General features: G+C 45.8%; 1 protein-coding gene across 1 annotated transcript; it reads right to left on the minus strand.

Annotated features, from left to right (window-relative positions):
* Window positions 1-13,268: 13,268 nt before the first annotated feature.
* Window positions 13,269-51,721, minus strand: MRPS14 (mitochondrial ribosomal protein S14). The gene is made up of 3 exons (XM_069641131.1): window positions 51,598-51,721; window positions 28,670-28,837; window positions 13,269-13,899 (listed from the first exon to the last, which is right to left on the minus strand). Exons 1-3 carry the CDS (start codon window positions 51,640-51,642, stop codon window positions 13,717-13,719), a joined length of 396 nt encoding a protein of 131 aa, XP_069497232.1. The 5' UTR covers window positions 51,643-51,721; the 3' UTR covers window positions 13,269-13,716.
* Window positions 51,722-72,089: the final 20,368 nt, after the last annotated feature.

Below are 72,089 nucleotides of genomic sequence, written 5' to 3' on the forward strand. Positions count from 1 at the left end.
GTGCTTTCCAATTGATATACACCTTAGTTGTCGTCCCCTGGTGTTTGTTTTCAGTTATAATTAGTGTTATCCATACTAATGCAAGTACTGTCATTCAGGGAGGTGCTGAAGCGTCCACCACATTGACAACAGCCCTAGATGTTCTTCAGCAGCCCGAGGTATGGATACTAACAGCTCAACTGACCGTGATCATCAGGACTGGAACACTTGTCGTTTGACTGTTCTTCACCATGTTTCATTTGTGGTTAGCCGTTGATATGTACCTGTGCGGTCGACCCCAAGTGTGTGTTGTGTTTTCAATATTGTAATCCTTACTAATGCAAATACTATGTTTCAGGCTGTTGTTGAATCGTCAACCCCTGCACTTGATGCAGAGCCTGACATTCAAGTAATTCCGGTGGATGCGGGACCATGCGGATACCAATCGGCGCAACAGCTTTCGGAAGTGCGCACCACATTGACAACAGCCCTAGATATTCTTCAGCAGCATGAGGTATGGATACTGACAGCTCCATCAAGCGTGATCATATAATGTGATTCCATTTGCTATACTTTCTTCCCTATTAACGCAAGTACTGTGTTTCAGGGAGATGATGGAGCTTCCACTACAATCACAAGATCACATTTAGATGATGCAGATGTAAAGACATTGGAGAAATAAGTCGATTAAATCTGATCATTTTTAAATATTCCTTGATTCTTTTAGATAATGCAACATTTGTGCTTATCTCTTTATATGTACCTGTGCCGTCGACCCCAAGTGTGTGTTACGTTTACGATATTGAAAACCATACTAACGCAAGTACTGTGTTTCAGGGAGTTGCTGATGCCTCCTCTTCAATACAATCATTTGTGGCAGTCCATGTAGAGCCAGAGGTATGTATACTGACATCTCCATCGAACTAGGTCATCAGAGCTCGAATACTTGTCGTTTGATTGTTCCACACAATGTTTAAATCGTGTTTGGCTATTGAGATGTACATGTGTGTTCGTCCTCACGTGCGTTTTACGCTAACAATATTTTGATACACAGTAATGAAAATACTATGTTTCAGGAAGTCGATGTAGCCTCATTCCGTGCTGTCTATGCGGATACAGAAAATAGTCGTTGCAGGCAAGAGGAAGGGGAGACATGTGGATAGGTATCAGAGCAACAGCGTGCAGATGTTGAAGGTCGAGTCAAAAAAGTTGTAAAGAAAAGAAACCAAAATAAGGTTAGTTACAAACAGTTCATAACTTTAGACATTTTTTTGTGCTGGGGACTATTTTATGTTTTCTTTCCAGTCAATTGTACTATACTTTATCTTGTGTTTAAACTGAACATCCCCTTTCCAATCTGTCCTCTAGTTACCCGTGGGTCTACGAACTATACATACACAGATGGTGAAGCGAATGAGAGATGTTGCTTGCCAGACCATTTACACTATGGAGGAATTATTAATTCAGACGCGGCGTGTTGAGACTCGGGATGCTCATGTCCAATGGCCAGAACATGAAATGAATGTGTCCGGAGAATCCAGCAAAGTTTTATTGGACCATTGCTACAGTATGACCGCACCGCCGCAACAACATGATACTGAAGTATTGAAGATAGCTCTGAAGTAGTCGCAGATCAATTCAAACAATCTACACCTGCCAAAAAATTGCCACCAAAAAAGCTGTCAACATTGTTGTGTTCTCCCATCAATGTTGAAGTAACAGATGTTGAAATGACAGAGAATGAACCAGCAGCAGCATTCACCGACGCATCAGAACTTGATAGCAGCGATATTTCTTTCAAATGTGGTGATATGTCCTCAACGTCACAGGCCGAATCAACTTTGAGGCAGGATGACAGTCTAATGAAAGAGGGCAAATACATAGTATTCGACAGTTGTTTGATGGATATTATAAGTATGCTGAAATGTGGGCATTCCGTCAGAGGGAAAGTATGTGGGAAGCCATTGATTCATGCGACTCGTCAAAAACAAGGCAGTAACGTCACAATACATGCCGCCTGTAGATTACATCATACGTTCTCATGGTCTGCACAACCGATGCTGGGGAAACTGCCAGCAGGCAATCTACTGTGTGCAGCTGCATCACTTTTTAGTGGCTCCAGTTTTAGAAAGTTAGAGTCTTTCTTTCAGTTTGTGGGACTCCATTTCATTTAAAAAACGCAGTACTACAAATACCAACATGATTATCTCTGTCCGGCCATTAGTGATGCTTGGAAAATTGAACAATTGTCTCTAGCAAGTACATTCGAAGGCAAACGATTCAGGCTAGCTGGCGATGGACAGTGCGACAGCCCTGGATTTTCTGCCAAGTACTGCACCTACCACTTTCAGGACATGGATAGTAAGAACATTGTGAGTTCGGTGGTCGTGCAGGTAACACAATGTACATCCTCAGTGGCCATGGAGAAACTAGGATTTATAAAATCAATGGAATATCTACAATCGAGGGGAATGCATATTGACCTCATAGCCACGGACAGACACGTTTCAATTGCCAAGACAATGAGAGAGCAGTTCCCACATATTAAACATTAATTTGACGTATGGCATCTTGCTAAATCAATCAATAATAAAATCTTGGCTGCAGGGAAAGAAAAAGGTTTGGAAAGTATTTCAGAGTGGTCCCAGTCTATCAGCAACCATCTTTGGTGGAGCTCCAAAACTTGTGAAGGGTCAGTGGAAATACTACTTGAAAATGGCGGTCACTGATGCACCACTGTACCAATGTGCACCGCTGGTCAGAAAACCTACATTTCCACCAATGTGAACATGGCCCTTTATCCCCAGCGGAGGCACGGAAGAAGAAGTGGTTGAATCCATCTTCACCGACACACAAAGCCATTGAGAAGATTGTTTTCGATAAAACTCTATCAAGAGATTTGAGGGGACTGACAGAATTCTGTCACACAGGAGGTTTGGAGGTGTTCCACAATATGTGCCTAAAGTACAGGCCAAAGCGCTTGCATTTCAGCATACAGGGCATGAGACATAGGACTCTACTTGCCGTCTTGGCTCATAACGAGAATCTCGGCCGTGAACAATCTAGGACTAAGGGTAATGTAAGGATGCCTCGCTACACTAAGGCCTTTTCAAAAAGAAGTAAGCAATGGGTGATCAAACCAGTCTATGAGGAAATGGAGTTCGACTTTGTCAAAAGCCTTATTGTTGCTGTATTAGAGAAGCACAGATATGGAATTTTGAACGTTTCTGTGCAGAGCACTGATCCATTGCCACCCAACATTGCCACTGTGCCATGTCCACTCAAAGGAGAGCTGGTTGTGAAGTACAAATCCCGGTTTAAATAATTGTAATACGATTGTCTTTTTGTAAATAAATTTTATTGTACAGTGTGCATACAAAGTACGCTAACCCTAACCCCTACCTTCACCATCCTGGGCGCCGAACTACCTGGGTGTCATCTTTGAATTCTCTCTCTATTCACCTCATATTGCTGACCTTGTCTATTTGTGTATGTATATATTTTTGTTGATGTAACTAATTTTCGCAATCTCTTATAAATGCTGGGCACTGTTAACCAAGGGGAGGCTTGCGTATTGCAAATAATAAAATAAACAACGATAAATCTAACTTTCAAATCAACTGCTCGGGTACTTTATACTTTCACCTGACCTTCCCCAAAAAATTAAAAGTCTCAATAGTTATGGTTCTTTGGAGCTTCAAAGCTCGCAGACAACGAGGACAAAATTGGGGCCTTAGAACACGCCAAGCGAGCCGTTGCAGATGAGAGAGAAGCCAGTTTGCATTTGCACATTGAGGCCCACTACATAGATGGATTCGAAACTTCAAGTTCTCACAGATGGCTTTACTACGGGATGTTGCAAAGAAAGAATGTATGCTAATTTCTAGTGAAGGTCAGCGGCTTTGATTTTCAGCTCGCGTCCTGAAGAGGCCCACAACTCGCACTGGCAGTATAAGGTTCTATTGTTTTTTGACCTTGAGAGACAGGGACCATGCTGAAAGAACTTCATTTGAAGGGCGGTTTGGGGGGTGCAATAACGTTTGAGACGATAAGGCAGAAAATTCTTAAACTAGACCGAGTTTCATGTTAGTTCAGTATATGACAAATCGTTGTCAAGAGCACAGTGGGATTTACGGACTGCATTACGCAGAGACACAATGGAAATTGCAAATATAATGTAAGTAACTCTTTAGACGCTTTTATACCGGGATGAAGAATTAATGAATGGATGCATGAATAAATGAATGAATGAAGAGCTTTGAAAAGGTTTGTGGGATCGTCCTTGTAGCGGGCACATGGGCATGCAGGTCCACATTTCACACGCATGTAGACAAAAAGTCGTTTCTCATTGTGTACCAACCTCGATTTATTTAGTTAGTTTTCGCATTGATTTTAGAGCCAAACATACTCCATTGCACTATACTTGAAAGCAAATAGTTTCAGCTCGGCCGTAATACATAAAATGAATAATATTAATAAAGATCGGCTGGTGAGACTAATTATAAATTGTTTGTTTTCAAAATAGGTAAATACTCCCGTTTTGCCCCTGCCACCAGTTTCAGACACCGGCAGACGGTTTCTTCAGCCGCCAGCTGCAGCTTAATGTAAACAACTGCACCATTCTGATGATCTTATGGGACGATCGCCATGGGCCCATATGCCCTTATGCGGTACTAGCGGCTAGAAGCAACATATCAACCTTTACGCTGGCCTAGTGCCTACTTGATGGAACAGCCTTGCGGTTCAACGTGCGACAAAAGTGCCTCTTTGAACGAAAACCAACACCCTGTGTACCATAAAGGAACAGCGCGTGACTCACGATAACATTTTAAGGATTTGCGGAGAGATAAAAGAAAATAAATGACTTTCGGAGTTCATATGTCAATTGCTGAATATTCTATAAACATTTAATGTCAAATAAATGTACTTTACCAAATTTACTGTGTTGCTGTTTGATTTTAAAGTAGTTTCATATTCCGATTTGTGGCGCGCTGTGTTGTGAGCTGATCTGTGTTGGTTTCTGGGTTCCGTGTGAAGTCGCGTAGAAGACGACTGTGCGCGTTTGCCTACGCAGCACAGTAACGTCACGGAGAGAGGCGGGGAATATGAATGTTTTGATAATGTCAGGCTCAGGGGCGGGGGATATGATTTAGTGCTGCAAAAGCAGGTCTGCCAGGGCGATGGGGGAAATGATAGGATTATCACAAAATGGCAGCTCCCTGGTGCCTGTTTTCGCGTGCGCTTAATGGATGAAAACTCGGGTAAGGTCCATAGGAAATGTTTCTAAAATCGAGCGACTTAGGCTTAAAAACACATGGCCGACCCGTAGGGGCAATAAAACATTTTGACCGAACCATTCCTTTAAGTTCCAACTCACAGCACCCAGAATTGCACCCGGTCAAACTTGCATGTTGCAACTCCTCAAACAGGATAGGTCCATGGCCCTTCCTTAAAGTTCCCACTCTGTGCTTTAAACAAATAACCCATAACAATGTTCCATCTAACATTTCTCCACTATTACACCTTTAGCATTATTGATGTGTTTTAATCTTGCGCCTAATCTTGGATACCACACCGTATTTCCTTTAATAATGCATGAGTGAAAAGGAAAAAACATGGATGAATAAAAGCTAACGTTGGAAGTCAAAGTACACGTACACACACGTAAAACCCCCTCCAGCCCCCACCAAGCTGTGCCTGGGAGGAGCTTCTAGAGACGAAGTAAGCAGCGCAGAAGCCAGCGTGATGCAGCCACGCAAGTAACTTCCCCATAAGAAGTAAGCAGCAGAGGTGCAACACACATGGTACATACGGGTTGAGGATGCTCCTGCCCAAGAGAAGCGTTTGTGCCGGGCAGCTCATCCTGACAAAGTATATTTAAAAAACATTACGTACTAGAGTACACATTCTAAGTGGTGCTATTTTAAAGAAGGTTTCTTCAACAACAGCACAAATGTAAGTGATGGAATAAAGAGTACGTTCAACCTAAGACATTAACTCAATCCCAACTCTTAAGTATTGCTGTGCTCCCCCTCCAGCCCAGGCTTCTAAAGTCCACTATGTTAGTAACTGTTTGCATGGCTGTGGGACGTAACGATAGAAAATAAATACAAGCATTACACAGCAACTTTAAAGAATAAATAAAGGTGAAAAAGGAGTGTAAAATAGAAGCAAAGCAAATCAATGACACATATTCTATTTCATATTATATAATTTGACCAGTCGACTAATGACGTGTCCTCACGCACAGGTTTTTCCATGCCGTCATGTGTGTTGTGGTTACTGTAATGCTCCAGAGGCTCACATAGATTCTAATCGTCCACCCCTCCGTGAATGTTCAAGCTAGTTCATGAGAACAATGTTAAAACTTCAAATAGTATATTCAGATAACTTAATTTCCCTTTCTATAAAGCCATATAATGTTGATTACCGTTGAAATGTTCGGTATTCAACAAGGTCGATGACGATTTTATAGGAGTTTGGCATTTAATGTGAGCTCATGCAAACAAAACCCTGCTTAAGAACCTAACGGAAGAGAGCTATATAATCGTTCCCATGGAGCAGGAGAAAGCAGGGGACGGGCAAACCAGCTCGGTGGAAACTTGTGCAAAGATTACCTAAACGATATCCACAGAAAGTCAACAGGGTTGTGTTGGCTGGTAGATGGCTAGGTAGAATGTTCCAAAATGTTTGGGGCAAGGACACTGAACATGCAATCTCTGGATATCGAATGGTATTTAGTGATGTGGTTTTGTAAATAGAGCAGATCAATTGCGTGAAGGGCTTTGTGGGCGATGCAGAATAATTTCAACTTGGTGCCATGGTGAGCCAGTGGAGTGACAAGGTCATGGGGTTTGATGTTAAGAACGAGCAGAGGGTAAGAGGGAATGATGAACGTCAATGTACCAGGAATTGCCATAATCAAGCCTGACAGAACAGCTCTGAGAGGGATGCAGGATGGCGAGTGGGTAAATAGAAGTTTATCAAGCAGAGTATTGTGTAGTCAAGGCTTTGCTTTGTTATTCTCGCGAGCATAGCTCACGGGCAACGTGCTCGCCTTGGAAGCTAGACCGCACACATTATAAATATCATATCATATTCATTACTTAGTAGTTATATGATATTTTATTTGTATTGCGCTCATACACAAGTGTTTTCAGAGCGGTTCTCGCTCAGATGGAGTGCCACAGTTATAGATTTGGTAGTTTGTATACATTTATAGATAGTAACAGAATGCTTATTTTGGCATTTTGAATTTGATTATTTAAATTCCCTTTGTTTTTTTTTATTGATGTGGTATCACATCTTAGTGACAATTCTCAATTTTTGTAATTTCCTTTCGGTTTCCTTGTTTAATGCGATTTACTTTTATACTAAGCGTGCTACATTTGCACAGTGAAAATACACTACATAAGTGGAAAAGAGTTTTGGTTAGTCATGCTGTCTGACTATGTTGAGTAGTAGGCAGTAAAATCATTATATGTACCCAATTTTGGCATAACTCATAATACTATTATTTTATTTATGTTTTACATTTACTAAGCGCGTACGTCGGCCCTGGGGCATCGTGGCACTGTTCCAGCGAGGCTTACTTAGTTACATGAAGCAAGAAAATCAATGGAAGGACAGTCTGTGGTTCTTGGTTATAGTGAACCTGTAGCAGGGTAGTTAATGGATTCGTTGACATTGGCATGGTTACATTCTCCAGGTTCCTGGGTTACAGTGAGCCTGTTACAAGACAGTTGTTGGTTATATTCACAAAGACATATTGGGCAAGGTTACAGTCTCGATGGTTCATGGTTACAGAGGAGCCAGAGCAAATTAATGGGCTTTCCTAGGGTGACAATAGGTGTGGGCCTCTTGTGGTGATGTGGGCTAGTTGAACAGCTTGGTTTTGAGTGACTTGCGGAAGGAAAGGTGGGAGGTCTCATTCCACTATCACCTAGTACGTGAAATTTCAAGTGATCATGCCAATAAATCGAAAATTTCTTGTTTTCATACTTGTACGGCCTTTGGCCCAGAGGCTTGCCAATGAGTATTTTGCATCTGCACTTTTTATTGCTCTTATTATAGCGTGGCGGTCGCTGCACTATAGTTGAGCATCAAGTACCATAACAAACCCGAAAAATGAATTGCTAATAACTTTTGACTCGTACGACTGATTTGGCTGAAAATTTGCAAACAAAATTATACTTAAGGACCGCCGCCCCTCTCCCCCAGATTGGACATTTTGGGAAGCATCCACTAAAATACAAAAGTCCCCATTCATTTTCCCATAGAGGAAAAAGTCAAATGTAGGCTTGAGCGCCCAGCGTAAACCGCTCGACGGAATTGGACCAGGTACAAAACAACTTGGGCACGAAGCCTTAACTCAATTTTCAGGTTGTGGGGGGTGGGGCTGTGGCTATTGCGTCCAGTAGTTTTTAAATTATTTGACGGGGTGCCCCATTCTCCCAACATTATAGTGATATCTCCCATGGTGCTTTGCAGCAGAGAGGCAGACGGGATTTTCATAAATGAAAAAGCAGCCCTTTCCCCCAGAATTCTATTGCTAATAACTTAACTTTTAACCTGCTGGATGGATTTGGATGAAAATTACCAGTTTATCACGAGCCCAACTAAACTGGAAAATTGTTAAAAAATGAAAAAGATTAAGAAAACATAAAAATGCTTACTCACATTCATTTTCCCATCCAGAAAAAGTGCAGTTTTTAAACAGCCGTAGAGTTAAAACCGCTTTGCAGATTTTGACCAAATAAGAGACAATTTGGGCACAACACATTGACTTCAATTTCCTTGACTAGTTTTGGGTAAATCCATCTAGTAGTTTTTAAAATGTATGACAGAGAACGGGGTGCCCCCTGCGCGGTAAAACTTTTATATCGGTATTGATGCTTTGCAGCATAGGTGGGGTGAGAGGCTATAACTTCAAACTTGCTGGATGGATTTGGATGGCATTTTCTAAACCAAGGGTTTGCGAAGGCCCAGTACTCCCACCCTCCCCACCACCCGCCAAACTGGACATTTTTAGGAACAATTGTCAGAAAATGAAAATGTTATTAAGAATGGTGTGAACAGTGGCCACAGTATGTATAGTGGTCACAGCTGAAGTCCATGGGCCTAAATGAAACATATTGAGGGAACATGTACAGTGGCCAAAGGCTGTGCTCACTGGCCTGGGCCAAAGACCCTGGGCTAGTGTGCCTAAAAGACATGTATAGTGGACACCACCTTCAACTTGTGGGTGTAAAAGAAACATATTGGGGGGAACATTTACAGTGAACGCACCTGAAGGCCATGTCAAGTGGCCCGTAAAAAACAATGGTATAACGAAACCCTTGAAATTCACTGAAAGAACTTTAAGTGCAGTTAAGTTGGCCAGATTTAATGCAACAAAGCGCTTGAAATTCAGTTGATGCAGGAAGTCATGACCAGCTTAACTCAATACGCTCCCGTTGCAAAGCACATACATATTATAAGAGAAGGGATTCACAATGACATACAAAATGGCATTATGGGGGACATCAACAGGAGCTTGCTGAGTTAAGCTGGTCATGACCTCCCACATTTGCTGATTTCCAAGGGGTTTGTTGCGTTAAATATGGTCAATTTACAAGTAAGATCCAATCCTTGCGGGGTCTTATTGTACCTCCTACTTCTTCAAGCATGCAAGGAAGTGCTTGCTTGACTACACTGGTAATAATTTTACAAGGAATGCCCAGAATTTAAACAGATGTCTTTCATACAACAACCCATGCAACTTCACATTTTGCAATTAAAAAAAAAAAAAAACACTTTGCAAACTCCTCCGGAAAACGCACTGAGACACCCGTTTCCAGTATTTTTGATAAAGCTAAGGACACCTTACACTGGTTTATGTCTCTGAGGAAGCAACATTTGATGATTTTTAGTAAAGACTTTGATGTGCAAACACACACAAGCCAGGTTAGTGGTTTTAAACCAAAATCTGGGTCCAATCTCATTCTGAACAAGGACCATTTAATCACCCTCCTTTAAAAAGCAGATAGTATGGATTTTGACAAGATGAATAGAAAACGCTTGTGATAAAAAAAAAACAAATGAAACGCCAGCTAAGCAACAAAGCAATGTTCGCTGCAACAGCAGTATGAAAGAAGGGAAGCAACCGGGAAGTGGTGTGCGCACACTGAGACAGCATTCTGACAAATAAGAGAATACCCAGGAACACTCAGCATGGCCACTGCAAATGACTTTACAGAGGCACTCGATACTAAACAGTAACTATATAAAGGAAGCATTCAGACAAATAATACAGAATGCCATGCAGAAATACCATTCTAGATTTGCTCAATACTAAAATTGCCAATTGGGAGAAAAGAAGCTCAAGAAAGAAGGATGGGAGCAAGTTCAAGACAACTATAAACCTGGCACTGGCAACTAGTTCCTTCTTCACCAAAATCCACAAACAAATGCAGGCCAGTAGCAAGTGAAACCACCCAGAGTATCTGGACACATGTTTGGCACCAATTGAGCAATAATCCCCGAGATGGAGTGTGGGGGCATTACCGGATGCGGTAATGTCCCCCCCCGTCGAGGGGCTTATTGCTATTAGTACCCTGGCCCGTTGGATTTTTCCGCTTGTGAGACGCTCTGGCGTTTCGCAAACTATATATTTTTTTTAAATGTCCGCCACGGAACAGGAGAAGGGACTATGGATAGGGACTTCTCCCTTTCCATGGCGGCCATTTGAAATATTGCACAAAAAGTAAACAAAAAAATGGCTGCCATTGAACGGGAGAAGGGACTACATGTAGTCCCTTCTCCCTTTCCATGGCGGCTGAAAAATATATGTCGGTTTCCGGAAAAGGAAATCGCGGCGCGGATACCAGCTGAGGTGAGGGATTCACGGGCTCGCCCACATTCCAGCCAATCACGGGTGTTGTAACATTCTTGCCGAGTACCAATAGTAAAATCAGCCATCCTAGATCTTACAAAGCGGGGATGCAATTGTCCAATTGAATGGCAGATTAAATCCAGAGCTATCCATGCATCAAGAAAAAGGAGATCAAGCACGCTTCTTTTTAAAAAAAGAAAACATTATCAAAAATCTATTTAATAAAATGGAATGCTATTGGATCTCAAAATTCACATCTATTGAGCTATACAATTTACTGTTAAGAGTGCAGAATAGCGATGGGTGGGAAATGTCCACCAACATATACAAGTTAATCTACGGCACACTTTGAACCAGGACATGCATTGAAATATGGCCAATTACCTCTGCACCTGCACCCATTGTCCTGCTGTGTGCTAACAGTGCACACCCAAAGTAAAAGTCAACTCCTGTTGTGGGGACATTTTTACAAAGAACAGGAAACTGCAGCAAAGACATTTGGAAAGAAGCACTCAAGCCACGATGGATGTCATCTTCCAGACTGGAGGTCCCAATTTATCCTGTTTTGTTCATGTCAAGGAGGTGTTACTTATACTGGGCCTGGGAGAGTACTGGACCAAGCCAGGAATTATAAATAGCTCAGCCAAGGCAGCGATTAAGGATGCGTCCCTGCTAAAGGCTGACGTGACAACTGCTCCAAGGCAGGAGGATCGTCGGTCCCGTTACGCTATTGGAGCGTAAAGTTGAACCAGGGTTACGACCATCTAGATTATGTATAGTAAACACCCAAATATGAAAGAGCATTGTTTATTATATTGCGCATAGGGATTGTCCCGATTGCCAGTCTTCGGAACAACATTGTATCTCCAATATGCCTATTATGTGGCTGTTCAAATGAAACCACAGTTAATTTCCTAATGATAGGTCCTGTGTACCGGCTACTAAGGAAACGTCATCTAAGGTCACCGTTTAGGGTTCGAGGATGTTTCACGGCCTCCGAGGCTATGGCTGTATGTACCAACTCTAGAGTTGTCCTAGCAGTTTATGCAACTTGTAAATACCTTGTGTGTGCCTGAAGGGTAGGACAGAAGAAGGTACAGACGTATTGGTAATGTTATTATGGTATTTTATTTGCTTGCAGCTATCCTGTCTTTTATCCGTTTCTAAATTAGTCAATGTTGTTCTTTTGTTTTTATTACATGCATCGATTTAATGAACTGTACTGTGATGATAACCGTTTGCTTTTATGGCATTTTCTTTGTCAAAATAAAGCATTATGAACAATTAACTTAAGGAGCAAAAGAGGGTACGATATGTCGACATGAGAACGCTTTAAATCCTTTCAGTCATTCCTACGCCAAGCAACTAAAAGAAGCATAGCATCCAACAGTGACATTTCCAGACCTAAACCTTTGGATCTCCTTAAGGAGCATATATACCAAAGCTAAAAAAGATCTCCTCACCACACCTTAAGCTCAGACCAACAGGTACATCCTGGGCAACCTGGTAGAAAAAAGCACACTGCCACATTCCAGTTCACCTTGGGGGTGAAAGATCTGGTCTCTATGTGCACTCTCCCCTCCTTTGACATCTGTAAGAGCCAGCCAAATGGAGGAAGATCATATGCATGAAAGTATTCTCTAACATTAACTGAGCTACAAAGAAATCAATTTTCAAAATCTAAGATTAAACCAAGAACAATGCCTACATATTGTCCAGGGAAAATTTTTCTCAATTAGGAAAAACTGCGCAGAGTGAATTAAACGTACACAGTAAGCCCATGAGATGCAGAACATTTACTCGATCACCATATCCAAAACATAAGTTCTCCAGCAATGGATCTTTCATAGATTCACATGCTTGATTATTCCCCGTCAGATTGGGAAACCGTAAGTAACTAAGACTTACACACTATACTGGAATCATGTCTAAACACAACATCAACTTAAGAATTGGTAGGTTCAGACTTCTAGGTTGGAATGGTACTTTGCCAAGCCAGTGTTTCAAGACCTTGCTAGAATTCAAACATTTTAAGATACTGATTTGCTTCATTTGGGATAGGGTCCAAACGAAAACAGAGCTTAGCACTAGTTTCCTTTTCGTACACTAGCAAACATGATATGCTTGAATGGTGGCAGAGGACACCAGACTACTACTATGGTTAAAATCGGGGGTCTGCAACCTGTGGATCTCCAGGTTTTTGGACTACAACTCCCATTATCCCTCTTCATAGACTATGCTGTCTAGCACTGATGGGAGCTGTAGTTCAAGACAACTGGAGAGCCAACGGTTGCAGACGCATAGCTTAAATTAATCCTGCCCTATAGGTTCAGTTCATCACAAATGGGGCAAAAAGAAAAAAGTGAAACCAAATTCTAAGTAAACATCCTTATGATAAACAACATTAGCAAACAAGGAAATGCAACAGTTCTTTATTAGGGGTACACTGATCACGTTTCTGCTAGACAGGAGGAATGTATCCATTGTGACAAGACGGCCATGGCAGTAGATTGCACACAGTATTCTGAAGAAAGACAAACAAGCCAGCGCCCGTAAGACTTAAGTCTGGGGCCTCTTGCTACCTGGTTATCACTTGTCACACGACAGTGAAGAGGCCCTGTGCACTAAACCCTATTTTGAGAGAGGCATCAGTTAACGTGTTGCAGGCCAGCACCATTTACCCTCATCAATTTCTGCAGGAGTTCATAGTAGGCATTGTTTGTCCAAAAACGTTTACCCAGTAGACTAGAATCAACAATCTGTACACTGTTACTCCACTTTCATGCCCAAGCTTATTCTCTGGATGCTGAGGCCAACCATCGTATTTTCTTGGTTACAGAAAGAGAGACGGTCTTAGGGAGATGCTACCATATGGCTCTCTGGATACCAGACATCTGACTATGATCCGCGAGGTGACGGAAGACGATACGGCTAAGCCTCCATCGCCGCTTCACACCCCGTGGACGTGAGGTGAGAACACACCTGTTCCGGATCCTGACAGGGCAGCTGTCACGGGGAAGGGCTGCTATCTCTTTATCAGCGACTTCCTGGCAGGAGATAAAAATTGCATTGTACATTACAATCATATACTTCAAAGTAATAAGGACACATAAAAAGATGAAAGTTCTGCCTACAAATGGTGAACAAGATTATGTGCAAGTTAACAATGCGGATGAACAACAATGTGCATTTCAGAGTCAGCTATTACAAACACTCGTTAAGGGCAAGAAAATACATCCCCACCAATCCGTTTAATTTTATATTATATATATATTATTATATTTAGCTTGAAGTATACATTTCCCTAAATGTGTTCAAACTAATTTAAACTGGAACAATTTTGTCTAGCTTTGTACGACCTAAGGAAACGCTTAAGTGGCACTTCAGTTACTCCAAGACACCAAAGTCAACAGCCAAAAAGTCGATAAACATTGCTTCTAGGCATAAGATATCATGTTGTGCTATTTATGGAGAGCAAGGAGCTAGTCCTACATACTTTATTGCGTGCATCATATCAATTAAATATTCAAACAATGTCACTTTCCATCATTTATGGGCTCATTATGTAACTCTTAATCCCGTCCTCTTTACATACAGGATTATCTCCTGCACAGGTCCAGAGCATAATCCACCACAGCATGGATTTTTATCTCAAAACTGAGCCTTTTATTTCTAAAAGCCTACCGGTTTTATGCCATGGAGTTTTGTATTCATCTGCTGTGTGTCTTGTGACGAGCATTTTTCTTGTCAGGACTTGAATTCATTCTTTTTCAGAGTACGTTGTCCAAGATTTGTGCTGCAACCTCTGCATGGCGTGCAATGCCCTCTAAGAGAAACCTCAAGGTGTCTCAGCCGCTAGTCCTCGGGGATCTGTCATCCAGGTGGGCAGGACACAGCCCTCACTTTTGGAACCAGTTTCTGGTGATGGACCAGTGCTTGAGTATAAGGCGGGGTCTTCTGGGAGTGGAAGTGAGACACCGGACGGCGAAACGCGGTATCCCCTTCCTTAACACCTTTACCCCATCCTACCAGGATACTTAGAGAATCAACCCCCTTGCCCCTTTTCCGACACAAACACTTTCTCATGGACAACTCACCTTGAGGGAAAACGGACTAACACTTGAGCCGTATACCTGACATGTCCCAACACGATGGTCAGGCAATTACTGATCATTACACACACCTGACTTCCACCACACTTCCCAACACGGATAAAAGATGAGCACGAGAGCACACTCTCTGAGCGAGGCAAAGCACACGAGGAAGCAGCAGTTGCAAGATGGCGGTTTAACAAGGCGAAAGACGGCTAGACCGAAAAGGAATACAAAGGATGGGCCCTTGACCTTTTCACTGAAAGACCTTAACTTTTATGAGCCTACGAGAATAGAAAAAGTAAGACCTGGAATCAAAGCTGAAGACTCCTGCATTGTGTGTCGGAGGTACCCGGGGCTCTTCCGCGTCGAAAGTCAAGGCGGGGAGAAGCGGTTGCCGCCATGGCAATGCCCTTGGTAGTACCCAATTTGATAGTTTGGAATTGATTGTATGGTACATCTGGCCGAATTAGGCCAGTAACATTCGATCTATTCAAAACGATCAAATTGGGTAATCACTACCAAACATGGGAATCGGGGAAACCCCTACTCCCAATGTTTGATAGAGATGAACTTTGGGCGCAGCGGAGGTATCCCCCATTTCCAGAGTTGGAGACAGAGACAAAAAAGAAGAAAAGTGGACCGTGCAGCGTCGGATCCGACCTGCGTACTAGGGACAGAATCAAAGCTGCAGGGTCCGAAGAAAAGTGGACGCTGAAAAGGTAAGTAGAGGGTGGGTGGGGGGGTTGTATTAGGTGCCCTGGGGGGTTAAAGTTTTGCTGAATTTGGCCGCAGCAAAATTTTCTTTGCAGCTAAATTGACCAATGTCAGTTGGGGAGCAAGGAATTCTGCCACAGCCAAATCGTATACATCCCTGTCCTTGGCTCCTACCACAAAGAAAAGCCAGTGTAGGCAGCACAGCCGGACAGTTGGGGAGACTGATACAAACCCGGGCTGTCTGAAACCCAAGGTTGCAAGCAGCAACATTGTATTTCGGAATTTGAAGAGGACAGTGCATGATGCGTATGTGGCAAGTAATGCGAACATAATTAATGCACTAAATGAGTGACTGAACTTTGAAGCGAAGATAGATATCGTAAACAGAGTGGTTTGGCACCAAGTGCATGCTCATTTGAAAAGTCTCTGTTAGGTATCCAAACACAAAAGGTGACAAATGTAAAGAGATCTGAGCCCAAATGAGGGGGATCAAAAGAAAGGGCATCCGAGCCCGGCTGAGGGGCATCCGGGGTGAATGTTCGCAATATTCTGCGAACATTGTGCTAAAGAGATCTGATCCCGCCCGATGGGGTTGGGGGGGTCAAAAGGGAATGGACTTTGTACTAAAGAGATCTGAGCCCGACTGAGGGTGATCTGGGTGAATAGTGAATCACCTTAAGTGAATACTAGTAGAAATCCAAAGAGGAAAATAATTTATCGTTTTTGTTTGGTTGCATCAGGCCCTCTGAATGAACACACTTTGAGGAGTAAAGAGACTTGCATACAGAAGGTCCCGATGTTATGATTGAACTGTATCCTCGTGCTAAAGAACCCAGAGACTGTGCTACGCTCCAGTTAACCTCCTTGTCCAGTGCTAAAAATGTGGGGAAGGGAGGCCAACGGCCTGAACATCCTGACATATCATATTGAACACTTCTTTCTTTTTGTAAGATGATCCCCCTTGCTGTTTGTATTTAGAGGTAAGGATTGCCAATAGGTTTTTTAGTATAGACCTTGTTATTTTGACAAGACACCACTAGGACTGCGTTATTATTTGATGGTCGTAGCTTGCTCCCATCTGTAGATTTAGGTTTAGATAGGCGTTTATCATAACCTTGTTGAAGTTCAATAAACACCCTTGAACTGTGGTCGCTTGTGTCTGTCTTACTGTTGATACCATGCCTTTCTTACAATTCTCATTGAGGGATCTGGTCACAGTACTGAGGCCAGAGGGGATTTTCTATCATTAGAATACATGGACTTCATGAAATGACTCAATGGTGAGTACCAACCTTCTTTTTTGACAAGCACCTCGGCCCAGTGATTTTTTCCCAATGATCATTCTGGATAGAAGGTTCTCAGAGAGCACTTTGTCTGCTGGAATTCACTTTAAGGTGCCAGTAAAGGCCTACTAAGGGTGCTTGCAACTGGTAACGTAACACCACAGCACCCCAAGATTTCACAAGAGCAGGCTTACACAGGTCGACAGGCTGAGTTGTCGGAGGACACTGAATGGCTGAGTTCAGTGGGCCAACATACACACCTCCCAAATCTCCTAGCGATCACACAGCAATCAAAGTCTCATAGACTGGGTACATAGTCATATCCTCTGCACCTTCTGAACTGGAGCAGGATACCGAGGTAATCACGGCATTCACCTATGCATGTGCAAGTGCCAACATTGTGGACTACAGTAGGTAGAGGCAATAGACAGCAAGGTGCTGGCCCAGCAGCCAGTAGAAGACCATTCTCTCAATGAGAGTCTCCAAGGAGGCAGAAGGCGAGAACCTGTGAGAGAAATAGCAGGCAGTAACACGCTCTCACTAGAGCTTTTGTTCTCCTTCAGATCATAGATGTGCGATATGCTGGATAGTGATAAACCATATTGCTGAGGCCAAAGGTTCACCTCTATGCCTTTCTCCATGTAGTACCCCTGGCTAGAGGCATAGGTGTCAGCAGCACAATCAGCCCAATCATACCACAGACAGACTCTCCCTGTGGTACCATTCACAGCACCTAGTAGCAGACCATCACAGGGCCAAGAGGACCACTTTTGCAAATGTAAGAAAATGAATGATTGTTCTGGCCAAAAAGCCATGCTGTAAAGGATTTCATTTTGGAGGTGATGCTTTGGTTCCACAGACTAATCATCTGGGCCAAAGGCTTGAGCCACAGCCTCTACCAGCACAGCAGAATCAGCAACAATCACCAGAGAAGTCATGAGTCCTGGTGCATCTAGTCCCACCTATTGCACTCTCAACACACCCTAGGTAGCTTAAATGGCTACCTAACGTGCCCCCTCTGCCATCACCAGAGTATACGACTCCATAAAGTTGACATCTTTTAGAGAGTCCCCTTCTACAGAATGGGAATCGGTACTAGAATAAGAAAAATACCCCAATTCGAGAAGGGCAATCCAAAAAAGGTTTCTGTGAATGATGAACTTGTTAGTTCCTGAACCCTCTAAGGTATAATTGGGATCACAGGGTCAATCCTTATGAGCAGAATGGATAAACCCTACTATCTGAAGTTCTCCAGGAAGCAAATAGTTGCAGTGGCTGCGGTTATAGCCCAATTCCACTGTTTTGCAAAAGCGAAATCCATGCGACAAGTTGCAAACATTCCATCACTTTGATTTGACAGCTCTGGTGAGTCTACCACATTACTTAAATGGTTAGTATCTGTCGACTGGTTTAAAATCTGAAACTGAGGAAGTCCACTATCGATCAACTATTTAGCCCACCGAATATGAAAAAGATGAAGCAGGCCTGTGAATCAGGGGGGCTCCATGCAACCTCCTATTGCAGCCTTTCTAAACTCGCCACATGTTCCAGTAAACAAAGAAAAAGTGGCCATGTCTCTGGATCGATTGTTTTTTTATCTCCACACAGCGGTCTCCCATGATTGACAATAATCATTCTTGGTTAAATATGTGACTAGGAGTGCAACGCGACTCCATGGGAAACACTGGTTTGCCTACTAAAGAACATCATTGGAATAAACCTTTCTGCTTCCCCGTATCTCTCCAAATACGCCACTACTTCTTCTTGCATGGATTCTTCTATTTGCACAAGTGGCACTGAAGACGAGCCAATTCATCATCCTGCTCAGAAACATAATAGTAAACAGAAGGATTTACAAATTGCATCCCAAATAAAAGCTATGGCTTCTAGTGTGGAAACGCTGATTATTATTTGTACGGCAACAGCTCAAGAACAGAGCTCTTTTAAGAAGATTGTTGCGAAAGTGGTTGACATTATCTTGGAGAATTCTGTTTTAACGCAAAATGTTACAGAACATGCCTTTGCGAATAATGAAATTCCCACAAATCCGTCTTGTATACCTCCGCGGCATTCTATGGTCGATATTGATGAAAGCGGTTTCCTTCAGGTGGCAGCACAAAACCTGGCCAGCCTTGAGCTCAATATGGGGGAGAGATGGGCGGGACTTCGAGGAAATTACCATTCCACCTCCCGTGAACGGAGAAAATACAAGTAGTAATCTTATAACTGAAAATGACAAATGCAGAAGGTGGAGAAAAAAATGAAAAGCTCTAAAATCACTACTGTCATATCCCAATCACAACATTCCTCTAATGTTTATTAGACCCAAGAAACATGCATCTAAGAGCGCAAAAACCATAGTGGTGCATACGATTGTGGATGGCACTACCAGACAAGTGCAATTACAAGGAACATTGGCTAGAAGCCATAGAAAGCAATAATAGGGACGGTACGCAACCCAGAAGCTCAGAAGTATATGCACCCACTCAACGACAAACAGGTGGGCCTACCAATGAAGGGAAAGATGCTCCTATTGTCATAGACCGGATACCATCCCCTATGCGTAATGCCAGTACTAATTTAACCTCGTAGGAGTGTATTACGACTAACAGTCAACATCCAGGTCAAGGAAAACAGAAAAACAATCAAAATGGATGAAGACCCCGGTTTTTGGGGGCAATGGGTCAAGCTGGAAGAACCCCCATCCAACCAACTATATATATTTTTTTTATTTTTTTTTACACAGGAAAATCATGCTTGAAACTTTCTCTCAGATTAAGCAACTAACGGTCATAACTTCTGCAGATATTAATCGCATTGAACTCTCAAAATTTGACAGCCCACTGAGCTGGGTAATTATGGAATTTGTATCACCTTTGATGGTATTACTCAAGCAGTGCTCATTAGAGCTTGACAATTTTGGATACAGGCTCACAGTCTGCAGGAAGTTGGCTGCCACCTGGTCTCTGCCCACAGCCTCATGTTCTCATCAAAAGCAACTAAAGGCATCTTCTTATGTTGAAACGAGAATCCTTACGTGCTACGATCGTCAGCCCTGGGACTTATCTTGCGGCACCGGATCAGAAGGCACAATGGATCTGTGAAGCTGCAAGACCTAATATGATCTGACAGAAAACCACTGCCAAGCCACTGGTGTGGATCTCGTGGAATACGCAAGGTCACCAATCCTTCCTTGGCAAACCACAAGTCTTTTGCATTTGACTACCGCATAAGTCTTCCTCTTACAGGCAACATGGATTCTCAAAAAATGTCACGTAGATGGCTACACAATTTTCTGCAACCCTGCTAAAAGACCTAATGGGGGACATCCTAGTGGCAGTTTAGCAATAGGTGTGCAAGCCAATTTCACATTGGAATTGGTCTCTATAGAAGAGCCACTCCTGTATGTGCTATCAACTCTATTAACTATACCTACTTAAAATGAAAGAATATGGTTATGTAACATATATGTTCCCCCTGATTGTAAGAGTATCACTAAAATACTACATATGATAAGCAATACTATTTCTATATGGTACAACAAGCATCCGAATGCCATAATATTGATAGGACAAGATTTCAACACTCATGATCTTCATCTTGGCAAATACGTAGACCAGGATATAGAGCCTACTTATATTGGCGAGGCGTACGGAAATGGGCGCGATGATGTTTTTCTGATGCAAATGATCTCATTTGCCTTCCTAGGAAAAATCCTGATGATCCTATGTCTAATTACATCGGGTCAAATGGCTGCTCAAAATCTAATCTGGACTATGTTGTGACAAATCAAAAAATGCTAAGAAGTTGTGATGCATTGGAAATTAAGCATAATGACGTAAGTGACCATGCTATCCTTGCTTGGTGCTCTAATTTGAGCTATATTTTCTCAGCTCGCTTTATACCAACTAATGCTAAATCAAATAACTCTGGCAACATAATAATGTGGTCTCAAAAAATGCTCATAAAAATTTACAAAATTACCCAATCCAGCAACAATAAATTGGAACACTGGTCAGCTACACATGATTGAACATCGAACTTATGGTGGAACGTCTCGCGAATACCGCCACTGTGCAGACCTAATAAATTGCTTTTAAAACAAACACGATTAACTCTTACATTTTACCCAGAAGTTCTTTTCGATAAACAATTTTTCCACCTGCAGGATGAGAAACAGGCAAAGCTTTGACTATTAAAAACTCGCTACAAAAAATGTCTGTGGCAGCACAGGCACTCTTTGGATAATACGAATTGGCAAAATCTCTTTAGACATTTGTAATCCAATGATAGCAAAACGTTCTGGGCACGCCTGAGAGAGTACTTTTGGATTCAATATCCCTAGCATTGCATGCTATTCAATAACCGCAATGGGCAGCGTATATGAAAATCCCCACGATCATTTACATTCCGCAATACGCAATTTGATGGTGATTTCAATGAAGGAGATATAATTCTCTTGACCAAAAAATCCATTGTGTTCCCCAGGCCCCGATGGGATAGCAAATATCAGCATAAGAAAAATCCGGACTTTTTGGGCCAAAATCCTACTTAGTCTCTTTCGTCGGATAGAAGCCACAGGAGTATTCCTGATAGCTGGTGAAGATCTATACTAGTCCCCATCTACAAAAAGGGGGGCAGACGTGATCTGCTTAATTACAGACTGTTTGCAATGCTCGATTCAAGCCAAAACATCTTTGCAACCATTCTGCTAAAGAAAATCAACGATTGGGCACAAACAAAATTTCATAACACCCTTCCAAACTGGCTTTATGAAAGGACATTGTACACTGGACAATATATGTATGATCCAATATTTGCAAGCACAAGTTAAAGGCAGAGCGGGGGAAAATGTATATTGTTGCCTACACAGACACACTGTAATGATTAGACTAAATCAGAAAGGCGAACTTGGTGCTCCAATCATTACAAATTCAGGCCTGAAGCAGGGATGTGCACTTGATCCTCTGCTTTTTGATTTATACCTCTCAGATATGGACCAGAGGATTTCTGCAGCTCTCAATCCCCCCCCCTCCCAAAGTGTTGGAACAGTAATATCATGGCTAGGCTACGCTGATGACACTATACTTCTTGATCAGACCCCCTTGGGCCTCCAACACTCTATAAATGCACTTTAGCATTATGCTCAGGATAACCATATGAAGATTAACATACAAAAAACACAAATTATATGCTTAGGTGGTGTCCTTCCAAAGAAATCTACCTTTGTTTGGAAACTGGGTAAAGACAAACTGGAGATTATAGATGGCTACATATATCTAGGATTCCCACTAACGAGAAACCAATTTTTTAATAGACAATGATCCCTCTTTGTTGTTGCAATAACCTCCAAAGTCTTTATAAAGGGAATCATGTTCCCTGAGACAAAAATAATCCAGGACTCCAGACTGGGGGCCTCTAGACCAAGTGGGTCTGCTCGGAATGTCTCCCGTTATCCTATTATCTGGCCGTTTAGCATGTGGAAGGAAGTCTCTCAAGTGCAATGCTCTAGTCCATTCCACTGCTCTCCTATGCCCAGTATTTGTGGCTGTATCAAATTCAGTTATTAACTGGCCCTATTTGTCGATGCAGGCTATATTCAAGTCTCCACATGTAACTATGTTAGGGGCATCCAATTTAGCATTACACTCATCTATTATATTCATTATAGTATGCACAAATATACCTGATTCCATCCCCAAAGGGTTACAATAAAGATTTAGGATTACTCCCAGTTTGGAGACCCAGGGTCCTTCCAGTTCTGTTCTAATCAAAAAGAGCACATGGATAAACTGATTCGGGTTCCATGTCTGAAGCAATAGCAAGTCCAGGCCATTTCTCAACAATGTCAAAAGGCCCAAAGAAGGCCTTCCCTTCCATTCCTTTTTAGCTGGATTTAGATAGGCACTACAGCCATCGGACATAGGCTTTACCCGCAACCAGGTTTCCTGTGAACATAAAAAGTTTCAAAACAGGTTCCATGATTAAAGAGGTGAGCGAAACCCTGAGTATTCCAAGATCCTACAACCCACTACTCAGAGCGGCCAGACCCAATCTCATATTACTTTTACTGGTAACTATTAGAGCCATCCAGGACCAGCCATCACCTTTCAATACCGTCGATGTAGCTTTTGGCACTTTCCTGGTGTTCCTATCCGAAATATTCCTACAGCTAAATTGTACCCGTAAAGGGCAGTTCATGTCCATTCTGGGATTGCACTGCTCGTCATCAATAGTCAAGGGCTGCAAGTTTGATGCCTCAAGCAGTTTTAGCTTGACAGCTCTCATTCTCTCCTGTATTTTATTTCTCTTGTTTTGCAGGTTAACCTCTTGCTTCTTTGCTGCTGTAAGCCGCACCATGAGCATGGTTTCCGTGAGCTCAAATCACAGAGGCAGCAGCAGCAACGGCGTGGATTCCAAGAGTGGAGTCTTAACCAAGTTTGAACTCAGTTGGCGAAGATCCCTGTCCGAATGTGATACCTTCACAAACTCACTATTTTGAAGTCGCTTAGTACATTAGAGCGATTCACGATTAAGCCATCCTCCATAGGTAATAGTCATTCTAAGAGAACAGTGTTTCCACACATAACCTCCCTACCTTCCTTCCAAGGCTTGCTTTTTATGTTCTGCCCCAAATTAGGCAATACCAATTCCCCATGTTTTTTTGTCCAGCTTGCATTTTTGCTAAACTATCAGTCTCCTTTGTGACCAGGTAAAAAACGGGACATATACTTCTCTTAGAAGGGGCAACACACCTTTTGTTCCAGTATTAGTCATCAATGGGTTTTGGGGTTTGCAGTTCCTTCTCCTCCTCTGTAGACTTTTCAACAGTATAAGTAGAAAAGTTCAGCAGATCCACAATCCAGATCATAACTTATTTCCTCTACTGTGTTCTTATCCATAAATGATTGTAAGAACTCCGAGTCAGCCAGTCTAGCCAAGGATCCAGACTTTCAGTAGGAAGCCGGCTTTAGCAGCGAGGGAGGCGTTGCTAGGTTATGCAAAAATGTCAGAGCGTGATTTTATTTGCCATGCCTTGCTAGCAGCATTTTATTTGCTGCCGTTTCATATTTTTATTCAGATGCTTTTTCTCCTTTTTTGAAAAAATAAAATAAAAGATAATAAATAAATCGGATATGCTTTGTTGGGTGAGTATTCGGGCTCTGAGTCCACACCTGCCTGGTCCGATCACAGGCGTGGTCTCTCGAGTTCCAACACCCCTATCTCAGCGTTACAGGCAACCAACACCCTTGTGGGCGACTCAGGAGGTTCACTTACCACAGCTCGAAGATCGTCCTCTCTTTGCATTATCTTTTTCAGAGCTGCAGTTGCAGAGGCTATGGTTTTTACTGGTTGAGCTTCATGGGCTTTGGGAAGAACTATAGGGACCGTTGCGTATTGCTTGTAGGACTTAGAATTCACACCAACCGTTTCCTGCAGACTCAGAACAATTTTAGTATGTTCACCTATTCCCCTCACTCTCACCCATTTTATTGTCTCTAGTATGGATTCCATCAAACTTTTTGTCGGCACCTTCCACTTCTAAAAAGTCACAACATTTATTTTCAAACTGGGCAGATGTCTTAGCTTCCAGATCCAATCTCTTTTGTAGCAAGTTAATAGAAGATTCTACGTACATTTTCGAGTGAACCATGGCCAAAAGAGTCGATTGGTCTAACTTTTTTCATTTATTGTTTCATATACTATTAAAAATGGGCACAAGGAAATCGTCAAAGCTGCCGTGACGTTGCATTGGGTTTGAAACGCTGCTGTGTTGTAATTGCTAGGAGCCCAACGATTTATATTTGGTGAATAAACAGCCATTGAGAGATGAAGAAGTGGATGAGGTGGCCGCAGGCGTACCAACCATACATTCCGGTAATAATTAGCGCATTGAATCGCCAGTATAAGCCTCTCTAATGGTGCAAGAAGTTGCGCTCCCTACAGCCTCGAAGCTCACCAAACATGCCAACATCTGTGCTGGGCTCTGTGCGATGTTAGAGTCTGTCGATTGAAATGTCAACTCAGAGGCATGAAGGGTTGCATCTATTCGACCCTCAGGCCTCTCTTGGTGCTTAAGTCTCTCATTAATATTTGCAATGTCTCTAGGTAAATGTGCTGCCAGGTTTAACAGTGACCCTTCATTGCCCGGGAGAGAAAGGGCGATAGGCCGTTCTATCTGTGCTTTCCACTGGTTTGCCAAATTCTGAGGGGGCTGTGTTAAATGCGCATCTGTGGAATCCGATCGACCAGGGAAGGGTCGTGGCAGGCTACCCAATATGGTTCCGGCAACTCCCAACCCCCATCTCTAGAACCTCAAGTCTACTTGATATCACAACCTCATTTGAGGTTCAGGGGGTCGTTTTCTAGCATTTCAGCGTCAGTCAAATCATGTACATTATTCATTACAGTTAGTATTTGAAAATTGTCCCGATCATTGAGCATCACGTCAGACACATTTTCTGAAACAATTGGCAACAATGGGGCTGTAACAATAAGGGGCAGAGGGGAGAACTTAACAGCGAACTCTTAGACTTTAAGGCTTTCAATAAACCACCCCATTCGACAGTCGCCTCAGAGTAGTTTTGTGACCATGTCTCGGCATCTTTCTGACTCCGTTCAGAACGCTGTAGCTGGAGGGGAGCTGCGTGTTCTTCCATAGTAACCTGATTAGGCGAGGGTGCAGGCAGCCCGACCCTCATGTAGTTGTAATTGACCCCTTGTGCGCGGGGGAAAGTACAATTCCATGCAGAGTTCAGCGGGACTCACAGGGATATGCTCTTAGGAACTCTGCCACGACCGGGATTGCTTAAGCCAGGCTTCTACCAGCCTCTTGCCTGCAGCTTGACTGAAGCTAGACAGAATTCCTGCAGCCAAACTTGCGCACTGGTTCTATGCGGCAGGAACTTCTTTTAAGCAAAATCGTAGCATTTTAAAGGAGCCAAGGCAAGCACAGCAGGCAGGGAAAAAGTCTGTTCTCGGAGCCTCCTGAAGCTAGACTGAACTCCAGCAGCCGATCCCACAGCGTGTTTATTAGCACACCTAGCATTTAGAATGTCAAGAAAGGTTTGGAGCAAAAACAAAGAGGTGATGGCTGGAAGGTTTAGACTGAATCTTAACCACTGGCATTGCTCGGGGCAACCCTCCAGACCATTGTTCCTCGCCTGCCAATCCATTAAAGAAGGGGAAAGACCATATGCAAATCAGGCTTGGCCCCACCCCAAAAGGGGCAGTCCAGCCCGAACTGCTAGGTCACATCCCTTCTGCACGAGACCCCAAGCATCCCCAAACATGTTTCGCCCTTGTTGGGGCTCATCAGTGAGGAGTAACTTGGGTCTCTAGGCCCAGCAGGCACGGGACCCACGTCTGGGCATACCCGTCCCACTCGGGGTGACAAAGCAAAAATAAAGAGGTGATGGCTGGAAGGTTTAGACTGAATCTTAACCACTGGCATTGCTCGGGGCAACCCTCCAGGCCAGAAAGGCTTGGAGGTCAACGTTAATTAAGTCTGCATTACCTGTTTGTCTGTCATTTCTCCAGGAAGTGAGAAAGACATGTCTGCATCAGCAATGTGTGAACATTATGGTCGAGCCTCCGAGCCTCATAGATTGAGCTACTGTCTAATAACTAGCCAAATGTTACAATGTCATTGCATTGGGCTACCATGGAGATTCAAAATGATGACCGTCCTGAGACTCATCCACACCATAATCGCACATGAAGGAACTTTCCTTTGAAGACGTGAGGGACAGAAAATGGATTGCAGCAGGGCACTCAACCATGTCTGCTATCCAGGAAGTCAGGAGGTGCCAGGTTCCTAGCAACACTGCTGCTTAATAGTGTGCTTAAAATAGCCTGCATTCCAGGAGCAATTTAAGAAACTGCTTTGAAATCAAACAACCAAATTCATTGGGGGTGCCTCTTATAGAGCAATTGCTATCTAGGACTGTGTTCAGGTTGCTAATGTATTTGTGCCACCAATATGGGTCAGAAACAACAAAGGTGGTGTTGGGGGTGGAAGTCCCAGGCCCCTCTGCGAAGTAGAATGAGGCGATTGTAGAAGATGATGTGGTAGGGGGGGGGTCACCCATAGAAGCTGGATTGTAGACGCCATCTTGAAATTGTGGACTAGTGTCATAGCTATGCCAACACCCCAAATCCCATCCCGAGGGATAGAGGGGTGCGTGCGCAATCTTTGCTTGCAGCCCTGCAGAAGGTTAATTCACTGAAGACACACAGCTCTCCATTGTGTCTTATCGTTAGTGCATGTAACCCAGAGCAAATATGCCCTGCAAGGCCAAGAGAAGGCAGGAATTGATTTGTGAAGAGTTATCCCACGAGAAGGGGAATGGGGGCGGCGAGGGCTTTAGGCCTTCGTCCATCCAGATCTTTAAGTTATAGTGGCCAGGGATGCTCAAGCCGAGGCCCCAAGTACGTGAGTGCACTGACCAGCCCAAGACCCCGGGTCATAAATCTGTACGAGTGACCAATCGATCAGGAAGATCAGAGAGCAGTGACGGGTTGCCCCCACCATCAGTCCATGTGATTTGTGCTGTGAGGTACAAGGGGAGAAGGTATCAAATGTAGGCCTGTGGGTGGCAAAGTTGTGGATGTGCTGGCGTGTCTGGTATAGGAGCAGGGGTTCATGTAGTTCTGAGAAGTTATCCCAAACTCGAAAGTATCTGCCTCGCTCATGTCCTTGGTACCAGGTGAACTGTAGAACTATGAAATAATGAACTGTGTAAATAAATTGCCAATTAGAGTCTTTGTATCTGATGACAGAAGAAGATCCCCACGTGGAAGAAGATGGACAGAAGATGCTGTGACCAATGACCTGGCATCCCATATGGAGCAGGCTATGTGTGTATAGGGTCGCACCAACCAGCTACATGGATTCGTAACCTATGTAATCAGTGTTCCAAATAAGATTTGGAAGTGGCAGTATTTTACACCCTATTTTTTTAAGTTGGGAGTAAGATGATTTTTGTTTTTTTAGGGAGTAAAAATGTAAGTCCAATTCCCAATGAGAGTATTTTATAAGCGAGTAAATGGGTTTTAAATTAAAAACGGAAATGCTTTCAGAATATGATTTATTTGCACCTAGTTATTCATGCACATTAAAAAGATGCATGCTTACTTCTTCCAATCAGGCGGTTAAAATAGTGGTTTCTTCATCTGGTACTACGTGGACTACTGGTCCAAATATCCATGGAGCTGTGAGGGTGAATGCAGGGGCACAAGATTCTACATGTCTTTTTCCTATTTTTTGTTGGAAGTATTTTTACTCCCTATTTTTATTTTTGGGGAGTAAAACTGGCCGATACACCCCTTTTCTGTAGGAGTGTATGTAATGTACATCACTTGTGATGTTGTGCATCTTTAAAACCAACTGTGTGCTGTTTTTGTCAGGGCGCTCCGTGGCAGCAGAGTTCTTTGTTGGTACGTGCTTGTATTTTTGTGAGATTACACCTTGTTCTCCTTGCAAGGGGTGTGCTGGGCCTTTTTCCCTAGTGAGTGGTATTTTTTCTGGTGTGTGCGTTGAAGGGTTAATCTACAGAGGCTACACTTTGCACCTTCAAAAAGGTAATTTTGCTTTGTCATAGGCCTGGAAGTTATAGGATAACCTTGCTTTTTCACAGCTTTGAGCAAATAATCTTCCTTAGCCCTTGATTAGAGCACAAGTCAGATAGGCATCTGGCAAAGTAGAGGCCTAGTATGGAACTTACCTGCAACTCTCGAGGAAGGATGTTGTTTTTGCGCAAGGCATTAATCCGCAGTCTCTCATCGGCATACTCAAAAGCCATCTTCCTTCTCTTGACATCCCGAAGCATGCGCCAATTCACGTAGTAACTGCGCACCTGGCTCGAACCCACTGCCCGGGGCCAAGGAAAAAGCTGAAGAAAAAAAAAAGAAAGATGCAGTAAGAAACACTAAAGGACATCATTTAAAATAGTCCTTCCAGAGATAATCAGCATACAATTATAACTGCTTTTGAGTGTGTTTGGAAGGTTACATTTTTGCATACACGAAACATTAGTAATTTCCAGATTGGGGCACGCTTTGGTAATGCTCAGCAAGTTATTTAAAATGAACCCTCATTTTCTGGACGTTTGCCTCAGAACTGGCTTTTTAAAATGAATAATACACAGCACTGTCAGGATCGGGTGATCTGCACTTCTATCATCCTTGGAGCAGAGAAAGAGGTACCCCGTCCTGGGTGCCACGCTGGCACCCCTGGATTGAACAGAGGTATGCAAAGTAACACAGGCGACCTTTGACCGGACATATGTTTTAGACTACAATTTAAATCAGTCCTAACCAGCATAGTAAATGGCGAGTCATCATGGGGTTCCTAGACCAAAACATCTGGAGAGCCCCAGGTTGCAGACAGCTGCACTAGAAGAAAAAGCATCAGGCAGAAAAACCTCCAATCCACTGACATCTGCACATCACAATTTGCAAATATTGCAGCAGAGACCAGTATAGAATCACAACATCTCACCCATGGAGAGGAAGAACAGAAAAGTTGCAAGATGACTTGCTTTCTGCCAGGAAGCCTTTTAAACGGCCAGCTATTTGGACAGAACAGGTTTATTACCAGGGATGGTCTGAAAATCATCTATCTGATTAATAGGCAATGTTGTAAATCACAACAGATGCAGGACTCGCAAAATGTACTCGACCACTCACATTGGCGAGGAGATGATATGAAGGGAGAGTACTATTTGCATGGTACTTGACACGGCAGTAAATGTCAAATACGTTTTTAGCAACCCCATACTCACAAGCAAACAAATATGCATTAAATGTAAAATACATGTTTCACTGTGCATGGCTGGCTTTTGTGTGGCAGCATTGTACCAAATATGAAGTGTGATGATGGGGACATGCAGCATTTTACAGAAAGCACCAGGGAATATTTTGTCACATCATGGAGCGAGTGCATTTCTCTTACATAGAGTATGTAAACTAAGGAACTCGCCCTTCAGGTCTAGTCGGATTTTAAGACCTTGCATGGCCTGAGATGTCATGGACCAGGCACACAAACATGCAATAATGAAACATCTGGTCTAAGCCTCCGCTGCAAACCCAATAATTAATGTCACGTCCGACAGATCTACCATGCTGCCTCCGAACCAACGGGCATCCATGAATAACAACGGGCATGATAGTTATAAGAATTGTTTTGTAGTTTTCATTACAGGATTAAATAAATCTCAAATTATGTCACTAGTTTTGGTGCTTTTCCTTTTATGTTCCTTTTAAGCACAACTTTGTTATTAATCAAAGGAGTCCTGGTGTCGGGCTTTCTCCTAATTTTCCCCGTGCCCTCTGTCACAGACTGTTGCCTTTTTCTTTTTAGACGTTTATTTCTTTCAGCAGCCTGGGAGTCTGAGAGACCGGGCTCCTGCCCGCTCTCTATCAAACTCGCCTGGCTAGGCGTGGCCTCACTGAGGGCCTGGGGAAGATGGATCATTGCCTTAACGAGAACTGTTTGGCCTGCAAAGTCCCGATCTGAGTCAGCAGGCGGGGCCCCAGGAAGGCGCTCCTCCTCTTCTTCCAGGCCCGTGTTTGGGGGTGGGTCCCCAGGAGGCGGCCCCCCTCCGATTTCCTCCTCTGCCCTCGAAACCAGAGCCGCCGCGGTGGAACCTCCGTCCCCTCCCCGCGCCTCAAGCAGCTCTCCGGCAGCGCCCTCTCGGAGACACGGAGTCGAGGAGAGGAGCCCCTCCACACCCCCCTCTCAGTCTCCGCTGTTTCCCGCTCAGCTCCAAACCTCTCCACTCCCCCCCGCACCCGCTCCCTCGCTGCCGCCACCACCACCACCAAGGTAGGAGTCTCCGAAGGAGGAGATTTTGGGTCGCCAGCCGGACAGGGGAGGGACGGTGCAGGGTTTTGTTGATTGGGCGGGGGTGGGCCCGCAGGGGGCTGCAATTCTTTAGCACTTTGTACGGATGGTAGAGTTCATTGTGAAGGAATCGTGCTCTGAATGGTTGACATAGGTACAGTTTTGTGGGGCAATTTCGATCGCTCACCTTTTTTTGCCAGACACTGGCTTAATAGTCACAGCGTCCACGGCCGCGGCCAAACGTGGGCGAGAGCTTCGCAGCCTTCTGGTGTCGTCTTCTTCTTCGGGCACAAAAAGCGTGGGGATCATTCCTTCATGCCTGCCATGCATGACTGCACCTACTCAGCACCTACTCTGCTCCGCTCCGCTCGAGAATGAAGTTTTTAACTGGTCACTGTTCACTTTGCTCCTCCCACAGTAGAGACTGTAGGCAGACTGCTCCAGAGTAGACTGCAGGACTGCACCTACTCAGCACCTACTCCTAATCTCAAATTATACATTCGCTGTCTTTTGGTCAAATAACTCGCTTTGTAAACTCAGTTGAGGCACACTGATGATATCGGACAGTAAATCATTTCCTAGGGTTGACAGAACTAGAACTAGCTGAGATATATTTTTAATCGAAGCATTTTGATAAATAAGCTCATACTAATTTTATTTGACAAATATTGTAGAACGTCAGGTTGATTTCGCACACGTTTTGCAAACATTATAAGACACCACTCTGATACCAATGAAACATGGACCAAAGTCCTTCCCCAACTGACCAACTTGTGTGAATCTGTGTACATTATTTTACCTCACTATGCTTTATTTTCATTGAATGCAAAAACTGGGAACACACATGTGCGCCATCGCTGTTCAAAAGTCTCAATCATAACTGTTTTCTCTTCGATTTAATATGCTGGTGGAAACGCGTACCAAGTGAAACATGCCGCTCGAAAACATGGGCATTCCACATGCACATAATCGTCATGGTGTGACACACTATTTGTTTCTTTTGGCGCAGCAGGATAGTGCGAGTTCGAGGTATTACAGCATCATGGAAATAGAAGGGAGAGAAACGAAAATGACAACGAATGGGCTGACGAGGGGAAGGAATGGGCATAGACCCGCGCCCTACAAAAAAATAAACAGTCCAGGAAAAAGATAAAAGGAAACAAAAAACAAAATCGTGCACATTCCCGGACATAAATGTCGAACAGCAGCACAGTAACATAGTCTATGGCGTTGTTCCATATTTAATCAATGTGAGGTGCCCGAGGGCGAAGGTCCTGGGACCAACTAAGCCAGATGCCCTGTATTGTTTACTCCCCAACTGGTTTACCAGCCTTTTTCCTAGATGAGTATATGCCCATAGTCTTAACTGGCATGCAACTCTGACGTGCGTGTTCCTCGGGTAGATCTTGTTCCGTTTGTGTGGAAGCAAAGGGATGAATCCAAACAAGGTTATGGCCTCTGCCAGACTCCATCGTAGAGGAAAGGGAGCGCCAAGATAGGATCAATCGGGTATCTGAGCAGAATCCACATCTTGAGTGAATGCCTGGAAAGTTGACTCAAAGTTTGAATACTGTTCCCACCGGTGTTTGGGAAGGGGGGGGGGCACTAAACGACTGAAAGGATGCACCCTTCCGAATGGAAGCAGAGTTTGAGTTTGCACTCTGCTTCAAACATTCCCATGTGTCTAAAGAGTCCAAACGCACAATAATAGGGTACCAAACCAAAGAAGGCAGTGAAGAGGGCCTGCTGCAGGCACTACGGTAAAGCTCTGAACAATGAATGGGATGCTGAACTTCTCAAGAGCCTAGAGGTAATCAACATATTAATGACTCTTTCTGTTAACCTTGCAAGCACAGCTGGGTGGAAAGCCTTAAAGACCATCTCCTAGAAGAAACCTTGCTGCTCATCTCTGTGTGGATTAAACATGAATAGGCCGGAGCACTGAAAACAGGGCACCAACACAAAATATATAGTTCCAGAACCGAAGAACAAAATGCTAGAAGTATCGTTGAGAATAGAAAGTCTTATTCTGTCCCAAGTTGTGAACGCTGGGCCCAGACTACACAGTCTGGTTCAGCAACCATACAGTCTCCTCCAAGTTTTGTAGTCAACAATGGGGTACTGGAGGAAATAGCTTACCACTACTATCGTTCTATGAGAATGAGCCTTATTCCAAATATTGGGCACAAGTTTATCAGGATTACTGCAGCAACATGGCTGTATACTGCTCAGCCAGTCAGAAACTGGTCTGCCTCCCTCATTAATTCCTACGGGAGCCTGACCTCTGGTTGAGCGGAATGGGATTCAAGGCACAGCCAGAATACTGAGCAACAGATTTAGTATCTGGAGTATCCCCAGCACTTTGGACATTGCCGGTGATCTTAACTGGTGGGTTAACTTTGGCAGAATGCTAAAAGACTGTCTTTCAAAAAAGTTAACTAACCTGTAACTGATACAATGCTATTGACCTTCAGAGCAGTTAAAGTACTAACACGTTATAACATCTATTTGCCGACATTCCCTAATTGAATGTTATGCACGTCAGGGGGCATAAATTCAAGTTTCAAACTACTAGCCAACCATAAAAAGTCACTTGCCACCTCAATTCTATACATACATACAGAGCATAATTTATTATTTGCCAAAGTCACATATCACTAGCCAATGGATAGTGGTGAGTGCACATTTTGTGCCTTTCTACTGAGAGCATAAGAGTCCCAGCCACTACAAGTCAGTTTTAATTTTCCTGCCATTCCAACAGGAACTCAAGTGGGTAGCTGGGCTGCCTGCTACTCTGTCTATCTCCCCCCGATGAGCTTGGAGGGGCACCTGGATTGGGCCCGTCTCCCTGCACCCCTAGCTGGGCTGTGGGTGTATAGGTGTTTGGGTGGCTGTCTCATGTCCCAGCGAGCAGCATGCTTCCACTATTCACTTTGGTCCCATTGCGCATTGTTTGGAAGACAAGCTTGACGGTCTAGCTGTTATGGACCACTACTTTCCATCGGAGTGCAGCGGAATGACGCGTCAGGAAGTGTTTGAGATCAACAGCCACGACCAGAGCTTCCTCATGTCGCAACTTTCTTCTTTCCTCCAGTGAGTTGCTACAACGCTCGTTTCCAGTTTTCTCTGCCCCCAGGCTTGTTCCTCGCCCTTTCAAGTCGTGGAATCCTTATCTTCCTTCCTGGCTCTCCTCACAACATACTTCTGTAGTGCTACGAGTTGTTGGTTACAGACGTGGCTTGTTTGACTACGTTCTGAGAGGAAGAACTTGTTTGCTGCCTTGACGCTCTCCCGCAGAAGAACAGAGGGGTTTCTACCCCAGAGGCTTTCCCCTCTGTATTTTGAAACCTGCCCTGGTGGTGGCTTTGCTGGTCACATTGTATACAAGTACTGGGGTGTCAGACTAGCCACTCCCAGAGATAGACCCCACTTGTACGACTCCACAAGTTGCCGAATACAAGGAGGTAAGGCAAACTTTGGTTTGTGACTCCGACAGGCTGCCTCCTAGACCCTGCTGCTGAGCAGGGCACCTGGTTGAGGGATTTCTTGATCCTCTGTGGCCTATCCCTGCTACTGCCGGGACAGAAAGTCGCTCCGAGCCTCGGCCATCAGTGGGAGGCTGGTTGACGGACTCTGGCTCCCATTTCAGGCATTCTACTGGGGTTTGCGGCTGTTTGGCTCGCCAAAGCGAGCTACCCAGGTGAGGGACCCAGCTCTTTGTGTGGAATCCGTTCCCTGCGCCAGTTCCGGTTCTACGGTGTGGCAATGCACTGAGACGGGTGTTGGGGTCTCCGGGCCACGCTAGCTACGGATGCAGTGTGTGTGTTCTGCTGCTGCGGGCGCTCTGTTGGGGTCCTGCTGGTAAACTAATGCTCCTGATTCCCTGCCTACTATGGCTCCTGGCAAGTGTGTGGCCTACAGGTAGCATTTGTCTTTGGGAGGACACTCTTCACCTGGCAGCGTTCAATGTTTCTCGCATAGGTTTCTAGCGTTCCCTCGGGTATTTAAGGAGCAGTTGTTCTCCATTTGCCAGTAGGCCTTGACCATGGAGGCGTGCCAATGGGAAAGCTCTTGGGACTCCTGGGTACCAATGTTTTCTTCGGCCTCATCTTCAAAAGGTGGTGGATTTCCTATTCCTCTGCTGTGGAGCCCAAAGGGCAGTATCTGGATTGGAAAGCGGGTTTGTGGTGCTATTTCAGGTAGCGGGCTACATGGGTTTTCTGAAGGCAACGCCTGTGGTGGCTACAGTGTCTGTGGTCAGGCCTCCTCCTCCGCATTTTCGCCATTCATTCGGTTGGGGATACTGTTTGGTACAATTTATTTCACCTCTGTATTTGTGGAACCCCCAACGTTCTGCTTTTATTTCAGCCTCCTGACCAGACGTTCTGCCAGTGGAGCACAGCTTTCAGCTGCACTCCACTGGGCTTTCGCTCATCATTATGGGGAAACTGACTGGTCCTTCGACAGTCAGTACTGGGAAATATTGTTTCCCTTCGTCTTATGCCTTTGTTGACCCTTTTGGAAACTGTATTTCAGTGCGCAAAGTTCATTACTGTACCGTGGACTGGGTCCTTTCGTTTTCAGGCCTTAGACATCCCTTATGGATTTTCTGGTAACTGGACAGTGTGCTTAGGAGCAGACTGATGGCAGCAGAAGTTTTGGGTGTATTTTTAATCGATCCATACCGCGTTTGGCTCATGAGTGTGAATAGTGTCCGTCATGGCCATGCCACAAGGTCTTTTGTCTTCCCCTTGCTCTTTGTGACCCTGTGAGTCCTTATTTGAGCATGCATTCATCCGCGAAGCCCGCACTTTCCGCAGGCTCATGCATGTCACGTGTATGGGTACCCAGGAAGTGGGATGGGACTATCTGGTCCCAATCCACACTCCTGGTGCCAGGAAGTCTGGTGTGCCCAGGGGCATGAGAGCTGCAGTGGTCCCTGATTGTACCACTGCTAGCGTGCATGAGTGGGGCAAATCCCCTCATTGGCCAGCTGGGGTGTGAGCACTCACTGGACTGGGATATGAGGAAGGGTTCTAGACCCACAGATAACCCTGAGGTCCGAATCAACCTCTATACGTCAAGTATCCAGAGCAGTGAAGCAGATCCAAGGACTGTTCGGAACCGCACACAGAAGGTTTGGCACCCTGAGTTCGCTGTTGTCCGGGTAGAGCCCTGCTTTGCGCTCTATCTCCAAAGACCTGCAAAGGTGATTAAACCCTTTTGAATGGTGAGACCAATCACTCTCAATGTCTCCTTGGTGCCCTGCAAACGAGTCTTCTCGGAAGAGTTGCATGCCCCTCCAGTGGACTGACCAGCTTTTCCCTTGGCACCCGCGCTGAAGCATTGCTACATCGAGTTTTGGCTCAAGCTTTTGTAGAACCCTAGTTCGCACTGTCAGGCACCTTCTTGCCAAATCTAGTCATCCCTACTGCTTTGGGCCATGAGAGAGGAAGTGCGGCAGTCTGCAAGACCTGGGTGCTCCTGCGTCACTGTGCGACATTGGCAGTCGCTGCTGGTGACTTTCCCGCCTTTCTTCAAGTGTCCTGAGACCAGCTGCATCAGTGTTTTCTTTGTTCTGCATTCGAGACGAGAGATACAGCTCCTGATGTAAAATCGTACCCACATCTGCACCATCTGTGCACTTTGAAGCGTAACCAAGGAGGAGATTTTGTAGTCCAGGCAACCTTCTTCAAACCTGCAAAGTTTGAACCCGGAGTGAGCTAAGGGGCGGTGAGTAATCATACCACTTACTGGTGGCCCCTAGTTCAGCCATCTCTTTTTACACACAAAGGATCCCTTGTGGTCCTTGTCTCGATTTGGGTGGCTCTTGCTTCCTCTAGTTGGCCGAAGGTTGGGGACAGCTTCGTTAGCAGACCCGCATCAGACTCTCGGAACCGAATTTTCCACACTCCAGTGTCCTCTTCTAACCTTTCCTTCCCATTGAAGTTTGCCCCTTGTGAGCTTTACGCATCTACAGGCGTTTTTACGCAAGAACATAACATGGAGCACTAGGCTCCAATCTTCGTACAGCTAGACTTCTTAAGTTATGGATATACATTTCTGGAGTTGGCCATTGTGTTAAAGTTTGTGCGCTTTCCCTCCCTACATGTTTTGGTGTGAATCAGCACTTTACCGCATTGAACGAAAAAAGTGATTGTACATATGTTTCATCTAGTGTGTGTTTAAGTAGTAGTAGTACCGTGTTCTGCATTATTCACTTGTTTTGCGGAAAGGCCTAATAAATTGTATATTTTTGATAGACTACTGTCTAAGAGTAATTCTTGTGTCCTACTGTGTGTGCTCATCCAAGACCTCATATCACCCCCACTATTCCTGAGACTTAGCCTTAACCTGCTCTCCAAGCTACATTGAATTGTCCTGGCTAAGAAGTGTTCTCTATTTCACTAAACAAGGGTGGCCTCCTGAACATCTGTTTACCAGAGCAGAGTTCAGAAATCCATTCTAACAGCTACCACTGCGTCCAGTACTTGTGACTGGCAGGAGCCTGAAAAGGCGGTGTTGCTTTGCTTCGGGTCACTACTCTATCCCTGGCAAGGGGTGGAGGTTACACTCCCTCAGTCTCTGCGGGTGGATACTGTTCTGTTGAGTCTGATGGTTCGGTCTTCTATGTTGGAGGTGGTGGCTGTGCACGTTCAGGTGCTCGAACTGGCTGATTATGCTTTTCGAAGATCCTATGCTGAGGAACCTCTGGCTATTCGGTCTGCTACTTATGCTGCTTCATCAGCAGAGACCGCTCTGGGTAAATTTCAGCAGTTGGTGAAGCTTGTGGAGGAAGGTGCTGATTGTGCACCGTTTTTGCCGGCTATGCGATCTCTAGTGTAACAGCTCTTGGATTTGGTACAGTGAGCTAAAACATGGTTGTAGACCCTGGGGAGTGGGTACCTTCCAATATAACAAGTTATTTGTCTGTGTTCGGTCACGGTAGAGGTGCTCAGAGAGCTTTTTGTGGATTTTTAGGAACTTTGGGTTTCGCCCTAAATTGCCATGGGTAATCCAGACGTGGACCCCTTGTTCACTGTGCTTAGAGAGGCACGGCTTCACCTCACTGATGAGGTCAGACTAGGCCAAGACACCTGTCTGGGGTTGCTGTTGGTGGTGTTGTTCAGAGGAGAATTGCCTAGCATTTTGGTGCTGGATTGCCCTTGTGGGTGGGACAATGACTGATATGCAAATGGATTTTTCTCCTCTGTGAAAGGAACAGTGAGCTAGAACATGGTTGTAGACCCTCCAGAGTGGGCACCTTCCCATAGAACAGGTTATTTTGCCGTGTTCGTTCTTGGTAGAGGGGCTTCCAGACCATTTTTGTGCAGCTCTTGTATTTGGCTTCTAATGGAAGTCTGGGTGGCGGCTGTGACCATGTGGGGTGCAGTGTCAGCTGCCGTTGCTTGCACCTCAGGGATTGACTTTCAGATGGCACAACTATGGGCTGCGGCACTGCTGATGCCCCTTTGGAGTCCGAGGTGCTGTTTGACAACTCCTTGATGAACAGGATGCATTCCGTGTTTCATGGGTCAAGCACGCAAACGGCTCTGCAGGTGATCGGATGCTAGGCCTCTGTCGGGTATCTGGAGGTTTAAGGAATTCCCTGTGTCTTGCAGGTTTTCAGTTGCCGTTGACCGGAAGCTGTCTGAAGTTGCCTCATACATCTGACATGCACCTAAATTTTCAATCCGAGAATGTGTGGGCCAGGTGCGATGGTTTTGGCCTGCCTCAGGGACTTACTTCTTGCGACGCCTGTGTGAAAGGCTTTGTCCAGTGGAGATCTGTGATCACAATGACGGGGGAGAAGAGGCAAACTTGGACACTGGCAACCCCTCTTTCCTGCCAGGAGAGGTATGCTCTGCATGACGTGCTCTGGGTGGTGGCGGCCTTGCAGTGATTGTAGCATTTGTGTGGCCTCTGAGCTTCCAGCTGGGAAATCAGCTGGATATTCTCCATTTGTTCGAGGCACTCAATTTACTGGGGTCTGTTACTTCAGGACGCATCTTTTCATGTGTCCATAGAGAGGTTGCATCTAAAATGGCTGAGGTTTCTGTTCATGGGCTGGCATTTTCAGTTCAGAGCTCTTTCGTTCAGCCTCTGCTCCCGAGGTATTTACAGATCTATTGGGCCTGGCGGTCTCACTCCTTTAAGCCAGTGCGGTACAGGTTTTTTCATGCCGGTGTAATTGGCTGCTCAGGGCTCTGTCCAGCAACTGTTGGTGCGGGTGGGATTCAAATCAAGGGTGCTGTAGGAGCTGTGGTTTCTGCTTTATCTGCACATATTGCACTTGGATACCTCCTGTGATCTTCAGTGCATTGGGGCCCACTTTTGGCTAGCGTGGGGGCCGTGTGGTTTCTGTTGGATCAGGTTGTTTGCCTCCAGTATCTCTTGGGGGGCCTGATATTTGGGCGTGGGCATTTGCCAGGGCAGTGTTCAGCAGGCAGGGACTTATGGCAGCCTGTGTGTTTGTGGTCTGTGGTCAAGACTTCACAGGTGGCCGTTGGTGTCTCCCCTGCGCTGCTGCTGATCTCGGGCTTACGAGACTAGGGTGGCCATCGCTATGGAGCTGAGGGTCCAGCTTCAGTGGCGGTTGGTCGGGGCCAATCATCTGGGTGGTAGTCCACTGTTTCCACCCTTGCTGAACCTAAATGCCACTGATGCGAGTAGCCTCGGCTGGTGGGTGATTTTTGGGATCCTGCGCGACCAGGAGCATTGGACGGCTGGAGCAACTGGAGGGAGGAGGCAGCGATTTCCCAGATTCTTCAGTTTTTCTTTCATTGCATCCAGTATTTGGCAGTTCTGGTATCGACAGACGACACAACAGGTCTGCTTTGGGCTATGTACAACTCTGGGTTGGGACTTAATGTGAGGTTCAGACGGAAAAGGTATCCCAAAAGATGTGTTCACAGGGTGTAAATAAATCTCTAAAGGTGTGAAAAGTGAGAGATGGAAGAATGAGAGTGTCTTATTAGAAGGGCAATATATATATTATATTATTAACTAAAGCATTCAGGGAGGTCGGCCAATCCCATTCCAATACGGAGGAGGGAATTGTCAGAGCTGATTGGGCAATATGAACAATGATGTTTGGAATGCTAACGAAGGTTCTAAACTGCCTTTCATTCAGTATCTTGCCAGAGAAGGTCACAGTTTCCAGAGCGCTCCAGTGATGTAATGTAAATTTTAAAACAATACAATTTAGTGTTCAAGAATATTTGAAAGAATCAGTCTGAACTCTTCCACGCTGTCTACAGGCACACAGAACATACGTCATTTTTCATTTTAAGCCTATACGGGAACAAGCTTACATTTTCAAGACATTAAGAACTTTATTAACCTCTGTATATAGGTACTTGCTAAGACACGTTTTTAAAAATTCTTCAAGAGATATAAGTTAACGGACCGTTAACGTGAGAACTCAAGAGCGAGTGAGTTGCTGAAGTACAAGTGATAAACTTTTTGACAGTACAGCGGCATAGAGCTAGAGGGCGCAGCTTCATTAAAGAAAAGAACCAAGCGGCAAAAAGGCGTGTGGAGCCCATTTTGTTTCTTCCACGTTGCACTTCATGTAGCCTAGCAACCAGGCAGTGTTTGGTTTGTGAAAGAAAAGACGTAGTAGTAGATGCGGAAATGCAGAGATCTTATTAAGAGAGGGTTGGAGGAGTACCGAGAGCACAGGAAGCACAGTGTTGATTCTCTACTGGACAGGGAGTGTGGTGAAATAATCTACAGAGTCAAGCTACGGAGGAGAACCGAGAGCACGGATAGCATGATGGTGTTGATTCTCTAGTGAACAGGGAGTGTGGTGAATTAAACATCAGAGATTTCAAGAATAAAAGAAGCGAAAATACTTTAAAGAAAAGCACATAAGAATTTAGTAAAGGACTCCTACTAACTCTAAAGAACTAAACTCTGAAAGAACATTAAAACTGTGTATTAGATTTGTAAAGGGAGAGTTTGAAGAAGTAGTTAATTGATTTGAAATGCCTTCAAGCAGTAAGAGAAGGCATCCAGGTAAAGAGGTGGCAAGGGGGGGGAAAAGGAGTTTAGTTGTTAAAAAAGAAACAAAGAATAAAAGAGAGTTCCGTCTTATGAATTTTAGATACCAGTAGCTGGAAAGAAAGAGAACCAGATGACAGAGCACCACTGAAAAGGAGATCTGGAAGTTTGTTTTTTGTCCTCTTAGGGGTGGCAAGACTGTGGTTGTTACCAGAAGAGTAGACTGCAGACTGGACAATCCGGAAGGGCTAGTGGGTCCAGCATTAACCTCCGCAGCACAGGTAGACTGGGACCTTACACTTGGTCCCATCCGTTGGAGGAGATGGCACTCTGGTTGGGCTGCTGGGTGGTACGCAACCTGCTGCATCTCTCTGTGATTTATGTCAGAGGAGTGGACCGCATCCAGGTCGACAGTTCGGAGTAGGAGGTTTCCTTCATCCGGTTAGGTGTTGCACCGGGGGAAGTGGGCGAGTTTCACCTGGGTTGCGGGAGGTATGCAGATACTGGATTCGTTTGCTTCTTCTCAGGAAGCTCTGCTGCCCTGATTTAGTTCCCGGTTCATTTGGCTGGGGAGTTCAGGAGTGGTTGCCCTGACAGTATCTTGGCCAGCGCGATTGCTCTTTGCCTTTCCGCATCTACCCCAGCTTCCCAAGGTGCTGGTCGAGGTTCAAGTCTCTGAGTCAGATTTATTTGTATTTATTTTTTTTTTTCCATTTGTATAGCGCACACAAACCCTCAGGCATCTAAGCGCTGGAGAGGACCAGTTACATGAAGCCCAGAGGCAAGGAACCGAAGCATGCATAGTAGTTACATTCAGGGTACAATCCATCATATCAAATTACAAATTGAACAGGTTAGACCAACATTCATGTTTTTAGGGCTTTGCGGAAGGCCCCGTAGGATTCCTCTGCTCTTCGTGCAGGTGGGAGAGAATTCCATTGCTTTGCTGCAATGACTGGGAAGCTTGACCCACCTGCTTTGACACATTTTAACTTGGGCTGGACTCTGGCGGCGCCAGTATGGCGTCTGCTTCTCCTTTATCCGACGGTTGCTCTGGGTTGGGAACTGAATGTTTGCCCGTGAATGTTCAAGATGGTTCCGAGACCCGTCTCTCATGTTCTGTGTTGTAGGATTTGCTTATGGAGGGTCAGGGTTCCATCAATAGGGGTTCACGCAGCACCTAGCTTGGTGGTACATAACTCCAGCAGGTCTTCTGCGGTGGCCGTTTTTGACTACCATTGGGGGTATTTTACACTGTAGTGTGCCATGAATTCGGTGCTGGCTGTGTATTGTATGTGCCAATTAGGGGTGTACCGAACTTCGGCTTCGAGTAATTGTTCGGCCGAATTCCGGCCGAAATTAGCTATTCGGCATTCGGCCGAACAATTAATTAATTATTACTCGAAGCCGAAGCTGAACGTAACTAAAGCAGAGCGCCTGTAAGGCTGGGATCACACGTAACATTGTTCAAAGCCTTTATCTTGTCAGCCTTTGCTGTGGTCAGCGGAGGTGGTGGCCGTATAATGGCATCAGTGAAACCGTCAAGGGCACTTCACTGGAATGTGAGAAGGGGGGGGAGGGCCAAACAGGGGGGGGGTTTGTGCGTGCAGCCACTAATTTACTTTTAGCCGCAGAGGGCTGAGAGCGCAGAGGGCTGAGAGCGTAGGGCGGGTGATGCAGGAAGCCCCAGGGAGGCTGGAGAGGTGCATAAACACATGAATCGTGAGTGTTTATAGCCCCTGCATTTACATCTGACTCGAATCAAGGGTCAGGGGGCTTGTTTGTGAACAGGAGGAGAGAGGCTACTGGGCGCATCCATGGGTGATGAAAGCAGCGCCAGAGTAGCTGCTTGGCACTTGAGCCCTATTGAAAGGTCACAGCTGGCAGATGCTGTTTTCTGCTAATCAGGCCGCTTCCCCTGTTAAGCCACACCCGAGCTTCCCAGCAGTGGCTGCCAAAAGGAATCAGAGAGGCCATTAGCACGGCCCGCCTAAGCATTAAGAAAGCACATGTTATCTTCTTGACTCTGGTGGGAGCGCACCGTGGAAAGAAAATAATCAAGCAGCTTCAGGTTAATGTAAATCGAGGTTTGCCCGGCCAAGAATATGTTTGGGGAAATGTGAAAGTGTCTATTTAAAAGTTTCACCTTCAGTAAGATGGTCGGGTTTTCGTTTGGGAAGCCGTGACATGTCCTCTTAGGGAGGAATAGTCTGCTTACTGGAAACAGCCTGGGGCCTGGTGAGCTACCTCTTAAATGTGCATCTGGACAAAAAGTTCCTAATGGAGATCAGTCCATCTGAATAAGAGTGGGGCGGCAACCTCCTTTGTTACAGTCCAAGGGGACTGGCTGCTAATTGCTGCCAGGTGACTCTAAAAAGATGCCTGCAGACAAACCCACAGGCCTCTGTCAGCACTTAGGAAGGTGTCAGGAGTCATGTGTTCCCTGCTGTTGTGGGGGAGATACTGTAAGATATACCTTCCTTTAGGAGCCCTGGTGCAAAAACGCCTACAAATAATGTTATTTGCACTACGACAATGTATTGCCTTGTGCTAGTATTGTATAAAATGACACTTGCACCAGTGCAAACTTTGTGCAATTTGGCGGATGTTGGCTATTGTCATAGATTTGTTGCCTGCTGGTACACTTATGTTCGTGAAATATATAGGTGGACAGCCCACATTTAGTGGAAAAAACAGTATCTTCCTACCTTTCAAATATACCTTACTCTCCAGTGCTTTAAGTGATATTGGAAATTAAAGGGGCCTCTAATGAGTAACAAAGGAAAATATATTTATTGGGTCCTAAGAATTTAGTGATGTGCCATAAGTAACTAAGGAAACTTTATTTTGTTTATTTATTGTGCATTTGTAATCTATGCTATGCCATGATCTATTTATAAGCATGTCCTTCACTGAAGTCCTGTTAAAACAAGCATTGGCAAAGCCAACAGTTTTGGCTTGTTATGCATATCTTGACACATTTCCAGTAGTAAGCTACTATTCGGTAACTATTCGGTTCCGGCCGAATATTTATTTCCACTATTCGGTATCCGGCCGAATAGTAAATTCACTATTCGGTACACCCCTAGTGCCAATGATTAGGCAATTCTTGCAAGTAGGGCGGGATATGGGCCTGGCTGTTTCCTCCCTATGGGCTCTGTGGGTGGCTATTCAGTCTTTGATGCACCTTCGGTTCAGAGTACTGTATGTGGGCCGCTGGTTGCTCAGCTGCTGAATACTGTTTCCTGCTGACCTGGTCCATCGTGTATGCAGTGATGCCTCTGTGGGCCCTTCCTTTGGTGTTGCATGCTTTGCATGACTCCCTGTTTACACCAGTGGAGTTGGTGGACATAGAGTTTCTAACCGGGGAGGCAGTATTTCTGGTGGCTATTGCCTCTGCTGTGGGTTGGGAGAGGTTTGGGCATTGCTCTATTCAGCCTCGTTCCTGCGGGTTCAGTTGGATTCAATTATTCTCTGGTGTGGTCTGGGATTTATTCCTCTGGTTCTCTTTGCATTTTGCCAGGCACCGGACAAAGGGTTTGAAATTGAAGGGAGCTATTAAGCTTCCGCTTCGAGCCCAGGAGAGCGGTTAGCTTGAAAGCAACAGCTACCAGGAGCTACTCTTGGATCCCCAGGCAATTTGTGCTTTGCAATAATGCATATGTGACTTTAACATTAAGTATTTGAAAATGCTACTATAGAAGAATTAGAACACATCTAGAACACATTTAAACACAACAAATCAAACGGTGTGTGCAACAAGTTAGATTCATGGTAAACTGGGGACTCACTCCTGGTTGTCCAGCAGTGAATACCCAGGCAGCTCCTGCCTCTTTGGTGATGCCCCACACCTAGGAGCTAATTTTAGCTCCTGCTCATCGAATCTCAATTTCGAACCCTGCGGACATTGTTCTTCCGTCCTTTTTCCCACTCCCACTTCTCTGGGGGAGGAGCTGTGGCACAAGTGAGCTGCTAAGTGGTCTCTCCTAATTTCTCTGGGCTGTACTGTTTGGTTGGACAGCCAGACCATTTGTCCCTACTATATGCGGATGGATTCGGCAAGTGATTGCTTTGGCCTCTTCGGTGGTGCTGGTTTGCTGGCCGGCCCCTATTCAGGGTTGTGGGCAGCGGTGCTGGATGTGCCTATTCAGAAAATGTGGACAGCTACCATGGCTGCCTTGCATCCTTTCACCTGACACTAGTGCCTCAAACTGCATAAGCAGTGGTCCTCTTTCGAAGAGGGTGCAGCTAAGCGTTGGTTCATATGTTCAAGGGTGATGTGGTGCCTGAATCATTGGACTGTGTTTTTCTTCATGGATCATTTTTCACTGCTGTATTTGGTATGCCTCACAAGTATTGGGACAAGGAAGAGATTCGGTTACTTACTGGTAATTTTCATTACTCTTAGTCTTACACTTCCTTGTCATGGTACTTGTGATGCATCTCTCACCACCTCCCTCTCACCACCTCTCTCTCACCCATGCACGCAGAGTGCAAATGGCCAGGATGTGCTAGGGGGTAATGAAATGTCACGTGGTGGCTGGGAGTCTTATGCTCCTGGTAGAGAGGGGCGGCGCTTATATGGTATATAGAAAAAGAAGGAATGAATATGGATTCTTGATAGGGAGGGTAGGACCTCGACAAGTACTGTGATGAGGAAGACTAGAACTAGGAGTAATGAAGATTACTGGTAAGTAACTGGGTCAACAGTCCCATTTCCTTTCCCATAGGTTCCGCCCCTCCCATGGGGATATAATCCCACCTCCGACCCTGCCACCTCAGTTCACAGCACTACCCTTTGGCCTGAAAACAGCCATCTGAGCCTCACAAAGATCATGGGACTGGTGGTGGACATATTACATCTAAAGGGTATCCAAGTCTTTCCTTACCTGGACGATTGGTTACTCAAAGCTTCGTCCGAAAGAACTGTTGACATCCACCTTCAACAGACTTGATTCTGGAGGAACTGGGGTTACCCCATCAACTGGGGCAAATCCTACATGGCTCCTTCCCAGGATCTCTAGTTTATCAGTGCCCGTTTCTGGACTCCGGGCAAGAGCCAACAACCTACAAGAGGCACTCGGGGATCTCTCGTCATCCTCCAGGGGGACTGTATGAGATTTCCACAGAAGACTGGAGAATATGGTATCATGCGTCTTCATGATACCTTGGGCTTGCCTCCATCTGAGACCATTGTTGTTTCATCTGCACCTGTTCTGGAGGGATGTGAACTGGGATTTCGAGATGGATTCAGGTGACCTAATTGTTGAAAAGGAGGTTGCAGTGGGGGCTGTATCTCGACAACCTGCTGAAGGGTTTCCCGCTAACCCAACCCAGGCCCGCCATTGTTACTCTATCATTCCCACCAGGAAGAGTGGTCTGTCACTGAGGCAGCCAGATCTCCCGACTGGTGGGAACTGGCTGTGAGTTTCTGGACCCTCTGGGTGTTTGCACCAATGTTGAGGCGGAAATCTGTCCTCATACAGATAGACACAATCACTACAGTTTCCTATATCTGGGAGATCCAGGTTCAGGTCCTTGGGTCTATTGGCAAAGGACAAGGGCTACTGGGCAGAAAAGAACCTCCTGGCTCTTAGGGCGGTGCACATCCAAGGGTTGGACAACTCTGTGGCCGACAGATTGAGCAGGATCTTCCCTTCAAAGCGGTAGGACGTACGGGAGGAGGTTTTCTACTCCATCGGTAAAGATGCTGGGACTCCCTGGCTGGATCCGTTTCCCTCCCCACGGAGCAGGAAAATCACCCTTTTCTGTTCCCAGTTTCCATGTCGGGAGGCATAGGGGACAGATGCAATGGCTATCCCTTGGCCAGTGGGTCTCATATATGCAGCCCCCCTGCTGCCTCTACTCCAGAGGGTGTTATTGAAAGTCAGGGACATGGGAGCATTGGTTTGTAAAGATTTGTGACTCAGATGAAGTCAGAGGCCGGTTTAAGGTTCTCTAGTTTATTGATTTCAAGAGAACAGGTAAAATAAGTATTGCAGTCCATAACATGAAGACATCCACCAGCCCCTGTGTTGGCTGGCCCCCAACTGCCACACGGTCAACCTTCCCGAGCTTACACGTTCCACTCAACATTCCACCCAATGACATCACAGCCCCTGGACCATCTGATATACAGACTAACCCAAATCACTACACCGCTCCCCCCTTAACGCTACAGACAACCAAATCAACCACAACAAAATATAACTAAAAATCACAAGAACGGCTCCAATCACCACAACCTAAAAAAATGCAAACCCAGCCAAACCTACACACCCGTGCCACACAATGCACTCCCCCTGCCGTGAACATCCATACTGACTGTAGGCCAGACAGTCAGACCAAACCAAAAGGGAACCAGCTCCTACCCATCAACCACAGGACCAATACCCCACAACTCACCAAAAACCCACCAACACTGATTCATTACCAAAACCACTGCCCCCCAACAGAGCAGCAACACTAAAATGGAAGACCAAGTATTTCCGCCACTCGCACGATCCTATTTGCAAAATTCTGTTCCACACCAACACACACCCGGTACCCCCAAAGGTGATCTCCCACACCCAAAGAACACCAATCACACTAACAAGACAACGCCATCTGACTCACACAGAGAAGTGCTGATCACCCAGAACTGGTCTCCACAACATATATCCTAAACGCATCTCCACACAGCGCCATGCCATGTAACCAGTACAATGCTGGTCTTCCCAAGTACATAACCTAAACACTCTCGGACCACACGTCCCCTCTGGTGCTCACTGCCCATTGCTTAACTCTCTGGGCAACTCACACACCTCTCACACAGCTCCATGCTGAGTACCCAACCTAATGCTGGTCTTCAAAACACAAAAACACACATTGCCATGCCGTGTACCCAGTACAAAAGCTGGTCTTCAAAACATTCAACCTGAACAAAACCGAACCGGGTCACTCATCCTCAATTGGCGTGCCACACCCATCGCCTAACTCTCTGGGCTAGCCACCAGTGAGTTTTAACAGCTCATCGCTTAACTATCTGAGGGAAACCTTCCAAATGCTCAGAACTCAAACACACATCAACGGAGCCCCATATCCTCAAGGCTCCTGTAATGACCCTCTGAGTTTGAAACACCCATAAACCTTGCCTGAGCACTTAACACAAATGGCATGAATAAACAGAAACTTGAAATCTTCAGTGTGCCCCATTAACATCCGCAGCACCCTCCTAAGCATCCACTGCACCACTCATCTCCGTTCTAAACAGAGGCCACGACAAATCATGCCACAACCACTCACACTCCCGACAAAGGCCTCACATCACAAGGTGACTAATACTCTTGATCATAACACTGCAGCTGTCTAAAAAAACATCAGCACATCTGGGTCCAGTTCCTTTTACATCTCGATGCTTCTCACGACCCTCCAGTCCAACAGATCAATCCGCTCCACTCCCTGCTCCTCTCGCAGTGACTCTCCCCCGGAATGAGCGCCTACTTCCTCGACCATCACGTCAGCATCGTTGTCAGAGAGAGACAGCTCTCGTTGAACAACCGGCAGCACGGTATGAACGTAGTCCTCCTTTCCTGATATTCTTGACTTCTTGCCATATTGCACATTCCCATTGTCCTGTCCCGTGTTCTCCAGCTTCAAATCATACGAAAACCCACGGGCCTCCAGTCCGCCACTATCAGTTCTGCGCTTCCCGAGCTGCGTGTTAGCCCACTGTGCCAAGGGAAGAACCTTGCTCCCACGTGACTCTCCTGTAGTTCCATGTGTGGCCGTTTGTTTATACCCCGACGTCATCACTCAGCAGGGACTCTTGCACTGAACAGTTAAGACAATGGCCTGTTCGTATAACTGAACCTAACTGTTGCGGGTGACACCCATAGGCTTTCTTGCTGTACCGGCACAGTACAGTTCATTCAATACTTCCACGCACAGAGCGGAAAACAGCGTTGCCCCTTTTGCAGCAGCAGCTATTCACCTCTCAGCTCACAGGCCCCTCATATGACATCACCACAGTTCATTTAATCGATGATAACCACAGTTAATGCGGTCACTAGCGACACTACTGCTGATCTTTAGTAATGGCCGACACTTCAGTACCTTTCCAATCGCCACGGCGATGACGCCCCCCGCAATCCCTCTCCTCACACAGCACCGGAAGGTGGGCTCACCTTAAAAACCCGGGGCTGCGGGCCTGGGGCTGGTCGATGTCTCTGGCTCGCACTGCTCTCCTTACTACTAGTTCACAGGACTCCTCCAGTAAAGCCGACTTCACCAAGTTTTCTGCTGCTACACGTTGCTGCTGCTGCTCTCCGTGCCCTGCCAGCACCATAAGACAGTTAATTTACAGCCTGAAACGTTACGTGCAGCGATTCATCCGTCTCATCAGCTTTCTTCTTTGTTGGTCACCGTGTTCAGTTAGCAATCCTCATCGCCAATGTAAAGATCTGTGACTCAGATGAAGTGGGAGGCCGGTTTAAGGTTCTCTAGTTTATTGATTTCAAGACAACAGGTAAAATAAGTATTGCAGTCCATGAAGACATCCACCAGCCCCTGTGTAGGCTGGCCCCCAACTGCCACACAGTCAACCTTCCCTGAGCTTGCACGTTCCACTCAACATTCCAGCCAGTGACATCACAGCACCTGGACCATCTGATATACAGACTAACCCAAATCACTACATGGTTCTACTCAAAGCCCCGTTTTGGCTGCAGAGGAGTTGGTTTCCTCTCCTCCTGATCTGGTGGTCTCCCTGATGTTTCTTCTGCATAGATTACCTGTCACAGTACCTTTGGGCTCAGGGGATGGTCCAATCCTGGGGGGTCTGGAAATTGAACAGAAAAGACTCCTGATCCAGAGGGAGGGTCTGACCCAAAGAGTAGCAGAATCTACAGGAATAAGAGGCAGTACACTCTACACATAGGGAGTATTTTAGTTTTGGTGACTGAGGAATGGGTTACTCTCCCACCTCTAGCCTGCTCCTAGCATTTTCCAGTTCCTGCAGGGGGGATTTGATCTGGGCTTGGCGGTCTTTCCCTCAAGGACCCAGTGGGCCGCCATTAGAGCTTTCCGAAGTCAAATAGGTTTGGGGCCAACTGAATACGTTCGGATGTCCAGGTTGCTGAAATGTTTCTCCCTGTAAAAGGCCGCGAACGCCCGCTCGGTTGCCCCTTCAGGGCCTCCAGGCTGTTTTGAGGACTCTGTAGTCAGCCCGTTAATCCCTTACACGAGGTTCCCCTAAAAAGTGTTACTATCAAGACAGCTTTTTTGATGGCAATGACTTTGGCCAGGAGATTGGGGAATATATGTCCCTTGACCTGTAGGCCCCTTATTTAATTATTCAGGAGGATGTCTTGTTTCTTTGATGCAAATCTGGCTTTCCTCCCCAAGGTAGTGGCAAAATTCCACATATCTCAAGAAGTAGTTCTCCCTGCTCCACCCCCCCCCACCCCCCCCTATTCGGGCTTCACAGGAAGAGGCGGGCTGGAACCATCTTGATGTCCAGAGGGCAGTTTTAATTTATCTTGAGAGCTGCAGACCCTTTAGGAAAGCTGGCAGTCTCTTTGTTACCTCCCGCGACGAGAGGTGCAAGACCTCGGTTCCTACCATTACTAGGGGAGAGAGGCTATATTATTGACCTATCAATCCACTCGGATCCATTCCCATTGCATCCAGGGCAGATCTACTAGGGCAGAGGCACAGGGTGTTTCCATTGGAGAGATCTGTAGGGCGGCTACTTCGGCCAACCATAAGACTTTCAGAGTTGGTGCTTTTGGTGAAGGGGCTCTGAGAGTTGGCACCTGGCGATTAACGTTGTCCGTTGAGTTTTTGCTCTCAAATTGGCGATGGGATGTGCATTATATACTTGTCTGTATGTGCCTTAATCATTCAGTGCATGCCGTGGGTATTCCTCATATTTTAAGTACTGGGACAAGGGACATCGAGGTGTTCAGTGGGAATTACTTACAAGTAATCTTCATTACTCATAATCAACTCTCCCTCGTCCATGATTTTAGAACTACCTCTCCCTCCAGACATACCTGAATGATAATTTGACTTGGTATGGGGTAATTTACCTTGCCATGATCACATCCCCAAGGGAGGGCGGGACCTGGAGTGAAAGAAATAGAAGAGGGATTTTTGAGTGAGGTGGGCCAACTCATAGGTTGAGTACTAGGACGAGTAAGACTAAGACTGGGAGTTATGTAGATTACCGGTAAGTAATGCCCACATTCCCCGAACAGCACTGAGAAGAGACCCCAGCTGGCAACAGCACAAGCCACACCGGCCACCAAAAACACCGCAACATGCTTTGATGTCCTCTAGGAAGACATTACTACAAGGATCAGCCAATATGGCTTGTATTAAACCAACAAAGGAAGGAAGGCGACATATCCCTCTGCGATACATGCCCTGCACATGACTCAGCGTAACAGAGCAAGGACATTGAAAAAATGGTGAGCAGTGGCCAGGAGAGAGCAGTGCAGTGGAGCCCGGTTCGGGTCCCGGTAATTTACGGAGTCTCAGCTCGCATTTGAATAAATAAATACAAAGGCTAAAATGTCCAGACGGTGTCCGGTTTGTTCATTTGATCTCAAGTGGGTGTAGAGTGAGCCCACGGAAAACAATGTAAATTAACCTTTTAGGGTGTTAAGACTTGCTTGTAGGGTGTCTCGTCCATGGGAAACATTAGACTCGTTGGGAGGAAGAAAGAAGTCCAGTTGCCTTTTTAACCATATTTGCCTCTTCCCCTCAGCTCACAACACCAAAAAAATATTAATTTATCATGCTGACTATAAGAGAGCTCACCAAACTTGCTCCTCTCATCACAGCGCTGACCAGCGCAACAGCCATCTTTTCACCTTCAAAGAAGCCGGGTGACTGGTCTAATTAACTATAACAACGCAATAGCATTTCATCCAAAGGAGCGGCCATCTTTGAACATGAACGTTCCGCGTGTTCTTCAAAATATAAATGCATCAGGGTTACTTTTCTAATAGAAACTGCAGTAAAACGTTCTCCGATCGTTATGACAATGTACTAGACCTATGTTTTTTAGTTTATCTGTGTGTTTTAGTTTATTTGTTTGATATTTGTTTAAAATACCGCATGTGAACATATATCGTAATAAAGTTATAACATCTCGGAGATTTACATTTTGTTCATTATTTGAATTCTTAAGAGTCTGGCATTTCGTTTATCTTTTGAGAGGCCATTATCGACGGACGTCGGACCCACCGCCACACATGGCTAACACGTACTTCTTTACCCAAGCGCATTTGTTGCGTCAACGTATGGGAAGATGGACAGACAGCCAGGAATAATGGTGCAAAAATAGGACTGGAAGCCCTCCTCACAAATGGCCATGGGGAAACTTGAGTCCTCACTGATCGCAAGGACATGACCTAATACAATAGCTCCTATTTGTTTATTTATTTATTTATTTATTTATTTATTGGGTAGTTATAATGCACCTATACGACCAAAAATATATTGGATTTTTGAAGTTTCAAAAATAATAATTCCCATCACAACGACATCACAGGAAAATACAAAACATGCATTGTTGGCACCATTGAAGCATACTAAAACACACAACCCATCAAACAGCACAATATGGAAAGATGTTCAAATGTAAAAAAATTATAATTCTGAATGGTAACTTACCACCAAATTCAATTACCTAACTTCACAAAAGGTAATTACACAGAGCTGGTAAGCAACTTTTGCCACTGCTCTGTAGCAGCAGCCCAGGCAGTACATATTTATTGCAAGTTGAACACTGAATGACATGGTGACTGATACCCCACCCAGTCTGATAGGCAGATGCTGTGTGATGGAGTTAAACTGTACAATGTGCCTTCACTGGTGGTTCACCTAAGGGTTGTCCCGGCAAGAGTGCAGGACGGAGTCAAGTAGCTGTCAGGTCAGTGGATTGGTCTGAGCCCATTCAAATTAATCACCTACCAGTCCACTGTACAGACAGACTAATTCATGTGTTGCATGCTGACCTGGAGCTTGCCTTAGAGTCACATACATTACTTGCCGCTGTAAAAAGCGGTAGGATCTGTTACTGAAATCTGTAGGCGGTAGGACTGCTTAAAAAGCAGTAGCCTACTGCCTAAATCTGTAGGGTTGGCAAGTATGCACTGGAGAGGGGTGAGGGGGGACCAAGAAGGCAAAACAAACGGTCCTCCTAGGCCTTTTGACATTCGGATCCATACTTGCCTACATTTGAAAATCAAAATTCCTGAGATTTATGCCCCGTCCACAGTCACACAAAACTGCGCCCATTTTCACATGACTCCGCCCACATGTCAAAAAGGTAAACTCTGTTGTAAAGTGATGTGACGTCAGAAATTTGCAGTTCAAATTGAAATATGCACATTTCATTAAATTGCCTTTTCACAACCACCCACATGCCATAGGACGAAAGGCATTCGCCTTCCATAAAAACAACACGTTAAAATGTAAACTCCAAGAACCAGTACAAAGGTTTTCCCTGAATTTTGCAGTACCGAAATTGGACATTTCACCTTAGTTGTTTTTCATCAGGCTATGTAGTGCATTGGTGAGTTGTTCAGCCTGCAAACCTGATGGCTGTGATTCGATGGGGCTGAGTCCACCATAACCTGGGCAAAAAGAACGAAAGCAAAAGAAACGCGCATTCGTATTGAAAGTCGGCAAAAAAGAATAAAAGGTGAAGCAAAAATAAATACGTGTTATTTTGCTTCACCTGCATTCTTTTGGCCAATATGCTGGGAGCGTTACAGTCATTGCTGCAGAAACAAAGCCACACTAAGGCAGGGAGTCCGAGGCGGCGCAGTCCTGCAAGCATAACAAAACAACAAAAAAAAGCTATCAGTGAAAGCTGTCCCCCACCAAAATTCAAAAGGGTCAGGGGAGACCAAGTGCAGGTGTAGACTGGTCGAGAAGGGCCTGGTGCCTTGTAAGACTCTGGAGTAACCAGGCAGCCAGTCAAGAGGCAGAGGAGCACATTAGAGGGGGAGAGGTAAGGAGGAAGAGAAAAGGAGGGTCTTGAGAAGCTTCCAGAACTTAAGAAGATCCGGCTCAAGCCTAAGAGGGGCAGGGAGACCATTCCAGAGAGAGGTACCTGCCGAAGAGAGAGATCTACCCCCACTTTCTGCATGGAAAAGCGTCTGATTTGCAGAGAGTTGGAGCTAGAAGACCGAACGGCTCTAGCTAGGAGGAATTTCGGGAGAGCGAGTTGGATGTAGCAGGGTCCCAGTCCCCAGAAAGCCTTGTGGGCGACGCAGAGGGTCTTGAACTTGATCCTTGCCTACATGCCAACATTCTGAAGCAACTGGGAGGGAGATTCTGTCATGGGAACCGGGAGAATTAATTTTCCAATAGGCTTGCATTGGGGTTGGAATTATTTTCGGTGGGAGAAAGGGAAAAATAGCAACATTTTTCATTGAAAAAAATGGTGAGTCTCTCGCATAAATCGGAATGGTTGGCATGTATGCACTGGTCCTTGGCTCCTTGGAGAAACGTTCTCCTCTGGTCGCTGGCTCCCTTGCATATCGACCAAGTAGCCCTGTGTCATGCATGAAGCTGTGAGCCAGTCCTGGCATTTCCTGTTGCATACCAGTACTTGTAGTTTCGTTCTTTGCATTAAAAGTATGGGCCTTCAAGTCCCAGCATGCAAAGGGAAAATCCAGAACTGGCTCTTGCAGCATTCATCTGGTCCTTGTCTCCCTGTTGCGTCGCTCTCCTCTGATTTGTCTCCCCTCTAATTTATGGCTCCCTGGGGTCACTCTCCTCTAGTCAGTCACCAGTCTGATCATTGTCTCTCTGGTGGGTTGCTCTCCTCTAGTCCTTCACTCATCTGATCCATCATTTGTCTGGTCCTTGGCTACTCCGTGAGTTGCTCCTCTGGTTCATCACTCTTCTGGTGCTTAGCTCCATGTGGTTGTGATCTGGTGAATCGTTGGGTTTGTCAGTAGCTAGTTCATGGTGCATGTTGCGCTGCATTTTACCATAATCCCATGTAAGACTGATTTGCGCTACAGTTGAAGGGTCTTTGAGAAGTCAGAACGGAGGTCCTGGACAACTGACTAGGAACCATGGGCTGTACGTTTGTATCTGTCATAGTGTCAGCTGATGTAGCATCACTTAGCCTAACATCACATTATATGGAACATCCACACGTAAAAGCTGGATAAAAAATGTTTTTACATGGATATAAGCAAATAAATGTGATCAGCTCTGATGTTTCCAAAGTGAAAACGATTGTTCCCATTTCTTATTAGGTGATCAGTTGAGAAAGATATGGCAACAATAACCGCTTCTAAATTATTCCATCTCCCACCCTTAACTGACAGCATACGAGCGCCTGGAGGCCGGTGCACAGTATTAATCAACATAACATCTCTGCACGCACCACCCCACCAAAACAGCCCATGTTACACAATGGAACATCCACCACTCAAAGACAAATGTCTACACCAAATTTCCCTAAACAGCACAGTAACCCACCACAGATAAACCAGCACAACTCTTCAAACTCCTTAAACACCACTCTGACAAACAACAGGGACAACCTAAACAAATTTAACGTTATCCTGACCCTCACCACCCAAGAAGGCAACTTTAAATTAAATATATGGTGCTTAAAAGCACCATCCATTGAGCACTCGGCGCGTGGTTTGTCTCCCCGGGGCAGGCCGCTTCCTGGTTTCCCTTCTGCCCGCCTCCCCGTCCCGATTGGCCTATCTGAAGAAAAGGAAAAATAAATAAATAAATAAATGAAAACAAACAGGGGTTGTAGCGAGGCTCGGCACTAGCAGCACTCCGCCATTACCAGCGGACTCCTGACAAGGTAAGGAGTCTCCTGACCCTCACCTCCCAAGAAGGCAACTTTAAATTAAATATATGGTGCTTAAAAGCACCATCCATTGCGCAATCGGCACATGGTTTGTCTCCCCGGGGCTGGCCGCTTCCTGGTTTCCCTTCTGCCCACCTCCCAACCCGCCCACTGCACCCGGATTGGCCCACACACCCCATATCAAGAACATCCCAGGGCAGTCCTGTGCCCGGCAGCCCCCGCGGCGAAGAACCACGAGGCAAAGGGCAGCTCCTACATTGGCGGCTCCAAGATGCGTCTGCAGGTGTCCGCAGGGGAAGCCAGCAGTCAGCAGACACCAACAAAAACTGCGAGTGTGGCATGAGTGGGGAGTAGAGCAATTACTACACTCCAGAAAACCCCTGCCACTCTACCTTACCTCCCAATAACATAGACTGCCATGGACCCACACCAGGTATACTTATAGAGATTTGTGACCACCAGAATGAACCTATTTACTACAGGTTGGTAGAAGTTGCCTTGCATTACATGCTAACATTCTTGTCAAGGTCAACAAGCGCCGCACTTAGGTGAAACCTGAATATTAGCATGTCCGCACTTAGATGGAATTGTGAATATTAGCATGTCCACACTTAGATATAATTGTGAATACTAGCCTAGGTCGCATCTAGATAGGACTTTGAATTGTTGGCATGCCTGCACTTGGATGGAATTGTGAATATTAGCATGTCCACACTTAGATGGAGTTATGAATGTTGGCATGTCCACACTTAGATGGAATTGTGAATATTGGCCTGCGTCGCATCTAGATAGGACTTTGAATTGTTAGCATGCCCGCCCTTAGATAGAATTGTGAATATTAGCATGCCCACACTTAGATAGAGTTGTGAATATTAGCCTGCCTCGCATCTAGATGGGACTTTGAATGTTAGCATGTCCACACTTAGATAGAATTGTGAATACTAGCATGTCCACACTTGGATGGAATTGTGAATGTTGGCATGTCCCCACTTGGATGGCGTTGTGAATACTAGCCTGCGCAGCATCTAGATAGGATTTTGATTGAAGGATAGCATGCCCGCGCCTAGATAAAACTTGAATATTAGCATGTGCCACACTTGGAATTGTGAACACTGGCCTGCGTAGCATCTAGATGGGATTGTGAATGTTGGCATGCCCGCACCTGGATGGAATTCTAGACATTAGCCACAGGTGCCACACTTAGACAGAACTGTGAATGTTAGCATGCTAAAGGTCAGGTAACCCATTAACCAATATAAGCTCAAACTCTGCATACTTATCTCACCCAAAAAACTCACACAACCATCTCTCGCACAACAAGCCGCACGTCCTTCACAACATTGCAACAACACATAAGCCGTAGCAACAGCACACGTGGACTGACACCGATCCAATACCGGCACAAAAGCTCAGCACCCGGTGTATACCGAGTTGAAGCTGCCAACAGAACACCACTCCTCTCACTATCCTACTCCCTCTTCACCTTACTAACCCATGCCACCTTGTCGCTTACAGATCTGCCAGAGCGCCTGGGGACCAATTCCGTTGGTGACGGTGCACGGTACAAATACCTTTAATATTTAACATTTATCAACCTGGAGCACACATTAACGGCTGCTCCAGACAACTCACAAAATGTCTAAAACATACACAATATAGCGAATCCTTTTTTTTCCCAATTTGCACACATCAACATTGCAACAAAGTAACCTTGGCCTAGTCTTCCTTAGTCCCCTAGGCCACCTCTGGCCGACCTTGGAACTCCAAGAAACCATGAAAATGGCAGAAGATGTGCTATATAAGGCTTAAAAACATACTCTCATGCATAGCAAAGCGTTTGACTCATTCTAGTGTGGGGGCAGTATCCTGGATAGGCCACACAGTTGTGGTGACTAGCAGCAGCAGGGGAGGGCATCGGTGTTGGTTCTGCTCAGGCCAGTTCTTTATGCTAGAATCTCTGGTATACTGACGGGATGCTGAAACTATATATATAGCTATCACATCAGGTATATGGGACTGAGAGAGGGCCATTGCAATAGTAACAGAATTGCAGGCCGTGGCCCATTGGGGGTCACCAACTGAAGAGCACAACTAGACACCATTTTCTCCCTAAAACCATTACATCTGTGCCATTGTAAGAGATACCTTTTCTTCAAATAACGTGAACCAAATCCCCTCAAAGGACTCCACATTTCACAGTCAAGTCAAAGTCAGATTTACATTTTTTCCCACTATCACACCCTAAACAGTGAAGCTGGTATTTTAACTCACTAAACAGTATCTACACTTGAACACAAACTTGCAAGCTCTTCTTGGAACAAATATTTTAGTTTTAGATTTCATGCCTACAATAATACTGTTTTATAGACTTTACTTGCAAAATGCACAGATCTCATATTAATGCAATGTCACAGTGTGTACATGCTTACAAAAACATGTTCAGCCAAAAGAACATTGCTGTAGCTTTATTTCCCACACCCTGAATGGGTGAGCCAGAAGCAAACATCCAGAATGCAAAATAATGCAAGTATGGAAAATCTCTTGTTTTACACCACTGTACTTTCATCACTTTAAGATATACACAAAACATATTGGGCCTCATTACGAGTCCGGCGGTAGCCATGCCGGAAAAACCGTCAGGCTGCCACCGGACCCGAACTACCATTCCGCCTCTGTGATTGCCGGAATCACCAGGGCATTACAACCCTGGTGACCCGGTAATTCCGGAGGCGGAATTCTGTAAATCCCCATTCCCATGGAGTCCAATAGGACTCCATGGGAATGGGGACAATGGAAACACCGGTTCAGTCTATGACGGAGCTGGTGTTTCCATTTCCGCCTGCAGGCAGGTGGCGTTACTCCCGCCAGGTCCGACCTGGCGGGAGTGACACCTCCCGCCTGCAGAACTCGGAATCAGCCGGTCCGGAAACAACAGTGATGGTGGATTTACCGCCACCGTTCATTCCGGACCGGCTGACTCATAATGAGGCTCACTGTGTACTAATGTTACTTAGGTAAAGATTGTGTTTGTCACAAACATCCAGCTTGCTGCTATGCAGGATGTTCTGAACATTTGACTAGCTATATTAAGCAACCTTTTCTGCATTTCAAGTTAGTACACATTATAACTAACCTTTAAAATTGAGCTTTCTTGTTTTACTTTAAATGTCTTGTTAGCAGACACCTATTTGCTAGGTAACAAGCTGTGTGGGGTCTTTCCGAAGGAAATCACCACTGTGCCAATTACCTAAACATTTACATAAGAAGGGTGTGTTGATAATAAAATATATTAAACAAGTGTGATGCCCGTGGAACTCAAACAACATTAATGCTGTGTTTCTTACATGGAAAAATGCGGTTTGGAGAGGAGACTAAGATTGCATTATTAATGAATCATTACATTTTATTATTATTTCATAAGAAACATTGTAGAAACATTTTCAATAAAACATTATTCAACCTACAATTTCATTCATGTGCACACAATCAATTTCAAAATTAGAACCTTAAATCATTTCATCAGTAAGGACCATTTTTGTGCAAAAAAAGCATATATAGAGCAGCATACAAATGATAGAACTTTTTTTCAAGCCTTAATGGCTTACGATTTCCTTACTCTGAGTGGTATGACCACCCCTGCTATTAGTCCACACATAATCATCAACTATAGGTGTCCTAAATATTCAACAACATCTTCACATAGGACTTCCCTTATATAATAGTTTCGACTTAACAACATATAGCAAATCCTTTCCAGGTGCTGATCTGCGTCTTCTTCAGGATTTGTGAACTTAAGCCGGTTTGCAATTTATGGCTTTTCCAATACTTGATATTGGCCAAAAAAACTCTAAAATAAGAGCTTGGAAGCTTCGTGATTTCACAATGATTTGTGCATGGAGTTTCAAAATGCCTCTCCTTTCTCTGTGTAGTCGCACCATATGAGTGCGTTAGTTTTGAGGGCTTCCTCAAAGGGCTCAGCAATATTGTATCGCGTTTTTGGTTTGTAACCAATGCTGAAATGATGCTCACCTCCTCTGTCTTAGCGGATGAATACTTTCTGTCTGCAGCGCAGCGATAATGCATCTACATCTTTTGTTCACTTCGCGACCCGAATCGAAAGCCTCTTTGCCTTCGTTATCGTACGGGACGGGTTGTCATTTCTTCCTTCGTAAATTAATCTTAATGGCTCATTTTAGTAATTCACAGCTACTCGCAGTGCATCCGTTCTTTTGAGGCGGTGATAGAAAGAGTGCCCTCTTTCTATCACTGTCTCAAAAGAACATTGAGGAGTCTGTTTTCTATGTTCACGGCCCCTTTTGAAGTTCTGCATTTAAACGGATGCACCGCGAGTAGCCATTGAACCCACTGCTACCAAATATTGCATGGATTCCTCATTTGTCTGGGGCATGATTGTAGTCTATGTTTGGATGCAAAAAATTCACTGCGTAGACACCCTGATTTACTGATGCTCACCCTGATTCACTACAGTAGGTGTTATATCCATGGTTTATGACAGTGGAACACAAAGGATACAGATTGGTGATGCCTTAGATTTATGACAATGGAACACTTATCAAAGAATACAGATTGGTAGCCAAAAAGGATACACTCGTAGTCTTTCCCGAAGTAACTGATAACCTGAAGGAGAACGACGTCCTGTCGAGATTAAACCTTCCAACTAATGTCACTCTCTGACTAGAATAAAATCTACAGCCAAAGAGAGCTATTAGTGGAAAGGGCGTGAGTGGACCAAGATTCACCAGGCTGTTGGTAGAAAGGAACTACATTAGAACAGGGCTATAATCAAGAGGGCAGCAAGGGCCTATCTAGGTTACACTAACCTGAAATCAGCACAGCCACAGGTAAGTCCAAGAATGTCCGAAGATAATCCAAGGAAACAACGACAAGGAAGGAAGTTAGTAGAGGAATCTAACCCGGGCGGAACGAGGGCCGCACTAGAGTCGGGTTGGTGCACGCAGGATAGCGTCCAATCAAGTTCAGTGCACTTATTCAGTGTAGGTGGGAAGAAGAAATGGAGAACCTTGTTCCAGGTAGGTAAGCCCTTTTGCAGTAGAATGTCCAATTAGGATTTTGTGAGGAAAATAGGGACTGAGCTCACGATAACAACAGCACAAGACACTCCTATTGAAATACGGATGGTAATTAAACAGGAGTTGTATACCCGCAATAGACAGAGCGGATGACTTACAGAAAGTAAGGTTGCCAGAGGAGGAAATGTTCCAAACCGAATTGGAGCGGAGATGGAGGCAGGTAGGGCATTGGAACTCTGCTGGGTGGAATTCAGAATGAATGCTGACCATGGAAATCAGCTGGCGGCTCCGAATGACACCAGAGCGGGAAGTTGCCGAGCACCGCGGGAATTAGCAACCGCTCCGAGCGGACCTGGAGTGATCAATAGGAAGCAGGAAAATGCCGACTGCAAAAACACTGAGTCTGCCAGGGAATTAACAAACTCCGAGCTCCGGAACGCCGTGGAGTAAGAACAACGATCAGAAGTGCCGTTGATTGGAATTTGCCGTGTTAAATACAGTCATCTGACATTCACGTAACCAGGTGACCACCATAATGACGGATACGGCACACAGTTCCCAGAATGACCACGTGATTAGGACTCGCGAACATTTTGTAAACAAGAAAAAGTACCCGCAAAATCAAGGTGACACCATCAGTAAACGCATTAATAGCGGCGCTTCCCAAACAACCTCCAACGTGTATAGAATGGCCTGGCCGTTCTGAAAGCTGAATGTACTAAGGAGCGTTTAGAAGATAGAGATGTGCTGGGTGTGCCTGGGGCGACAGGCATGACAGTAGGTAGAAGGAGGCAAGTGTCTGAAGCAAAATGTTTGATTTATTGGTTATTCCTTTGAAATGTATTATTACTGTATACAATTCAAAAGTGTTTATTAAAGCATTTTTAAAGGGAATAAAAAATAAATGTACATTTCGTTTTATCACGCCACTCCAAATATGGGAAATGGCAAGGTTACAGTTTACTCAAATTCATTGTTTTGGAGATCAGTCCTTAACCTACACAAATCAACACCAATGGTCCTCATTAGGCAAGAACTGGCCTTAAACTCACTCAAAGCCATCGTAGCTCGTAACAGCATAATGCTCTACAGGAAAATCATTGATCCATCCAGTCCATCGATTTTCATGTTGGCTAGAGTGGAGATGGAATCTGGAGCAAGCAAAATGATGACCGAATGGGAAATCGATCGTAAAGAAGATCTTTTGGCATGTGGCAGCTCTATAGAAGAGCTGCTCCAAAATCCAACAAAACAAAAAAAAGATTAGATGAGGCTGACTGGATTCTAACCTTGGATAAAGCCCTCAACTATAAATTAACAGCACATTTGCCAACAACTGCAAGAAAGCTAAACGAAATTCAGCCATTTTTAAAGACATCCAAACAGAAAATTAAGTTCTACCCTGTTAAGGGCGTGGCTAAATCTGCTTCCATCAAATGAAATCATGAAAATAAGAGGGTTGTCGTCTACAACCAACTGTCGGTTCTGTGAAACACCCCAGAAAATTGAATCATTGTGACATTTTCTCCTGTCTTGCCCAGGAACCTCTCACTTCAGGTCTCTCACACCATCTGGCTAAAGCCTATATAGTTGAAGAGGAACTCTGGTGGTCCCGGTTGATTAGTGGAGCGCGACCCTCATGGGCTATTGCGGCAACAAAAATATTGGACCAGATTTTCTCTGCCAATGGGGGATCAACATAAAAAGACTTACATTTTTCAAGGCGAGCCAAAAGCAAAGAAGAAAAACTCACAGACTTATTTCTACATCTAAGTAAATCTTCACTTCTTTTCGTTTTCAAAACTTTTCAGAAGCCTTGTAAAAATCGCTATCGGCGATTCAATCTCGTAATAAAAAACTAAAATAAGTTCATTCACAAGAAGAGAGCACAATCAATCTTTCTTGAACATTTTCTCAAATGTGCTGAAGCCATTGAGTGACTGAACCATGCCACACAAAAAACAAACATCACTTGGAAAAGCTCCATCGGATGCAAAGTTAAAATCAATATCAAAAAGCTTCTGAAATGCAACAACAAACAGCAGCACAACATGCCAACCAGAGGGCAAGAGAAACTTTCTCCAGAGCAAATGAGATGCCAGAGCAAACTGAAGCAAGCCTTGCTGACATGAGGACAGGAGCAACATCCCCCAGGGCACATGAGACACCAGAGCAAACTGAGGCAAGACTTGCTGACAAGAGGACAAGAGGATTGGTCTCTTGATAAACTCCCACCAGCTGATCCTCCAAGTCACCAGGAGGACCTGACCTCTGGCATTGGTTTGGAACCACACATGTCCTGGGCTCCAAACCCTAGGACTTGACATTTGGTCCTTTGGCCGTGGCCACTAATACATCAGACTCTGGTGGGGGTCGCATTTGGTTGCTTTGCCCTATCACACACAACCAGGACGTGTTGGGATTTTGCTTTTTGTTGTTTTCTTTTCTTCACTTTGTCTTTTTAACTCATTATATAGACTGTGGATTCAGTTACACATTGTGTGGATGGTTTCTTGTTTGAAAATGTCTATTTCTTGTCAAATACCAGAATGTATATTCCATACTATTCGATGTAATTCACTGTGCACTTTAATGATCATGGTTTCTGTTTTTGAAAGTACCATTTTTTGTAAATGCTCCTTTGGGAGATCATGTCTATTTGTTAAACAATAACTGTACAATTAATAAATAGCCACTAAGCTATCACAGTAATTTTCTCTATATATTGTCTTTTGCTCCAAGGCAGCAACACTCGATGCTCTGGGGTAGCCTGAGATATCAAATTAATTAGATATCCAGAGTATTTGGGTTCAACATTTATTGTTTCAAAGGCGTACTAGTCTTAAGCCTTTTGTTCGTAGAGCACCACACGGAAAAAACAGTGTGTGTAATAAGATAAATATTTTTGATGGGATAAGGTCTGTTCCTTGTTTGTATAACAAGAGGACAAGAGCAACATCCTCCAGTGCACATGAGACACCACTCGATCAGGACACGGGCAACGCCGGGTACCCCAACTAATCTTGGATAAAGTTCAAACAAAAATGCCACTTCGACTTAATAATAACTTTACTTCCTGAAGCGTCTTGTCTGCAATTTGTCACAATGCTTCTTTCTGAGGAAATTCTATGACAAGACTAGAGGCGAGCATTATGCTTCAACTTCTTTAATTTACAACTCTTCAGCAGTTTCAACAAACTCAAAAAACCATAACAAAACACTGACAACAGTCTGAACAGACTCGTCCTTCTTTTGAACTACAATCCCCATAGTCTCTGTAGTCCATCTCCTTCCATGCTCAGCTATGACCACTTCCTGTCCCTGAGCTCCTCCTCTTCTTTTACTGCTCTTCAAGCAGATAAGTACCTTTGTACCTATTCTCCTACCTAATGTAATGTTGCATTAGTTTCAGTTTAGGAGGAAGGATTTATATTGCATCTGCAGGCGCAGGGTTAATAGCGCAGGAATGCGTGTTGTCGTTTTATGGCTCACCTGAGCTTTGATTAGGTTTTCAATGTGAGGCGTACGATTTTTTCGTTGTAGAGCGAGCGCGACTTTCTAGTCACGACAGCGTCCGTATTGCGAGCGAGGGACCTCCTCGGCATGTCCGCCCCATGCCGCACTCATGGCACTCCGGGGGAGGCTGCACGTAGCCGAGGAGGTGGGTAGCGGCTCCGCAGAGCCGATCAGGATCAGGGACGCCTGCCCCTCCAGCACGGAGGTGAGGCAGCGGTCCCTCGAGAGCAGCGCCAGCCCCCTCCCTCGGGGAGGTGGAGAGAGCGGCACGGTAGCGAGCCCGTGGCCCCTGCCTTTGCAGGGGCGGGTCCGGAGAGCGCCTCAGTTCCGCGTTCGCATTCCCAACTGCGATGCGGAACGGAGCGCTCTTATCCCGGGCCCGGCGGTGATCAAAGGATTGATATAGGTTATACGGAGCAATCGATAGGCTCCGAGCAGTAACTCATAAAGGATTGGAGCGCAGCAGCGCAGAGGAAAGCAGCGTGCTGCTGCTTAAGAAACAACAAACTCACTGTGCAAGCAGATGACAATTGCCGAGTAGCCCTCAGCGTGCCCCACAGAGAGTGGGGAGAGTCCACATGAGACATTGACATTAATTGAATTACCATTTAAGTTCCGGTGGCCACATTAAAAAAAAAAAGAATTACATATATAATAAGAGACATTTCAATATAAGGATTCCGGAAGGATCCTACCACCTATAGTGAAAAGGCCGTGCAGTGACACCCTCTGGGGTATATCTGGCACACAGCACACTCCCATCATGTCAGAGTTCGAGTGGAGCGAAGAGGAGCAGCCCTCGGACCTCGCGGCTAGCTTTAAGGAGGTGTTGGGAAGTTCACTTATAGATGCTGTGGCTCAGGGGGTCAAACCCCTGCAAGATGGGCTGGAGTCCTTAGAGGCTAGACTAAACCAGCCCTTAAATAATGCCGAACAGAGAAAGCGCACGCCCGCAGGACCCTCTGATCCAGGGTCATTGGAGAGTACTAATGTCCGAAAGTGGAAAGCCCCTCTCGACCCCCAGGGCCCGTTGGATGGGGCAAATGATAAGGCCCCGGAGGTCGTCGACGCGTTTGCTAAGCTCCGTGAAGCTTTTTTGCTGCGTTAGATTGTGCCAGACCTCACGACCCCCACTCCAGGGGAGGAAGACTATGGAGAAGAGAACCCTGGCTCGGAGGAGGAGCAGGAAGATGGGGATCCTCACTCCCAAGATGAAGAAGAAACAAGGGAGGAGGAGGAGATCAAACCCAGTGGTGGCAAGCAACCCCTCAAAGAGAAGCACCTCGAGGAGGTGGAGGAGGATATGTTTGATCCGGACAGTATCCGGAACCCGATGTCCTCAGACTGGCAGCCCTCGCCGAGAGTGGCGCAGTACATGACCAAGAGGTTAAGGAAAGCTCTGGACAAAGAGGTTCGCCAAAGGCTACGAGCGGAATGCCCGAGAACAGACCTTCCGGGGAAGGTGGCGGAGACGCCTGAACTGGATCCCAAAATGCTGACCTTCGTTTCGAAGACAAGCAAAGACCCGCAGAAGGGTATTGATTGTAGAGAAGCTGCCAGGAGAGAGTGCTAGACCTGGCCGGTCCTTTAGCAAAAATAATGGACCTGCCGCAGAGAGCAAAGGATACCAGGGAGGAGATAGACCCCGACGCCCTAGCAAGCTGGGCGCAAAGAGCAGGTTGCCTTTTGGGTAACGCGAACTGCGCCATCGCCTCGGAACGCCGGAGGGGGCTCTGACTGAAAATAGATGAGAAGCTCAGTGACCTAGCCTCATACGAGGCCGTAGAGGCAGCGCAAGGGTTGCTCTTCGGTGAGACCGGCAGGGAGAGGGGCCGTTTCGTAGGCACGTACACATCCCCGGAAAAGGCCCAAGCTTCCATCCGCAAGATTTTTCCCAACCGTGTTTTTGGAGGGACCAGTCGCCATAGGGGTCGAACGTCTGGTCGCAATCAAGGTGGCAGAAGACCCCATAATCCCATAGCGCAGTACTGGGAAAATAGGCAGCAGCAGGGGTGGACTGGGAACCAAAAGAGGCCCTGGAAATAATTTTCAAAGTGGCCCCATATTAGACATTTTCAGCAAGCCAAAGCCTTTTCCTATGAGAACATTTGGAAATACCACACAAAAGATGCCCGGGGTTCAGAGGCCTACTGGGAAATCTCCAGAGTTCCCTATACGCCAGCCCAACCCTGGCCAGGGTGCAGCGGCCTAGCGGGTAATCTCCAGAGTTCCCTATAGGCCAGTCCACCTCTGCTCAGGGAGCAGAGGCCTACACAGACATCGCCAGAGTTCCCTATAAGCCAGTCCACCCCACTATTAACCAACGGTGCCCATGACTTCTCAGCCCTCCCCTTCACGTACCCCCAGTTTTAAGCCCTGCCCCCGCGACAGCAGTGAGGGGAGGGCGCGCGAGCAGGGGGGCTTCCACCTCAGAGTTGCTGGACAATGTGACAACCATAGAACAATGCGGTGTGGGGTGCCGAGGCAGCGTCAGACTTGCCATCTGTCGCTCCTCCACCAGGCCGAGGGCCAAGGTCATCTCCATGTGGTCCTTTCAAGCAATCAACCACCTGACCCCCATTTCCCCCTCGGACCTCACCCTGTATCACTTATTAACACCTGCAAAGCAAACTCACCCCTCATTATGAGCTTTTGACCTCTTGGACATTTTACAAAGCCTTCATCAAAGCTAAGTTTATATTTGCTAGCAGGATTACCCACAGCTGCGGAAACATATATGGAAATCCCTCTTGCACCACTCATGTTTGCAGGATAACAACAAATCTTCCCACTGCTGCATTCAGCGCAATGCGCACAAACTCCGGGCACATCAACACCCTATCAGCACAAGCCAAATGCAGTAAGGAGTACGCTCTGTGCAATATGCACACTGCGTTATGCAGAAAATGGACACACTCTGCAGAGCATATTCTGCGCATGGCTCACACTGCGCAAAAGGTACACTATGCACAAAGTGCACACTGGGCCCAATTTGCAAAGATCTGAACTGGGGCAGATGAGAGAATATGTGTTCCGTTGCTTTATACCTGAAACAGGTGCACATCTGGAGATGTCTGTAGCATCCCTGTGCTGCTCTTGTGCAAATCTTTGAGACTCACATTTGCACGTGAGCATCTCAGAGATGCTCCGGCATGTCCAGATTTACTTCAATGTTAACCTTTGTGGATCAGGTGCAAGGGAGCAGCTGCAAGTCAGTGATACTCATGGGCAGAATGAAGTCACTCTGTGCAAAGTGCATCCGATGCCCAATATGGCCGCTCTGTGAAAGATGCACACTATGGAAACAGAAGCCATGTATGCACTACACCAGGGATGGAAGTGAGCGCAGCTGTGTCCCACTACATTCACGTGCATCTGTTTACCATTCCTGCGCCCATGTTCACCATTCTATACAGAGGATGTGCCCATTCATGTCCCCTGTGCAAGTGCAAAGTTATAAGAGGAGCCTTAGGGCCCGATATAGGGAACTTTGTGCACGATTCAAAGTGGCTTTGCACTGGAAAAATACACTTTGCACAGTTCAATGAATCAGGGTTTGTGTCGGCAGTGCAAAGTCACAGTGCAAAGCCATTTTGAACCGGCAAAACATTCCATGATTTGGGCCCTTAGTTACTAGTCACTTAGACTATTGCAATGGCCCGGCCGCAACACTTGTCACACGTTGCACTATGCCTCCCCCTACCCTCTCCCATGTCGAGACCACACTTCAGCATAAAACTCACACTGCGTACAATGCACACTATTCACAAACTGTGCATCATGCACAAAACGCAGGCTCTGCACATTGGCATGTGCTCTTTGCAGAATATACGCTATGCACAAAACACACACTCGCTTCAAAGCTCATACACTGTTCAAGACTGACAGTCTGCCCACGAGGCACACTGCACAAATGTACATTGGGCACACATGTGTACATTGCGCAAAAAGCACGTCTTCGCAACATGCATACTGCACAAAATGTACACTGGCCACCAAAGGCACGCCCTTTGCAAAGTGCATTCGATGAGCAAGGTGCCCAAGCTGGAAAAAGTGCACGCTCTCTGCAAGACTGACACTGTGATCAAGGCGTGCACTGTACGAGCGCTGCAAGGCAGGGGATTCTTAGACCGGGCCAGTGGAGGATAACAGGCCCCCTTACCCTACTGGCAGCATTCCCCCCAGAGCCTCCTCACCTGGTAGGTAGCAAGAATGCTTCGTGTATATCCTGCAGGCGCATCGCCTTAAAACTGCACAGGTGAATAGCAGAACTGTACATTACTAAATGCATCAGGAACCAAGTGTAAAATAATACAGCTATAAAGTGCAGTTCATAATGACATCACAGCTTTGCATGCCACAGGCGCAAGGGTCGCTAGTTCTAATATCCTAATCATCGGCTAATGGGGCACTTTCTTCGGTGTACTAAGGGGACATAATAAAGAACGCGCATGTTCAGAGTGTAATCCACGAGTCAGGCAGGGGAGTTGTTTACTCGATCACACCATTTCAAGACTCGAGATGCAGTTCCTTCAATGATAGTGATGATAACGTCGCAACGTGCAGCGTCTTGCTTGCTGCTTCTTACCTGACAGTCAATAGATCGATCTTGCGGCTTGTCAAGGCCTTATGCAGCCCAGGCCAACTGCCTGCCTGCAGCCTGCTGCCCTGCTGACCTGCCTGCTAATGTGTGCACTGTGCGCACAGCCTGGGCTGCAGCAGGGCACGTGCGGTTCCACTTCCTTCCAACCGATGCCCAGCCCAGGAGGCCCTGATGCGCAGGCGCAGGCCCAGCCTGGCTGCTGGGAAGATTTAAAAAAAATTACAGCAGCTGCCTCGGCTCAGTCGGTGGTGTCAGCCAATTCAAGGCAAACCACCCAGACGGAGCCGAGGCAAAATCACTCGATGTGTTTATTATGTTAATGTGCATCATGTGTATCCTTCCGCTCAGAAAGAGGCCCTACAGGCCAGAGGCCTACCGGGGGATGTCCCGGTGGGCCAGTCCAGCCCTGGGCAGCAGGACTCCTTCTTCCCGTCGAGAGGTCGTTTTCCGAGAGGTCGCAGAGGAAGAGGAGCCGGCCGAGAGCAAGGATTCACTCAAGGTGAGAGCTGCGTATTATCCCCCAGTGGGGGGGGGGAGAACTGGCATGTTCTTGAGAAACTGGCGAGCGCTTTCCAGCGATGCCTGGGTATTGCAAACGGTGCAAGGTATGCAGCTAGAATTCACGCAACCACCCGTTCAAGAGCGCAGACCGCGCCAAGAGCGATTAGACCGCGCAGAGCAAGAGCTTCTAGACCAAGAACTAACAGCACTAGCGGCGAAGAACGCCATAGAGAGGTGTCAAGCAGACCCCAGATTTGTAAGCAATATGTTTCTGGTGCACAGAAAAGAGAAAGTGCGTCCTATTGATAAACTTAAGAGAACTGAACGGTTGGATAGTGTATCAGCATTTCAAGATGGAGGGCATCCATCAACTCCGAGACTCGCTCAGGGAGAACGATTGGTTGTCGAGGCTGGATTTTAAGGATGCTTACCTGATGATTCCAATAGCGGAAACCTTCAGAACTTTGCTGGCTTTTCGCTGGAAAGAACAGCTCTGAAGGTTTAAGACAATGCCCTTCGGCTTGCCTCAGCACCATGGGCCTTTACCAAACTAATGAAGTCGATTGCAGCGGCAATAAGAGAGAAAGGGATAAGGCTGATTATCTAGCTCGACGATTTGCTGCTTCTAGCAGAGGACCGAGATACCCTTCAGTATCAAACGCAATGGGTTCCGGACCTGTTATCATCCCTAGGATTTCTAGTGAACAGGGAGAAGTCAGACACAGAGCCAGCACAAAGACTGGACTTTCTGGGTTTCATCCTAGATACCAGGAAAGCGGCGCTCGAACTTCCAGCGCGGAAGATTCGCGACATCAAGAGGGAATTGAGAGGATGTCTGCAGTGTCAGTAGTGTCCCTACGTACATTGGTAAGGATTGTGGGGCTGTTAGCAGCCTCTATTCAGGCCATTTTTCCAGGACCCTTACATTACCGAGCATTGCAGAGACTGAAAATAAGACATCTGCAGAAGGGCTTGGGATACCATCAATCAGTGCCACTGGATCAAGAATCCAGGACGGAACTGGAATGGTGGTTGAAGAATATGGACGCCTGGAATGGGGGTGCCATTTTCGGAGACAGACCGGATCTGATCATAGAATCCGATGCCAGCCGTCAGGGCTGGGACGCAAGGTGTGGGGACCTACAGACAGGAGGAAAATGGAGCGAGAAAGAACTCCAATTGCACATAAACTGTCTAGAGCTGCTGGCAGGTTCGTTCTCAATCAGAGCATTCATGAAAGGGAAGACGAGGTGGTGCGTCCTACTAAAGATGGACAACATATCGGCAGTGCGTTACATAAACCACCTGGGCGGTACCAAATCCAGGATGCTAGCCGAGCTAGCCAAGGATTTTTGGCACTTTTGCCTCCAGTCAGAGACGTCAGTCACAGCGGAGTATCTTCCCGGTATGCTGAACGTAATAGCGGACTGGAACTCTCGGTACCTCATGGACTCCAGCGATTGGAGGCTGGATCCACTAGTGTTCCGGAAGATAGCCGAGAGATGGAGCCCGATAGTTATAGACCTCTTTGCGTCCCGGTTGAACGCCCAAACAGCAGAATATTACAGCTGGAGGCTGGACCCGGGGGCTCGAGGGACGGATGCGTTCCTGCAAGAATGGAGCAGAGGCCTACACTACGCCTTTCCCCCATTTATGATGCTCAGCAGAGTGCTAGCAAAGTGTCACAGGGCCAAAGCGGAGTTGGTCTTGGTAGCGCCGAGCTGGAAATCACAAGTGTGGTTCCTGACTCTCATGGAACTAGTAGTAGACTTCCCGAGGACGCTCCCGGAAGGAGAGCACCTGCTCACGGACCCAGCTGGGTCGTATCACCCTCTGAGAGCGAAGGGGACTCTCCCGCTCGTCGCGTGCAGGATACCAGGCGACGCTGGGCGTTGCCAGGCATTTCATCTCAGGCTGCACAGCTCATTGCAGAATCCTGGGCACCCTCTACGTAAAGGAGCTACGACGCGGCTTGGGCCAAATGGTCTACCTGGTGCAAAGGGAGAGGTGTTCATCCCGTTTCTGCACCTGTAGTAATGATTCTGAACTTTCTGGCCCAGTTATTGCAAGGTGGGAGAGCATTCTGTACGATTGGGGTATACAGATCCGCCATTTCCGCAGGACATCTCCCGATTGAGGGGACCCCAGCAGGAGAACACCCAGCGGTAGTGAGGCTCATTAGAGGAGCAAAATTTAGAGTGCCCCCAGAACCTCGATATAAAACAGTCTGGGACGTGGTATTGGTGCTTAGGTTATTGGAGAGTTAGCCAGGGAACAGATATTTGTCCCTGAAGCAACTGTCAGGAAAGCCAGTAATGCTGTTGTGCTTTTTTCCTGTAAAAGGGTGTCAGATGTAAAGGCTCTGGAAGTAGATAGGAAGACTTTCAGACCAGAAGGAATAACCTTTTCCATAGTAGGAAGGACGAAGACAGGAACTTCGTCGGTTCACTACCCGTACTTTCCGAGTAGACCGAAATGGTGCGTAGCAAGCTGAGAGAGTATGAGAGCAGAACAGCAGAACACAGAGCAGCGGGTACCAGGCAGCTTCTTATAGCACGTAGGAAGCCTTTTAAAGGGGTAATCACAGCTAAACACCAGTTAAAGAGGTCATGCGCGCAGCAGACATAGACGTAGAGAAGTATGGAGCACATTCAGTGCGCAGAGCCATGGCGTCTAAAGCATTTAAGACAGGAGTATCTCTTAGAGAAATTATGTTAACAGCTGACTGGTCGAATGATCGAACGTTTAAAGAATTTTATTTCAAAGCCAACCGAGAATTTAG

This window comes from Ambystoma mexicanum, chromosome 1q, assembly GCF_040938575.1.
Source record: "Ambystoma mexicanum isolate Mex_15411 chromosome 1q, UKY_AmexF1_1, whole genome shotgun sequence".
NCBI classification, from domain to species: Eukaryota; Metazoa; Chordata; class Amphibia; order Caudata; family Ambystomatidae; genus Ambystoma; species Ambystoma mexicanum.

Bases quoted from the DNA above. Each gene is read 5' to 3' on its own strand.
- MRPS14 (XM_069641131.1), bottom strand. From the start codon at position 51,642: ATGGCTGTTGCGCTGGTCAGCGCTGTGATGAGAGGAGCAAGTTTG. The intron at 28,838-51,597 runs GTGAGCTCTCTT...TTTTTTCTTCAG, and splicing joins TGATGAGAGGAGCAAGTTTG to CTTTTTCCTTGGCCCCGGGC. The intron at 13,900-28,669 runs GTAAGTTCCATA...ATCTCCTGCCAG, and splicing joins TCCTTCCTCGAGAGTTGCAG to GAAGTCGCTGATAAAGAGAT.